The 72,089-nt window shown below is 43.6% G+C and overlaps 1 pseudogene; it reads right to left on the reverse strand.

Annotated features, from left to right (window-relative positions):
* Window positions 1–3,778: 3,778 nt before the first annotated feature.
* LOC137377430 (muskelin-like) lies at window positions 3,779–13,333 on the reverse strand (annotated as a pseudogene).
* Window positions 13,334–72,089: the final 58,756 nt, after the last annotated feature.

Here is a 72,089-nt window from a genome sequence, read left to right on the forward strand (position 1 = left end):
GAGTGATGGAATACTCTCCACTTGCCTGGATGGGTGCAGCTCCAACAACACTCAAGAATCTCAACACCATCCAGGACAAAGCAGCCCGCATGATTGGCACCTCATCTACAAATGTTCACTCCCTCCACCACCGACGCACAGTGACTGCAGTGTGTACCATCTACAAGATGCACTGCAGCAATGCACCAAGGCTCCTTAGACAGCACCTTCCAAAACTGCGGCCTCTACCAACTAGAAGGACAAGGGCAGCAAATGCAGGGGAACACCACCATCTGCAAGTTTCCTCCAAGTCACACACTATCCTGACTTGGAACTATATCACCGTCCTTCACTGTCGCTGGGTCAAAATCCTGGAACTCCCTTCCTCACAGCACTGTGGGTATACCTACCCCACACGGACTGCAGCGGTTCAAGAGGGCAGCTCACCACCACCTTCTCAAGGGCAATTAGGGATGGGCAATAAATGCTGACCTGGCCAGCGATGCCCACATCCTATAAATGAATTAAAAAAAGGTAACTCACCTCCTGACTCTACAAAGTACAAGTCAGGAATGTAATGGAATACTCTCCACTTGCCTGGATGAGTGCAGCTCCAACAACACTCAAGAAGCTCAACACCAACCTGCTTGATTTGGCATCCCATAAAAATTCACTCCGTCTACTACCATTACACAGTGGCTGCAGTTTATACCACCTGCAAGATGCACTGCAGCAAATCACCAAGGCTCCTTCGACAGCACCTTCCAAACCCGCGACCTCTACCACCTAGAAGAACAAGGACAGCAGACGCATGGGAACACCACAACCTGAAAGCTTCCCTCCAAGCCACACACCATCCTAACTTGGAACTATATCGCCATTCCTTCACTGTCACTGGGTCAAAATTCTGGAATTCCTGCCCTAATAGCACTGTTGGTATACCTACCCCACATTGATTGCAGCGGTTCAAGAATGCAGCTCACCACCACCTTATCAAGTGCTATTAGGGATGAGCAACAAATGCTGACCTTGCCAGTGATGCTCACATCACATAAATTAATAACAGATACACAACTGGGAGCAAGTATTGCAAGCGGATCCCTTGAATTCAGAACCAAGGCCTTTACCATGTGCCACACAACTCCCTGTACACATCAACAACTTTAAAAACCTCAAAACTCTCCTACTAACTCAGCAACAGCCAGCAGAAATTAATCATCAATGAACCTGAATGGGGTTGATGAACCCTTTAAACAGCACTGATGGGGGAGTCATTCCTGTTGCTTAATGCATACTCAACTGTGCAAGGTTAGGAGAAGGCCTTAGCTGGAATGTTGAGGTTGAAAATTGCACCATTGGTATCTAATCACATTACACGCTGACTGATGTCATCATCTGCCTACTCTGCATGCTTCCGACACATGCTCATAGTGCCCCTGTTAATGAGCTTACAAAAGTAGCATTTGGTGTGGCCTGTGTCAGAGGTGTACGTGCACAGCGCGTGACACGGGCCCCATTTTGTACACACAATGTCTCCCATAAGGGCCAAAACAACAGTGATACACAACCGAATGTTGTGGCCTGAGATTGATAGATTTTTGTTAAGATTATCAAGGGATATGGAGCTAAGGCAGATAAATGAAGTTGAGGTACAGATTCACCATGATCTAATTAAATGGGGGAACAGGCTTGAGGGGCTGAAAAATCTATTCCTGCTCCTTTGTCCCATGTCCTTAGGTTCCTGTGTTCCATTCTTGCTGACACAATCCTGATCCTATTTCTCTGCCTGACAAGAAACTGAGCTGGGATCTTTCTGTACACCCATTGGGAAAATCATTGGCAGTATACCTACCATTTCTCAATACACCAAGCAGTAGACAAGGGGCCCAGCCAGCAGTGCAACTTAATAAAATTGTCCCTAATGTTACAATACTGCAGATAGTACCCCTTTGATCATAGTGATCCACTGAGTATTTTTCCCCAAAGTATTTTCATCTTCCTCACAGATTATTAACTCTTCTAGAATAGATTCCATTCAAACAAATCAGGGTTTACATTGGAACATGGTGAACTTTTGTAGAACAAGTGAAGAGAATCAATCATAAGCTTAGGGTTGGACATGACAGTAACTTTTCATGTTTTAATATCAGAGGAATCATAGTTAATTGCTACCGTTGGTTCATTGCCTTGCACATAACATAATAAACTTGCAGAATAAGCTAAATGAACTTCAATATAGATATGTGCAAGGTAATACATTTTGGTAGGAAGAATAAGGCCACATACTCCTTGGAAAGTACCTAAATGAAGGAGAATAACAGAAGGATCTGGGGGTAGAAATACAGAATCACTAAAAGTAGCAACACAGGTTAAAAAGGCTATAATCACAGCTCCAGTGACCCGGGTTCGATTCTGGGTACTGCCTGTGTGGAGTTTGCAAGTTCTCCCTGTGTCTGCGTGGGTTTTCTCCGGGTGCTCCGGTTTCCTCCCACAGCCAAAAGACTTGCAGGTTGATAGGTAAATTGGCCATTATAAATTGTCACTAGTATAGGTAGGTGGTAGGGAAATATAGGGACAGGTGGGGATGTTTGGTCGGAATATGGGATTAGTGTAGGATTAGTATAAATGGGTGGTTGATGTTCGGCACAGACTCGGTGGGCCGAAGGGCCTGTTTCAGTGCTGTATCTCTAATCTAATCTAAAACAAGTGAACAAAGGAATGACATTCATTTCTAGAGGGTTAGAATTGAAAAGAAAAGAAATTATGTTAAGCGAGTTGAGAATCTTGATTAGACCACAATTGGAGTACTGTGAACACTTCTAGTCTCCATAATATAAAACGGGCATAGAGGCACTAGAGAAGGATGATACCAGAACTGAGAGGTTATACCTATCAGGAAAGATTGAACAGACCGGGGCTCTTTTCTCTAAAGGAGAGAACACTGAGGGATAACCTTGTCGAGGTCATTAAGATTATGGAATGTGTTTGATAGAGTAGATGAAGAGATGTTTCCACTTGCAGGTGAGATCAGACTAAGGAGCATAAATATAAGTTAGTCATGAATAAATCTAATAGGGAATTCAAAAGAAACTTCTTTACCCAGAGAGTGGTTAGAATGTGGAACTCGCGACCGCAAGGAGTAGTTGAAGACAATAGCATAAATGTATTTAAGAGGAAGCTAGATAAGCACAAAGGAGAAATGAACAGGTTGATATGTTGATGGGGGTAACTAGTTTTGTAATATTGCAAAAGGTGGCATATTAATGGCATTGCCATTTTACATAGAGAAAAGGAAAGATTAGTAGTTAACTTTACCACTCACCATCATTTCTGGAAAGAGTAAATATTGCCCACAATACATAACTTGGAATAAAACTTTATAACCATGAGTCAGCCTCTCAACAGAATGGTAAATCAGCTATATCATGCAAGGATGTCGCTACAATCTCACTAGGCTGAATAAAGGTGTGAGAATGAATCTGATTGATTACATCACTAAATTATACAGAGGACAGTGACTGATTAAAGACAGTGAATAACTTTATTAAATAGGCAACTGCTTGACTAATATTGTGTGCAATTAACTTGCAAGGTGTGATACATGCATTCCTGTGTAGCATCTGGGGCCATTTTACTATGTTAAATGCATTATACAATTGCAAGTTGTGGTTGTCGTTGTTGACCTAGGCTCTTAATATCATAAGACAATTGGTGGAAGTGAAACTTCACAATATTTTCAGTGTCACATGCCCTTGGATCATTCCCTTCTTCCTGCTGTCTCAATGTAGGCGTGGGAGTGTTAGGGATTGAAATCCTGCTCTGAGATGGAATGAAATTTTTTCCTTCTGAAAGATGGCCCTGTGGATGAATTGCGACAAAAGAGATCATTTTCCTTCATTTCTGGCTCTGCTTGGCCTGCTGGATGCTTGTTTTCTAGTCTCTGTTTCATCCATTCTTTCTCTTGCATTCCATCATTTTCCTCCTTCACCTCAGACACTTTAATTTCGCACTCTTTCAAGGGCCTCAATATGGTTTGAAATGACAATAAAGTAGCTGTGCAGATGAGAAAATAGAATTTCAGAATGCGCAACTATGAACTGTACACCACCTGTGGACTTTGATTTTAACAGATTACTGCATAAGACATCTGCCATGCCATGAGATCTCCACAAAGCCATTTACCCAAATGCTTAGCCGATGTATCTATTGACACCACGTGTCAGCCAATGAACTGTACTTTGTCAGCCAATGGGATGGAGGTGGAGTGAACTTATATAAGGACTTACAGCAAACTGTGTATTATACAGCAACCAAAATCTACTCAGCAACCAGCAAACAGAGTCTATTTAAACAGTGCACTGGAGAAAGCAGTCTATTTACTTAACAAGAGGTATCTATTTAGAGAGTCTTTACAAACTACATTGAACAACTCATATCTGAAACGACAGCAATGTTTTGCAATAAAAGCAGGGTGATTTCTCCAGCAAAATGCAGTTAGTGGAGGATGGTAACTTAATACAAATTATGTGGATAAAATCAATCCCAGTTACTTACAGAAGTGGGGTCTCCAGGCACAATTGATGAGGACATTAACCAATTACCTCTATTCTGGACAGGAATAGTGGTGTCACTATATGCAACAACATTTAGGTATTGAACTGAGGTCTTTGTGTGCTGATCCACTCAGGCACTGACCTTTGACCTCCAACTCCCCCCTGCAAATTGCAGGATCAGCTCATTTGCATACAGACTGAACACAACTCCCCTGTGTGGTTGGAAATTTATAATGCAGCTTTCAAAAAACATAGAGCAGCTGAAGGTATCAGCAGCATGCTGAGGAAACAACAAATAAGTAGCTAACTTGTTGTCAGACTGCAATGACCTTCAGATATCTTTAATACGTGGTATATGTGAAACACAAACATACGAACATACAAATATATGAATTAGGAGCAGGAGTAGGCCCCTTGAGCCTGCTCCGCCATTCAATAAGATCATGGCTGATCTGATTGTAACCTCGACTCCACATTCCAGCCTACATCCAATAACCTCTCACCCCCTTGCTTAGCAAGAATCTATCTACTTCTGCCTTAAAAATATTTAAAGACTCTGCTTCCACTCGCTTTTGAGGAAGAGAGTTCCAAAGGCTCACGACTCTCTGAGAGAAGATAATTTCTCCTCTTCTCTGTCTTAAATGGGCAACCCCTTAATTTTAAAAAGTGATCCCTAGTTCTAGGTTCTCTCACTAGAGGAAACATCCTTTCCACATCCACCCTGTCATGACCACTCAGGATCTTATATAAATGTTTCAATCAAGTTGCCTTACTCTTCTAAATTCTATGACTGTATCGGTGCCGTTCCTGCTCCCGTCCCGAACTAGAAAACTTTATCAACTTTGCTTCCAATTTCCACCCTTCTCTCAACTTTACATGGTCCATCTCTGACACTTCCCTTCCCTTCCCTTCCTCGACTTCTCTGTCTCCATCTCTGGGGATAGGTTGTCGACTAATATCCATTATAAGCCCACCGACTCCCACAGCTACCTCGACTACACTTCCTCACACCCTACCTCCTGTAAGGAATCCATTCCACTCTCCCAGTTTCTCCGTCTCTGACGCATCTGCTCTGATGATGCTACCTTCCATGACGGTGCTTCTGATATGACCTCCTTTTTCCTCAACCGAGGATTTCACCCCACTGTGGTTGACAGGGCCCTCAACCGTGTCCGACCCATTCCCCGCACCTCTACCCTCACCCCTTCCCCTCCCTCCCAGAACCGTGACAGGGTTCCCCTTGTCCTCACTTTTCACCCCATCAGCCTCCATATCCAAAGGATCATCCTCCGCCATTTCCGCCACCTCCAGCGTGATGCCACTACCAGTCGCATCTTCCCCTCCCTTCCCCTGTCAGCATTCCAAAGGGATCGTTCCCTCCGCGACACCCTGGTCCACTCCTGCATTACCCCCACCACCTCGTCCCCGTCCCATGGCACCTTCCCCTGCAATCGCAGGAGGTGTAATACCTGCCCATTTACCTCCTCTCTCCTCACTATCCCAGGCCCCAAACACTCCTTTCAGGTGAAGCAGTGATTTACTTGTACTTCTTTCAATGTAGTATACTGTATTCACTGCTCACAGTGTGGTCTCCTCTACACTGGGGAGACCAAGCGCAGACTGGGTGACTGCTTTGCGGAACATCTCCGCTCAGTCCGCAAGCAGGACCCTGAGCTTCCGGTTGCTTGCCATTTCAACACTCCCCCCCTGCTCTCATGCTCACATCTCTGTCCTGGGATTGCTGCAGTGTTCCAGTGAACATCAACGCAAGCTCGAGGAACAGCATCTCATCTACCGATTAGGCACACTACAGCCTGCCGGACTGAACATTGAGTTCAATAATTTCAGAGCATGACAGCCCCCCATTTTACTTTCATTTTTAGTTATTTTTTCTTCCTTGTTTTTACATTCTTTTTTACATTTTTTACAATCTTTTTTTGCATTTATTTCATTTCATCTTAGTTTGTTCAGTTTGCTTACCCATTGTTTTTTTTCAGGTTTGCACTTGCTGTTGTTCAATATGCAGTGTATTAACACCTAATCTGTACTAATGCTTTGTCTTTCAACACACCATTAACATATTGTTTGCCTTTGCTCCGTGACCTTTTGGTCAGCTATGTGGCCTGGTCCAATCTAGACCTCCTTTGTTATCTCTTGCCCCACCCCCACCTCACTTGCTTATAACCTGTGACTTTTCTAATATTTGTCAGTTCTGAAGAAGGGTCACTGACCCGAAACGTTAACTCTGCTTCTCTTTTCACAGATGCTGCCAGACCTGCTGAGTGGTTCCAGCATTTCTTGTTTTTATTTCAGATTTCCAGCATCCACAGTATTTTTCTTTTATTCTTCTAAATTTCTAACCTTTCCTCAAAAGATAAGCTGCCCATTCCAGGTATTAATCCTGTAAACCTCCTCTGAACTGCTTCCAACACATTTATATCCTTCCTTAAATAAGGAGACTAATACTGTACACAGTACACCTGATGTGGTCTCACCAATGCCCTGTATAACTGAAGCCTAACCTCCCTACTTTTGTATTCAATTCCCCTCACAATAGACAATGACATTCTATTAGTTTTCATAATTACTTGCTGAACCTGCATACTAACCTTTTATGATTCATGCACTAGGACACCCAGATCCCTCTGCATCTCAGAGCTCTGCAATATCTCACCATTGAGATAATATGCTTCTTTTTTAGTCTTCCTGCCAAAATGGACAATTTCACATTTTCCCACATTATACTCCATTTGCCAGATCTTTGCCCATTCACTTAACCTTTCTTTGTCCCTTTGTAGCCTCCTTGTGTCCTCTTCACAAGTTACTTTCCCACCTATCTTTGTGCCATCAGCAAATTTAGTAACCATACCTTCGTTCCCATCATCCAATTCATATATATAAATTATAAAAAGTGAAGCCCCAGCACTGATCCCTGCGGCACACCACTCGTTACATCTTGCCAACCAGAAAATGACCCATTTATACCTACCCTCTGTTGCCTGTTAGCTAGCCAATCTTACATCCATGCCAAAATGTTACCCCCTACACTTTTATTTTCCTCAGTAACCTTTGATGTGACAGCTTATCAAATGCCTTCTGGAAATCTAAGTACAGTACATCCACTAGTGCCCCTTTATCCACAGCATATGTTACTTTTTCAAAGAACCCCAATAAGTGGTTAAAATGATTTCCCTTTCACAAAGCCATGTTGACTCTGCCTCATTTCCTTGAATTTTGCTATGACTTCTTTAATAATAGCTTCTAACATTTTCGCTATTACAGATGTTAAGCTAACTGGCCAATAGTTTCCTGCTTTCTGTCTCCCTCCCTTTTTGAATAAAGGAGTTACATTTGCTATTTTCCAATCTAAAAAAACCTTCCTCGAATCTAGGGAATTTTGGAAAATTAAAACCAATGCATCAAATGTCTCTCTAGCCACTTCTTTTAGGACCCTAGGATGAAGTCCATCAGGACCTGGGGACTTATCAGCCTGCAGCTCCAACAATTTTTTCAGTACCACTTCCCTGGTGATTGTAATTTTCTTGAGTTCAACCCTCCCTTCCATTTCCTGATTTGCAGCTATTTCTAGGATGTTACTTGTATCCTCTTTATTGAAGACCAAGGCAAAACACCTGTTCAATTCATCTTCCATCTCTTTATTTTCCCTTATTAATTCCCCAGACTCACTTTCTATAGGACCAACGCTCACTTTGTTAAGCCTTTACTTTTTGAAATATCCATAGAAACTCTTACTATCTGTTTTTATATTTCTCGCCAGCTTTCTCTCTATTCGAATTTTTTTCTTCCTTATCAATCTTTTAGTCATTCTTTATTGTTTTTTATATTCTGTCTAATCTTCTGACCTGCCACCCATCTTTGCGCAATTATATGCTTTTTCTTTGAGTTTGATACTATCTTTGACTTTTTTCATTGACCACAGATGATGAGTCCCCCCCTTTGGAATTTTTCTTTCTTGGAATGTATCTGTTCTGTGTATTCTGAAATATCCCCTTAAATGTCTGCCACTACCTCTCTATTGACCTACCCCTTAACGTAATGTGCCAGTTTACTTTAGCTCGCTCTGCTTTCATGCCCTCATAATTGCCCTTATTTAAGTTTAAAACACTACTTTTGGACCAATTCTTCTCTCCCTCAAACTGAATGTAAAATTCAATCATATAATGATCACTGCTACCTGGGGCACCTTCACTATGAGGTCATTAATTAATCTTGGCACAATACCAGGTCTAGCATAGCCTGCTCTCTGGTTGGCTCCAGAACGTGCTGTTCTAAGAAACTATCATGAAAACATTCTATGAACTCCTCATCTAGGCTACCTTTGCCTATCTAATTGTTCCAGTCTATATGTAGGCTAAAATCCCCCATGATTATCGCCGTACCTTTCTGACAAGCTCCCATTATTTCTTCCTTTATATTCTGCCCTCCTGTGTGGTTACTGTTTGGGGCCTTGTACATCATTCCCACATATGAATTCTTGCCTTTATCATTTTTCAACTCTATGCAAACTGTCTCTACATCCTGGTTTCCTGAGCTTAAGTCATCCCTCTCTAATGTCCTAATACTATTATTAATTAACAGAGCCACCCCTCCACTTTTCCTAGCTTCTTGTTCTTCCTAAATATCAGGTACACTTCAATATTCAGGTCCCAATCTATGTCATCCTACAGCCATGTCGCTGTAATGGCTATTAGATCGTACTTATTTATTTCTACTTGCGCTTTCATTTTATTTGTTTTGTTTTGAATGCTATGTGCATTCAGATACAGAGCCTTTAGTTTTGTTATTTTATTGACTGCTAACTTACTCTTAGATTTGTACTCTCTATCCCTTCCTGTCACAGCCTGTTTATCTTTTCCGATATTAAAATGTTGTGGCACTTCAATTGGAGGAGCGTTGAAAGAAAGAGCCAGGGCATTAGCAGGAGGCGGAAAAGAGGAGTCCAACATTTTGTGGGGCTGACTGTTATAGTTCAGGATTTTTTGGGAACTTTTCATGCTAAGGACATAGATATGAATTATGTTGATGTGTGTTTTATTTAGCAAAAACTTACTTAATTGGGGTGAGCTTCTCTAGGTGTCCTCATGCTGAGTTGTGAATCAATAGGTAAATAAGTTCTCTTAGAGATCCAGGCCTAGAATTTCCATTTAGCCCCTTAAGCCTGCTCTGCCTTTCAATTAGATCATGGAAGACCTTACTCCACGTACCTATCTTTACCCCATATCCCTTAATACCTTCAGTTAACAAAAATCTATCAATCTCAGTTTTAAAATTAGCAGTTGATCGAGCATCAATTTTACTGAGCACCCGATGTCAGGCTGCATGGCAGGGTGGAGGGGTGCCAGAAGATCGCTCCGGCAGTGGCCCGACCTGGAGCCCGACACCAGGAGTCTTGGGCCAGATTTTCCCGGCAGTGCTGAGGCTCCATGGCTGCCCCCCTGCCGCTGGGCAATGGGACCCGGATTAACATATTTAAATTAATGAAATGAATACACTTAAATAAAATCACTAACGATCTTATCTTCGGGCGGCGATCTTCCATGTGACAGCTGGCACTTATGCGCCTTCACTTTTCCGTCCAGGGAAAGCAGGCATCACCGTGGTGGGGAAGGGGGGATCTTATGATTTTTATTGAAGGGACGGGAACAGGCTTTAATGCAAATTACTGGTGTAGGTGAGGGTGGGTAAGGGGAGACCTCTGCAGTTTGATCGGTTTGGTGGCAGAGGTCAAGTGTTGAACCTAAGTGTTTTTTTGGGGGACGGTGAGAGAGGGCAACTGTTGAATTTAATTGTTATTGGGTGGGGAAGGGGTGATCAATTTATTAGCGGTACGTTGGTGGGGGGGGAGGGGGTAGCCCTTTAAAAATTAAATGACCCGGAAGGGCTGGCTGCCCTTTAAAAAGGGCGCCAGCGCTTGTGCACAGGCAGCTGACACCATTGCCAGCATCACAGAGCACGCCCCCGCCCTCGCCATATAACTGGGAGGGGGTGCAGCCTGATTTATTTATTATGGCGGTGCGCGGCCCGCACGTGCAGGCTGCCAATTTTTTCAGCCCTTTGTGTGTAGAAATGTTTCCTAACTTCATTCCTGAATGGTCTGGCTCTAGGTTTTAGACAATGCCCCCTAGTCCTAGACACCCCAACCAGCAGAACCGCTTACATGTTCCACTTAATATCCTGAAAACTTCGATAAAATCACCTTTTAACCTTCTAAATTCTAGGAAATACAATACAATCAAAGTTTGTGTAATCTCTCTTCATATCTTAACCCTTGGAATCCAGCTATCATTCTGATAAATTTACGCTGCCCTCCTTCCAAATATAATATATCCTTTCTAAGGTGTGATGCCCAAAACTGCTCATAGTACTCCAGGTGTGGTCTAACCAGGGCTTTGGATAGCTGTCTGATGACTTCTACCTCCTTATATTCTATAAATAAAAGCCAGATTTCTATTAGTCTTTTTGATTATTTTCTACACCTATTCATGATATTTTAATGATCTATGGGGGTGAATGCGGAGGCAGGCGGGTGCGAAAATTCATGCCACCAGCCAGAATATCTGTTTGCTGGTAGCAACCCACCCCTGAACCATTTCCCAGAGGCGGGATGGGGGGGCAGCCGGGCTACCCACCCATAGTGGCAGGTAGCCAATTAAGGGGAATTAAAGGTCACTTAAGGCCTATTGTCAGAAGCCAACTTGAATTTTCCAGTTGGACTCTGGGCCCCCTGAGGCATTGGGGACTAGACCAGCTGCCTGGAGGTGGCCTCCCTGCAGCAGACCATGGGGCCAGCATTCCAGGCTGGCTTTGAGACGCTCCCCACCTGCCTGGCCACAGCTGCGGCCACAGGTTGCCCTGTGGAGGGGTTCCGCCTGGCAATGTTGGCCCAGCTGCAGCTTCCATTTTTAAATTTAAAAGTTAAGGAAGTTGGAGAGAGGGTGCCACAAAATGGAGGCACCTGTCTCTCTGTAACCTAAAAAGGCAGGCTGCTTGTTCTTTAGTGCTAGAGGGCCTCCGATTGGCCTTCCAGCTGCGAGAGCCCACCCACTACCCTTAGTTGGACAGCAAGCCTGCCGTCTTGTGGCTAATTGGCCAATTCAGGGAAAACCACTGCTGGGTGACTGTTCCCACACAGAGCGGGGTTGGACCCCCATTTAACCTTGATGCTGGGGTACCGACCCAAAGGGCAAAATCCTTCCCTCAGTCTCCTGCCATTCAGCCAATTTCCCAAACAGGTCAATATGTTCCCTTAAATTCCATGAGCTTTAACTTTAGCTAACAATTTCTTATGAGGAAGGTGTGGCAGACAGTGAGGATGATACCAATCGACTGCAACTCGGATATAGATAGGTTAGCAGAATGGGCAGGCAATTGGCAGATGCATTTTAATACAGAGAAGTGTGAAATGATGCATTTTGGCAGAGGGTTAGGGTGAGGTAACATAGACTAAATGGTGCAGTTCTAAAGAGTGTTCAGGGACAGAGAGACCTGGGGGTTCATGCGCATCGATCTTTAAAGCTGGGAAGACATGTTGAGAGGGCAGTTAATAAAGCAGATGGGATCTTAGACTTCAAAAATAGAGGTGTTGAGTACAAAAGCAGGGAATTTATGCTGAACCTTTATAAAACTCTGGTTAGGCCAGAACTAGAGTATTGCATTCAGTTCTGGTCTCCACGCTTAAGGAAAGATGTGAGTGAGGGTCCTTGAGAGGATGCAGAGTAGATTTTCCAGAATGGTTCCAGGGATGAGGGATTTTAGTTACGAGGTTAGTTTTGAAAAGCTGGTGTTGTTTTCCATGGAGCAAAGGAGATTGAGGGGAGATTTAATATGAACATGCAAATATACGAATTAGGAGCAGGAGTAGGCCACTCGGCCCCTCGAGCTTGCTCCGCCATTCAATAAGTTTATGGCTGAACTGATTTCTCCACATTACCACCTACCCTCGATAACCCGAGTGCCTGAGCCAGTAACTGAAACTCTTTTGTTTATTCTGGCTCTGAGTGATCCACAGTAACATACAAGTCATTCTGCAAATATCTTAAAGCATTTAAAGGATCCTACTCAGCTTTCTCCTCCAATCTGTGACTCCTGATGAGATACCTGCAGTGTCTCAGTAGGTTGTTCTTGGAAGGGCGACCACGCTTCAGTGACCAAAAATCATCCAGCCTCATCTTGGGTGAGCATGACTTGCCAGGATTCCCACCAAACAAGTAGTGAATCTTGTGTATATCATCATAGACTACCTGGTGAGCGAATCGAGGGCATGGCTCCTCTTCTTGAAGGCTCTTGTTCAGATTATCTTTTAAAGACTGATCATTTTTGCAGACACAGGACCAGTTATTCCAGGTGATGTCATAAATCCAAAAAGAATTCCAAATATTCTCTTCTCGTTTGTCCTTGTCTTTGCTGAGACCCGAGAGGACATGAATCTCATTCAGTTCTGGGTCAATTGTAGTCCTCTGAGTGAAACCGGTCATTGGAACCATACCAGAGTTCTTCTTTGTGCCATCAGATATTATTTCCACATGGTCACTGTTTACATCATAACTGAAGAAATCATTCAGATACGTCTTTGACCTCTGCCCACCAAATACGTAAATGCACCGATTTTTAGTATGAAAGAGCATGCAATGCCCAATCCTAGACTGCACATCTTCTGGTCCAGCATTGCATGAGTCCTCCCAAAGTAGCTTCCAAATGTTAGACAGACAATGGTAAGCAAAATGTCCACTGAATTGTGGTTCAGTAGCTCGAGTGTCATCAACATTCCTGTTGCAAGTTAGAGGTGTACAAGTTCATAGCAGATGTAGTTTAGTTTAGTTTAGAGATACAGCACTGAAACAGGCCCTTCGGCCCACCGAGTCTGTGCCGACCATCAACCACCCATTTACACTAATCCTACACTAATTCCATATTCCTACCACATCCCCACCTGTCCCTATATTTCCCTACCACCTACCTATACTAGGGGCAATTTATAACGGCCAATTTACCTATCAACCTGCAAGTCTTTGGCATGTGGGAGGAAACCGGAGCACCCGGAGGAAACCCGCGCAGACACAGGGAGAACTTGCAAACTCCACACAGGCAGTACCCAGAATTGAACCCTGATCACTGGAGCTGTGAGGCTGCGGTGCTAACCACTGCGCCACTGTGCCACCCGTAGATAGAGTAGACAAAGAAAATCTGTTCCCATTACATGATGGTACAAGGACTAGGGCACACAAATTTAAGGTTTTGGATCCGAGATGCGGGGGGATACGAAGAAGAAATTTTTATGCAGTGAGCGGCAATGACCTAAAACTCGCTGGCTACAAGGTTGGTGGAAGCGGAGATGATAAATGATTTTAAAAGGAAAGTGAATGGGTACTTGAGGGAAATAAATTTACAGTCCTACGGGGATAGAGATGGGAAATGGGACTGATTGGATTGCTCAACAGCAAGATGGCATGGACCTGATGGGCTGAATGGCCTATGACTTCTGGAAGTCCACATAATTAACGTCAATAGACATTACCCTGTCTGCTACTTTCGTCACCTCTTCAAAAAATCCAATCAAGTTCATCAGGCTTCATGTATTTTTTACAAATTCATATTCCTTTTCTCTGATCAGCTGAAAATTTTCTCGGTGTTCAGTCACTCTGTCCTTAATTATCAACTCTAGTAATTTCCCGACAACAGATATTAGGCTATTTTATCTCGAATTCCTTGATTTCCCCTTTCACTTTTCTTAAATAGCAGAGTGACATGCAATTTTCCAATCCAAAGAACAGTTCTTGAATCTAGAGAAGTTTGGAAGATTGTAGTTAGGGCAACTGCAATGTTCTCACCTACTTCCTTTAAAACCTTGGATGTAAACCATCTAGTCCTGGGGATTTGTCACTATTTAGTGCCATTATTTTCTTTATTAATATTATTTGCTTACGTTAATTTTGGTGAGTCCCTGTCCCTGATTCAGTACTAGTTTCCTTGGGATGCCCAGCATGCTAACCCCTTCCTCTTCTACAACTCTGATAAGAATTATTCAACATGTCTGCCTTTTCCTCATTTTTATTGACAATATCAACGTTGTTAGTTTTCATGGGGACCACATTGCTCTTGACCACACCCTTTATACTAAAACAGTTGTAAAAATAGTTTCTGTTGTTTTTGATGTTCCTTACAAGTTTATTTTAATATGCTCTTTTTATAGCTCTTACTATCTGTTTTATTACCCTTAGTACCTCTCTCTATCATCAGGATCAGTGGTTTCTTTTGCATTTTTGCATGTTTTCTCTTTGGCAAGAAGAGGTCTTGCCCTTTAGGGGTATAAACAAGTTCTGTATCACAAATTCTTTTTTGAACACCTTCCATTGACCTTCTGTCATTTTACTCAATAACAGATTTGCCCTGTTTACTATGAAAGTGTCTGTGCCATCACATTGAAGCCAGCCTTGCATATAGAGTCCAAATAACTGTTTTGTGTTTCTCCCTTTCAAACACTGCAATGACCTCTATCATATTATGATCATTATTAGATGAATTTTCACGCACCGTTAGGCTGTCAGCTAAATATGACTCTTTACTCATTACTAAATCTAATTTGGCATGCCCCCTTATTGGTTCTAAGATATATTGTTGCAGAAAGCGATCCTGAACATACTCAAGAAATTCACTACCTTTCTGTCTTGAGTCAGTCTGCTCGTGGCAGTCTATATGAAAGTTAAAATCCCCCATTAAAACCAATCTGCCTTTACTACATGCTTGTCTAATCTCTGTATTTATACATGCAACCACCTCACAACTTCTAACAAGGGACCTATACACAACTCCCACTATTGTCTGAAATCCTTTTCTATTTTGTAATTCTACCCATTCTCCACTGCCTGTTTACCTCTCTTTATATCCTTTCGTATCATTGAAGTGATTTCATCCTTAATCACTAAGGCTACTCCTCTCCCTCTATCATTTTCCTGTCGACCATATAACCCAGTATATTTAATTCCCATTCCTGACATTCTTGCAGCCATGTCTCAAAAATGACTATCATGTCATACCCTCCAGTTGAATTTGTGCCTGCTGTTTGTTCAATTTGTTCCTTGTATTCTGTGTGTTTGTATAAAATTGCTTATTTGGGCCACACAGACTAACCTGTCATTCTGCTCTAATGTTTAATCATGCATTTCATATTTCTCTCTCTTGGTTTAATTGATTGAAATCTCTTTACCTGTAGTATCGAAAGCACAATTTCTGACTGCTACTTTACTCTCTTTTTGTTTGTTTTTGAACTGTTATTATCTTTTCCACCTGAGCCCACCACACATACCCACCCGCCACCCCCCCCCCCAACCCCAAGTACTATTTTAAAGTCCTTGTGATTGCCCTGTTTATCCTTTCTGCTAGGACCCTGCCTCAATCCAGCTAAGGTGGAGCCTGTCCAATAGGTGCAGTTCCTTCCTGTACCAGTAATAGTGCTAGTGTCCCATGAAATGGGCCCCCTCTTTCTAAACCACTCCTTCAGCCATGCGTTCTCCTCCCTAAGCACCTTATCTCTATGTCAATTCAAATATCGTTTGGACAGTAGGCCGGGGATCATAACCCTTGAGGTCCTGTTCTTTAATTAAGCTCCTAGTTCCTGGTATTCTTCAAACAGGACCTCTTACCTACTCTTCCCTGTATTGCTTCCAATATGGATTACAATGACTGAATCCTACCCATCCCTCTGTAATATCCCTTCAAGCCAGCTTGATTTGTCCTTTACCTTGGCACCAGGCAGGCAACAGATCATGTGGGACTCTCAATGCTGTGTACAAAGGATGCTATCCACCCCCCTAATTATTGAATCGTCTACAACTACCACATTATGCTTCCCTCATCCTTCCTCCTTTGAACAGCCTCCTGCTCCACACAATAACTTGGACAAGCACTAAAACACTGGAAAATTCTTAAGTACTTCCTGCCTCAACCTTGCACAAACCACAAGTATTGGTAGCACAACACAACACGTCCTTCCTCCTCTTCACCGAATTCTCACTCTCACCAAATTCCCAACCTTTACACTCTCTTTATGATGCACTGCATTTATGACTGCTCTGTGTGACCATCCTAAAATGAGTTACACTGATAATGTACCTTTTACAAAGAAATCTGCGTCTGCTGGCAGTTTGCTGAGGCATTGAATTTACGTCCATTGTCATGTTCATCTTGACTGCTGCCCTTTCAAATAATCCATGTACATCTTTGCGCAGTATGTCTGGATGTATTATTGATGTCTACATTTCCAGCATGAAGGAATTCAGATGCCTATAAGTTTAAAGCTATAGTGGCTTTCACTTAAACTGTGAGGGAAGTTTGGTTCCTTCAGATTGGCTAACCAACAGAAAACAGAGAGCCGGGATAAATGGGTCTTTTTCTGCTTGGCAAGATGTAACTAGTTGGGTGGCACAGGGTTCGGTCCTCGGGCCCCAACTATTTACAATCTATATAAATGACTTGAATGCAGGGATAGAAGGTACGATAGCCAAATTTGCAGATGACACTAAAACAGGTGGGACAGTAAGTTGCAATAAAGAAATAAGAAATCTACAAATGGATATGGATAGGTTAGATAAATGGGTCAAAATTTGGCAGATGGATTTTAACGTGGATAAGTGTGAGGTTATCCATTTTGGTCGGAAGAATAGAAAGGCAAATTATTATCTAAATGGAGAGAAACTTCAGAGTGCTTTGGTGCAGAGGGATCTGGGTGTCCTCATGCATGAATCGCAGAAAACTAGTTTGCAGGTACGGCAGGTGAAAAGGAAGGCAAATGGAATTTTGGCATTTATTGCCAAAGGAATAGAGTATAAAAGTAGGGAAGTGTTGCTGCAACTGTACAAGGCATTGGTGAGAGCACACCTGGAGTATTGCGTACAGGTTTGGTCCCCTCACTTGAGAAAGGATGTAGTTACATTGGAGGCAGTTCAGAGAAGTTTCACTAGATTGATTCAAGAGTTGGGGGGCTTGTCTTATGAAGAGAAATTGAGCAGTTTAGGCCTTTACTCTCTAGAGTTTAGAAGAATGAGAGGAGATCTAATTGAAGTATATAAGATGATTAAGGGGATTGACAAAGTAGACATAGAGAGGATGTTTCCTCTTGTGGGGCAATCTAGAACGAGAGGTCATAGTTTTAGGATAAGGGGCAGCAGATTTAAAACAGAGATGAGGAGAAATTACTTCTCTCAAAATCTGTAGAATTCACTCCCCAGAGTGGGGTGGATGATGGGACATTGGGTAAATTTAAGGAGGCGATAGACAGATTTTTAATTAGAAATGGGTTGAAGGGTTATGGAGAACAGGCAGGAAAATGGAGTTGAGGCCAAGTTGAGATCAGCCAGGATCGTATTGAATGGCGGAGCAGGCTCGAGGGGCTGGATTGCCTCCTCCTGCTCCTAGTTCTTATGTTCTTATGTTCAGATCGGTCTGATAGCCACAACAACCATCCGATAAAAAATCCTAATTTCTTTCTTTGGGAACCTCAGGCTCTCCCAAAACTGCTCAATCATGAGTCTTGAAAAACTCTCTGTATCTTCAAAGTAGGTGGTACAGGCATGTGGGGTGCAAACACCTCTGTGCTGCTGCACTTGTACCATCTCTCTTTGACTCTGCTCTTTCTTATCTGGTGTGGCAGCCAGAATAATGGGATTCCTGGGGTTGTGGGGAATTGGGGGAGGGAAGTCATTCATGGTTGCCTGGCTTTCAGACAGCTTTGTTGGATGGAGGAATGGGGGACAGAAAATGGAATTAAAAAGGGTTAAAGGTTAAAAAGATTCTGCAGGTAACATAGGTGATCTCAGCAATAGTGAAATTGAGTAGCAACAAAACACCAGGCTTTCTGGGTTCTAACATTCAAAATTGCGGAGAGAGATGAAGGAAGCAGTCATCAAAAGTGACATCATAAAGATGCAGGGATCACATTTGCATTTGCTTGCATGGGCTGAACATAGCCAGGTGCATTCTGGGACCCATTGCCAACATGACACAATTTCATCTTGACACACCTTGCTGCCACACTTCGGCCTTTTCTCTGGTGCAAGAAAAGTACAAAGTTCAGGCTAGAACCTCTGCTATGGGCTGGAGGGAAAAATAGTTTTCGATCTTTGAGGCTCTTGGACTGCCAGAATGCTTTAGGATCGAAATAAAACTCATCTTTTGAAGCTTCTCCAGGCAGCAGGCTTCAAAGTAAACTAGGTGATGCTGCCAAAAAGTACACTGCTTCTACTTTGTTGGAAGTTGCCATTGCTGCACTGGAATGAAAGTCTAGGGTTTTGACCACTCCTATATTAGTCGCCCTCATTAGCCTTTATTCTAATCAGATCTGGGCATCATTAGTGCATGCATCACTGATAGGCCTCAAGCTCACTTAGAAACGGCAGTGCAGCCAATGTGGGGTGAAGCCTAATCTAAGTGGATTTCGGTTCAATTCACAGCCCAGAGTGAAAGTGCCATCCCAGTACCAATAATGCACTGGAAATGGAGTGGAAGATCCAGATCTGTTTTTTTCATATATCTTGTCTCACACTATGTCCCTGGTGCCAATGGTCAGGGAAACCAGCCGTATAATTTAGAATGTAACTGATCAGATATGACACTTCTTTGCAAGCATGAAAAGACTGGTCACTTTTCCTCTGGCTGTACTCAATACTTTTCCTCTATTGTTCAAGTTTCACCCTTGGCTTGTTTGTCAGATATTTATTAAGTGTTGGGCCATTTCTGTCCTTTCGAGGTCATTGAGCCACTTAATTAAGGGATATGGGCCAAAAGGTGGGTATGTGGAGTTAGGTCACAGATCAGCCAATGGCAGAATAGGCTTGAGGGGCTAAATGGCATACTCCTGCTCCTATGTTACTTCAACCTTTGGCTTCCTGTCGCAACTTAGAAGTTTGATTACTCTTGAGTTATTTTATTGCAAGCATTTAATAGCTGTAGGTGACTTATGTTCAATTTCTTTTTTTGTAATATTTCATCATAGCATGAGAACGTCAAGTTTGCTGAAGCGTAAAGTATATACGATTGTGATTTTGCACAGCATTTCCATCAGATAATGCCTGTGGAAAAAAAGACCCATTTGGAAATATTGGTCATGTGGTTCTTTTCTACTTGTGAAGGTCTTAAAATTGCATTATTGCATGTAACATCCTTTTGGGTGGAATAACTTGCTGTCTGATTTGAATTACCATGGAAAAATGCAGGAAAAACCATAGTAATGATTCAGCAGTAACAATGAGGAATGATTTAATCTGCACATAAGGTACAGCTAAATGGTAAAACTGATCTTTATAAACACGATTTACATTTTTGCTGTACCTAGTGTACAGAGAAAGCCTTCTCCCGAATGTAAGCACTGTGCAGTGATTGCAAAATAACCTTTCAAATCGCAGGCAGCATGAATAAGCACTATTTCTGTGAAGGTGGTTAAATGTTCCTGATAGTCATCTACTAAAGGCTGTTGGATTCCCACTCCAGATACTCAAGCACATCATTCAAGCCGACACTTCAGTGCAGCACTGAGAGAATGCTGCACTGTTAGAGGTGCCATGTTTCAGATGAGACATTAAAACAAGGCTCTGTCTGCCCCCTCAGATGACGTAAAAGATCCCATGATACTATTCTGAAGAACAGCAGGGAAGTTGTCCCTGGTGTACTGGTCAATATGTAACCCTCAACCAACATCACTAAATAGATTATCCGGTCATTGCTGTGCGCACATTGGCTACCACATTTCCTATATTATAACAATGCCTAACTTAAAGAAAAGGTACTTCAATGGTTATAAGTACTTTGGGACCTCTTGAGGTCATGAAAGGAGTTATATAACTACAAGTCTTCAGTTTTTTTATTGTTTGCCTATACAGCACTGAATCTGAAATTGTGAATATTCTAATCTTCTGCTGAAATCTTGCATTGAAATAATTTGATTTGCATACGGATAAATATTATCCAGTGATTTCTTACTAATATTATTCTTCTTCACTTAGAGATTTGCATTAAATAGGCTAGACTACTGTTAATACAAATAAGCAGAATCAGGGCTTTGAAAATAAATACATAGGTAAACAGATCTTGCATCTTTCCAAATAGTGTTTAAGTGAATTTACTGTACTCCCTTTGCCACAGGGAAGAAGGACTTCAAAAATCACTTTTGATATTAAAATAAGCTTCAAAATTACCAAGAAACCCAATTTCAAATGCTGCAAACTGTGATCACAGGAAAGAGAAAGGGATTGCTTAGATATTGTCTCAGCTAATGCATATTCTTTTTTTATTATAAAATATAGCAAAACAAAATATAATTCAACCACAAAGTTGCAGAACTTATATTGCAGTTTCCACAGAAACAACATTACAGAAATATATTACTTCGTGGCAAAATGGAAAGACTATGGGCAGGATTTTCGTTGCTGTGTCGATATCCCGCTGTTGGGATGAAATGTGGGTTGGGAACCCACAAATACTGGTGGCAGCACCCAGAAGGAGATTTTGGAGGAGGCGGCCACTCAAGCCCCATCCAATTAAGGATGGCCTGCATACTTCTGTGTCTGGAGGGCTAGTGGAGGCCATCCAGTGATGGAGATCAGCAGATTCACTCTGAAGACTTTTTAATATTTTAAATTAGAAAGTGACCGCAGCTGCCAGGCCATCATTATGAAGGGAGAGCCCCTCCACAGGGTGGCCTGGCAGATGTAGCTGTGGCCCTCTGGCAATCGTGGCTGTGGTGAGGGCAAGTAATAGAGGAATTGCTGGCCGCCTGGTCTGTCAACTGGGTCCCGCTTGCTGTCTGGAAAATTGCAGATGGTGTCAGGTGAGTGCCCTTAATAGCCTGTATAATCGGCCTATTTGGCGGGTAGCCATCGCCCCCTCTGAAGCAGCCACCTTCAAAATACGCCAGAGGCGGGACCATGCTGGCAGACCTGCATGCTGGGCGGTTGTGTGAAATTCCCACCCATCCGTCTCCAAGCCCACCTCTGCACCTCTATGAAAATCCAGCCCTATACATTTTAGTACATGATATCCTTTATATGGGTTCCACCTTCCTCCAATTGCTCTTATTCAAAAAAGTACTTCAAAAATATTATATTGGGCTCAAATTCTTTAAAGGGACATAGGCACAGTATTTATCACTACTTGCATACAGTGCAATAATATAAATTCCAATCAATAAAAGCAAAGTTGCACACACTTGAGGGAGGAGGTCCCACCTCAGTGAGCTGCCGGCCATTCAGCGGACCGGCAGTTCTTAGTCCCAGCAGCGCCACTGGGAGCGGTGGCCACTGCTGGGACTGCAGCCCAGCCGACGCCAGGGAGCCTGGAGGGAAAGTAAGTTGGGATTGGTCCTTCCCTGGTGAGGCTGGAGTGGTCGTTTGGGGGGTGGGGGCGTCTTGGGTCCCGGGGGTGGGTTGGGAGGCAGGGGCGGCCGTCAATCGAGTACCCTGTGCCTGACTGCCCTGCACCCACCCCGGGGCGCGGAAAGGCCGGCAGCTATTACTGGCCGGCCTTTCACCTCCCCAGCATGCCCCCTTGCTACGGGTATAATACCCATGGAGGCGGGTGAATGCCCTTAAGTGGCCATTAAATGGCCACTTAAGGGACTTGATTGGCCTCGGCGGGCGGGCCGTTTCTCACCCCCCCGCCTGACGCTGTAAACTTGGCCGGCAGTGGAAGCGGGTAGGCCTCCCGGAGCCTCCCGCTCAATTTTACGCCACCCCACGCCACCATCCAACCCTCTGGGGCGGCGTAAAATTCAGCCCAATAACTGAGGAGAACTGTTTGTTTACCACTGACTGCAAAATCGGGGTCAATAAAGATAGTGATATTCTGATGGACTGATATTACTTCAGGACAGTCAGTTGTTGGCTTTTCAGTGTTATTGTACTTACTAGAAAACTTTACTGATTCAAGTGGAAGCTCAAGCAAGGCATTGCCAGTTTTCTGAACAGGACCAAGATTGCTTTCCTCTTTATTATTTTATCACCAACTTTCAACATTTTCCCATTTAACTACATAAAATATTTCTGTCAAAGACTGTGTTATGATCAGGTTAGGAGAGGTCGAAAGGCTCCCCTCTTGTCCCTCTCCTTGTTTGACCACAACAGGGTTTATTTCTTTTTAACAGTGAATGTGTTTACCAATTCAGTGAGTGTTTAATCCTTTTTGTGCTATAATCATAAAAGAACCAATCAGGCAGGTTTTCTTGAGCTTAAACGAGAAAGTTAGTGTATTGTGCATAAAATCTAAACCCAATCTAAGTAAAATAATAAACTATGCTCCAACTTTCACACTCACATGCACATGAGAATCACACACACACAAATAGATTACAGAGTGATGAAGAATAATTTGGGTTGGATTAGAGTCCAGAACAATTAAAATAACATACAGTCTGTTAATTCAGTTGTTGTCCAGCTGAATTTGTGTTTCTGAAGTCTCTGGCTGGTAGAAGTGCACTTGTAGCTGGTCCACCTGGTTCAGCGTTGTCTTAGAGTCAGTGATGTAAGTGGCTTTCTACCCCAGGGTCTCTGTCTATAGCAATGGTAGACTTAGGTGTTCCGCAGTTGCAGATAGCTTTAGAAACCTGCAATGATACCTGGAGAAAGAGAGAGAGAGAGAAAGACAGCCCCACTGGGGTCGTGCACAGATATGCTCTCAAAGCTTGTCTGCTATGTGTAACAAAAACCTCCAAGTTTTACAAAGACTGGGGGAGACTGTCACATGGTTCTCTCAGTCCTTTTTTTATCTTTAATGAGGTCCTAGGTCTAAAACCCAAATCTCTTCCAGATTGTATTATGTCAATGTTTACCCCCTGGGGGTACGTCTCCACTAGTGAATGTTCTAAAATGGCTTTGAATGTCCTGCTACTGAGGGTGATACTGGATAATCTACTCAACTATCCAAGCCGTTGTCCTGGATGGGAGCCTTATTAGACGTGCATCTCCAATTCAAAGTCCTGGAATGTGACGTATTTCAATGCAAATTGTGGTGGCCATCTTGGCTGCCAGATTTCCTTTTTAAAAGTTTAATGTAGGTGTACAACCGATGAATTAAAAATCCTCAATCAGCATAGCATGTTTTCTTCACAACTGTAATACCAAGCAGAGGCTTCCTCATGGCCTACTTAGAACAGTGGAGAATATTTAAAGAAACATTTAACGAAATACAGAGCGATTATATACCCCTGAGAGGAACAAGCTCCACTTCATAGAAAAAACAGCTATGGACAACTAAAGAGATTAGGGAAAGCATAAAACAAAAAGAAAGGGCTTACAAAAATGCAAAACACAGCACAGATCCGGCCGAATGGGATCGATACAAAGACCAGCAAAGGGTTACAAAGCAGCTTATAAGAGCTACTAAAAGAGATTATGAAAGGAAACTTGCAAGGGACATCAAAATCAATAAGAAGAAATTTTATAGTTACATAAAGGGAAAGTGGGTGGTCAAGAGCAATGTAGGCCCACTAAAAGCTGAAAATTGCGATATTGTCATTGAAAATGGGGAAATGGCAAACATGTTGAACAATTACTTTGCCTCAGTATTTACAGTTGAAAAGGAGGATAACTTGCCAGAAGTCCCGAAAAAATTAGTAGCCGATAGGGGACAGGGACTTAATACAATTAATGTAAAGTAAAACATCAGTAACAGGAAATTAATGGAACTGAAGAGTGAGAAATCCCCAGGACCTGACGGTTTCCATCTGAGGGTGTTAAAGGAAGTAGGGGAGCACATTGTAATTGCCCTAACTATAGTCTTTCAGAGTTCCCTAGATTCTGGATTGGAAAGTTGCCCATGTCACTCCACTTTTTAAGAAGGGTGAAAGGGGGAACTAAAGAAATTACAGACCAGTTAGCCTGACATCTGTGGTGGGCAAGTTGCTGGAGTCTATAATCAAGGATAGGGTGACTAAACACCAAGAAAAATCTCAGTTAATCAGGGACAGCCAGCATGGATTCATGACGGGAAGGTCATGCCTAACAAATCTCATTGAATTTTTTGAAGAGGTGGCTAAGGTAGTGGACAGGGGAATGTCTCTGGATGTTATGTATGTGGACTTCCAGAAGGCATTTGATAAAGTCCCACATAAGAGATTGTTAACTAAGGTAGAAGCCCATGAAGTTGAGGGCAAATTATTGACATGGTTAGGAAGTTGGTTGAGTGGTAGGCGACAGAGAGTAGGGATAATGGGTAAGTACTCTGATTGGCAGGATGTGACTAGTGGTGTCCTGCAGGGAGCTGTGTTGGGGCCTCAATTATTCACATTATTCATTAACAACTTGGATGATGGCATAGTAAGTCATATATCCAAATTTTCTGATGATACAAAGTTAGGCGGCATTGTAGACAGTCTAGATGATGGCATAAAATTGCAAAGAGATATTGACAGACTAGGTGAGTGGGCAAAACTGTGGCAGATGGATTTCAATGTGGGCAAGTGTGAGATTATTAATTTTGGACCAAAAAAGGGTAGAGCAGGGTACTTTCTAAATGGGAAGAGGTTAAGTACAGTAGATGTCCAAAGAGACTTGGGGGTTCAGGTGCATAGATCTTTAAAATGCCACGAGCAAGTGCAGAAAATAATCAAAAAGGCTAATGGAATATCTAGAGGATTGGGGTATAAAGACACAGAGGTAATGCTGCAGCTGTACAAAACCTTGGTTAGACCCCACTTGGAGTACTGTGAGCAGTTCTGGGCAACACACCTTAGGAAGGATATATTGGCCTTGGAGGGAGTGCAACGTAGGTTTACAAGAATGATACCTGGACTACAGGGGTTAAGTTACGAGGAGAGATTACACAAATTAGGCCTGTTTTCGCTAGAATTTAGAAAGTTAAGGGGTGATCTGATCGAAGTCTTTAAGATATTAACAGGAAAATGAGAGTGGGCACTAAGCAAATAGGTTTAAAGATCAAAGTGATTTAGTTTAGGAGATTGCAGAATACAATTTGCATAAAACAGTGCTTTAATTACTGCTGGTGATATTAGTGGATAAACACTTAATGCACTTGTATTGACATCCTTCTGTCTGCTACTTCAGTGGAGGCACTAACCCTTTTGAAATGATTGAGTTATTAATATCTACAATAACATAGCATATGGAACAATATCATACCAGTGCCATACACATTTGTCCACTACCAATTTGATCGTAATAATGAGCTGCTAATTTATATGGGGAATATTAGTTTTCTATGAAATTTTACACAACGGTAAGCAAGACAAAAGGAATGACTGTCACCTCCCAACATAAAGGCTGCCCCCACCGCCCACCAACCCAACCCCCCACCACCCTGGCAACCCTTTCCCTTCAGTATGAATCTGTTGATTCAACAGGGAAGATCAATCGCCGACAACCGTACTATCTGCAGCAATGACAATATGGAATAGAAACAGGCAAACCACAATTAAATCCAGCTCCAGCCAACTGAAACCAGCAGAATAATCAGCAGGTTGCATCTCATAGTTTGTTTGGTTGTAAAGAAGGAAAAGAAAAACACTATTAACAAAAAATAATTTCTTGTAATATTAGTCGAAATGAGGGGCAGGGTCTTTGAGATCCTGGCAGATTGAACTTTCCTTCCACAAAATTATGACCATTGTGCAATCAGTTAATAGTGCAATATGAAGCACCCTTCATAACTACAGATGCTCATTAAACAAAACAAACCATCTCTGATAAAATGAGCCACAAACACACACCGCAGCCTAGTTAATGCGGAAGAAGGTTCCAAAACCACAGTAATCAACAATACAACTTCACAAACAATGATAACTGAATTAATAGAAAAGGCAGCTCTGAATCCAGGTGATCCTGCTGTACCTGATCTTGTGTTGATCCATAGGGGAAAATTTTAACAGGCCCTTGGAGGCGGGTTTGGCGATCGGGGAGTGAGCAAAATTGGAGAAAAATGTATTGTGCCATTTCCCGGACATGTTCCTGTCTCCTGCTTTACCTGGCCTCCATGTGGTGATGGAAAACCTGCCCTGCTGCAGCAGGAAGCCAATTAAACTTGTTAAATGTGCAATTAGCAACAATTTTCTAAGGAAAATGCCATTTTGATAGTACTGCACAGGCCCCACACTGTGTCTTGGCACTTCAGGGGAGGTGGCTGCGCGGCAGGAGGTCAGAACGGCATGAAAATAAGATTCAAGCTGACCGTTTAATGGTGAAAACAGTAATGGTGGTCAAAATGAGGGGCAGAGGCTGGCCATTGCAGGAGCAGCTCCTGGAGAAAGCTCTCACAGACAGTGCTCAGGGTGTACAGCTGGCTGCTGTTTCCCTCAGCCTTTACTTGGAGCCATTTCACTCCACCCTCCTTTGAGGCTTCTGCCTCAGCAGCACACTGACACTCCAGCACTCTAGCCACTATGAAGGCTGCCGATGAATTAATTGTCCCTTCTTCTTCCTCAACTCGCCCGCCATCCTTTATTGTACAGCGAATCCAGAGGCGCCTGCCTTTTGGAAAATTGACCCAGATAGCACGCTGCTCTCACTGTCAGGTTACAGACCCTTAAATAGTCCAGAAGGCTGAAAATATGCAACATCTGCAAAATTCAGCCCATAGTCTACATTAGTGGAGAAAGAATAGGAATCCTGGCCCACTTTCCTCCTATTTGGCCAAAGGATGCTGAGGCCAATTATAATCTCTGCTAAGTCACCTGCTTTACCAGAGGAGCACAAACCCTGGTCTGTGTAGCTCAGTCATACACTGGGCAGTACATTTGTTAACTGAACCAATCGGGAAGCCCCTCCCTGCTTACTTTATGCTTTTCTATTCATTACTTTAAAGGTTAATGGTAGACTGCCGTCTTGGTGAAAATTTTATTACACCATTTTCAATCCATTGAAATGGGAGTTATTAGACATATAGCAAGCCAAGTACTTCTCATTGTCAATGTACTTTTTATTCTTTCAATGGTACTTTTAAGAGGAAAAAAAAGCAAGCACTTAGAGACTGTTGTCAAGGTTACATTTCACATTTCTGAACCGGAATTTTGTTTTTTTACACAATCTTGTCTTTGCCCTTGGCAGTGGTGATTTTGTGTCACAATGGTAGATTCTGTTTGATTAAAATGTTCCTCTCTCTGCTTCAAGCTCTGTGGGAGAGTTAGAACATTTTTTTTCATTCTGCGCAAGTATTGAAGATATAAAATAATTCTATCACAAAAAAACACACAATATCAATGGTGGGGCAAGGATTCCTTGATCATTATGTCTCACGATATTCTAACTGCATTTCTAAAGATTTTCTCTGTCTGTTATTTTGCTCAGAATGTATTTATAATTTACTGGAATTACAGAACAGTAGAGTACAGCACAAACACACTTTCTGGGCTGAATTTTATGGGGCCTGCAGGAGCGAGATAGGAGGCGGGGGAGGGTTGAAAAATCAGAAGGGAGGGTAGGGGGTGGAGTGCCATCATATTTCCACCGCCATGACGTTTTACCAGTAAAAGGTGGGCCCTCCATCGCATGGGGAGATCACCTGGTGAACCCTGGCAGCCTGTCTGCGGGATTGGGGTGCGCTCTCCCAATCAGGCACCTTGTGGCAACTCACCGAGGGACCTCCGGCGGTAATGGCTGCCCTCGCAGCAACACCCCCCACTGTTCTCATCGACACATCCCTTTCCCCCGCACTCTCCACAGGCCCCACCGACCCCTGACCCCAGCTAGCTTGCGGCGCGGCCAACGTCCATCACTGGTTCTCTTGGCTGGGTGCAGTTCCAGCATTGGCCACCACTCTCAGTGGTGCTTCTGGGACTGAAGAGCTGCCGGCCCTCTGATTGACTGGCAGCTCTTGGAGGTGGGATCTCTCCCTTAAAGGGACAGAAGCCCCTGCAGCTGCTCATTAGCTGCTAAATTGGCATAGAATCTGACCAGGGCTTCCCCCAAATGGCCAAGGCAAGGTTGCTCCCGGCTTTCTGGCCCGTCGTCAGGGCCACTGCCACGCCAACAAAATCCAGCCCCCAATCTCACGGAACATGGTGCGCTGAGGAATTTTCACCATGTTGTTGTTGATTTGTGCAGAGAAATATTTAAAAATCTGATACAGAGCTAAAAGACATGATGGGTTAATAACGTTCATAGTATCGTTCTAAACAGAACTTACATCTTGACACACAACCACCAGAGACGACAAAAATGATTCAGTTACAGAGTGCGGAGTACAGCACTGGCAACTGTCTTCAGATGTATAGTTTACACTCTGAGCAATACAGCTTCCAGAATTTGGACAGCACGACAACAAATCTGTCTGCAGGATATTGTTATAACCACTGAAATGTGTTTAAATTACCATGAGATATTTCCCTTTTCCAAAATATTTTGACTTGGAGTGGGAAAACTTTGCCACTCTCCGCTACAGTAGGATACCCTTTATGACAGTCATCATCACAAGGGGTAAAGGTCGGCAAATTTGCAATCACTGTCAGTTGAAGTGTACGTGTTATTCCTGCTTTCTGGCCATTTTCAGAAAAGAAAATGCTCCTGCAGTGTTAAAAATACTGTTTCAAGAAATCAGCAATTGCAGAATCCATTAGTAATTTTCCAGTCATTTTCTGCCTGCCTTTGTCAAGTCAAATTGGGTTGAAAGTGGAAATTAGTTTCTTTGATTGGAGGTTTAATTGCTGTATGTACAAAATTGCCATTAAGTCTATTGCTGATAACCTATAGAAAAAAGAATATGTTGGGGTCACAGACAATGGGGTAACTTTTGCGTTTGTTTGATAGTGTAAAGCGGATGACAGCAAATCTGCAGCCTGCTTTACATCTCTCCCCTTTTAAGCTTCAGTGAAAATAAAAGAGATGTAAAGTGGGTTGTCGATTCACTATCACCCACTTTCCACTATCACACAAAGTCAAAATTACCCCAATATGTTATACTGTTAATTTACAAAAAATATTTATGGATGGAACAGAGAGGCAGGGAGATGGAGGGTCAAGAGCTTGCAATTTGATCAGAATAATGAACTTCCTGTGATGGGCAGACAAATACTGAATGAGAGGTTCACATTTACAAGGTGGGTCTGAACATGGCTCAGTGAACAGATTATTATAAAATGCTGCATCTCTGTGATAGGAAGCATGAGAAGCATGGGTCATAACATTCAATTGGTGAAATCTCGGAACAATTAAAAACAGCTAGATTGGATACATTTTGTAAGTGCTGGCTACAACTATTCAAAAAAAAGATTTTATTTTTCTTGTCCTTTCAGAAATATAATGTAGTTGTTAGACCTGCCTAAGATGAATTTAAAAATATCAAATTAAAATCTCTGCTTACTGCTTTCCAAATAATATCATCATCACAGCAGGGCTTTTCGTTTCATTTTATTTTAATTAAATAAACCAGACTCTCACTGACTCTGAAACAAGGTGTGACTATTTTTTTTAAAATCAAGTAGATTTACTTAATCTAGATCTTGCAATATTGCATTTTGTTCAAGGAAAGAGCCAATTCCCTGATCTAGTTCTTGAGACGCAACTCCTTGCCAGCAGTATACAATCAGATTGGTAGAAAAAGAAAGAAGTGAATTTATATAGCGCCTTTCATGACCTCAGGACATCCTCGAGTGCTTTATAGCAAATTAGGTACTTTTGAAGTGTAGTCACTGTTGCAAATGTGCAGACAAGGCAGCCAAAATGCTCACAGCGAGCTCGCACAAACGGCAATGTGATAATGACAAGATAATCTGCATTTGTGATAGATATAAGTATGGATCAGTGCACCAAGAATAATTCCCCTGGGTCCGATAGTGCTATGCAAACTTTTATGACCACCTGAGAGGGCAGATGTGGCCACGGTTCAACATCTCATTCCAAAGAAGGTACTGGCAGTGCTGCATTCCCATACCCTTTGGAAGACGGCCAGAATTTTACATTGGGCAGGAGGCCCCACCCATCAGCCAAAAATTCAGGGGTGAGCCCACCTCCGCTGAGCCTGGGTGCCATGCCCAAGCCCTTAATTGGGCTTAGGCGGGACTTCCACTTCCCTGAGGCAGAAAGTCCTGCTTCCAAGAGCGGCCAGCCAATTAGCAGGCCAGCAGCTCTCAGTCCTAGCAGCGCCACCGGGAGTGGCGGCCATTGCTGGGACTGCACCCAGCCACAAAAGGTTCATGAATGGCAGTTCCGGAAGAAAGGCAAGTTTTTGGGGCCTCACTGGCGAGATTCGGCCTGGCCCCTCTGAGGCAAGGGGGAGTCGTTTGGGAGGGGGGAGGATTTTATTCCAGTTGGGGGCCCTCTGTGGGGCACAGGGTGCATGATCGGGAGGGCCCCCCCCCCAACCCACAAGGAGGCCTGGCGGTGTCCTGGGGCCTGAGGTATCCCTGCCCGCCGCTGGTAAAATGCCGGCAGCGGCAGGAGGAGGCTCTTAAGTGGCAGTTAATTTTCCGCTTAAGGGCCTTGATTGGCCTGGGGTAGGCGGGCCGTTTCTTGCCACCACCGCCCCTGGTAAAATTGCAGCAGGCATGGGAACGTGGTGGGAACAGCACCCCCACCGACACCAACTCCCCACCCCCCCACCCCATCTCCCACTCAATTTTACAGCAACCCCCCACCACCAACCAACTCCTGTGGGGGGGGGGGGGTGGCAGTGGGACGTAAAATTCCAGCCAAAATTTTTATTTTATTAAGGACACATTCTGTAACCTCACAGTTCAGCATATCCTTCACTCTACCATTACCATCAACCCAGGTAACCAGCCCTAATTCAATGAGGAGTGTAAAAGAACATAACAGTGGTAGCACCAAGCATACCTGAAAATAAGGTAGAAACCTGATGAACACAGGATTACATGCATGCTAAACAGAGGAAGCAGCGTGGTGTAGGCAAAGATAAGCAATCCCACAACCAAAAAATCAGTCAAAGATCTGCTGTCTTGCCACAGCCAGTTATGAATGGCAGTGGATAATTAAACAACAAATGGGAGGAGGAGGCTCTATGAGCATCCCCATCCTCAAGATTGGTACAGCCCAGCATGTGAGTGCAAAATTCAAGGCTGAAGCATTTGCAAACACCTTGAGTCAGAAGTGCAAAGTGGATGATCCATCTTGGCCTCGTCCTGAGGGCTCCAGCAACACAGATGGTAGTCTTCAACTAATTTGGTTCACTCCATGTGATATTAAGAAATGGCTGAGTGCATGGAATACAGCAAAGGCTATGGGCCCTGTCAACATCCCAGATGTATTGTGAAGAATTATTCTCCAGAACTGGCCACACTTCTATCTAAGCTGCTCCAGTACTGCTACAACACTGGCATCTACTTGACAAAGTGGAAAATTGCCCAGATATGTTCTGTCCACAAAAAGCAAGTCAAGCCCAATCCGGTTAATTACCACCTCATCAGTCTACGCTCAATCATCAGCAAAGTGATGGAAGGGGTTATTGACAGTGCTATCAAACAGCATTTATTAATCAATAACCTGTTCACCAATGCTCAGTTTGGGTGCCGTCAGGACCATCACCTCCAGACCTCATTATAGCCTTGTTTGAAACATGGACAAAAGATCTGAATACCAGAAGTCAAATGAGAATGACTGACCTTGAAATCAAAGCAGCATTTGACTGAGTGTGGGACCAAGAAGCCCTAGTACAATTGAAGTCAATGTGGATTAGGGGAAAAACTCTCCAGTGGCTGGAGTAATGCCTAGCACAAAGGAAGATTGTTGTGGTTCTACAAAGCCAAGCATCTCAGCCTCAGGACATCGCTGCAGGAGTTCCTCAGGGTAGTGTCCTAGGCCCAACCATCTTCAGTTGTTTCTTCAATGACCTTCCTCCATCATAAGGTCAGAAGTGGGGATGTTCGCTGATGATTTCACAGTGTTCAGTTCCATTCACGTTTATTCAGATAATGAGCCATCCATTCCAACATGCAGCGAAACCTGGACAACATTCAAGTTTCAACATTGAACTAATAATTGGCAAATAACATTTGTGTCACACAAGTGCCAGCCAGACAATGATTCTCTCCAACAACAGAGAGCCTAACCACCGCCCCTTGACTTTCAACAGGATTATCTTCGTTGAATCCTCCACCATCAGCAACTTGGGGTTCACCATTGACCAGAAACTTAACTAGAATTTCCACATAAATACTGTAGCTACAAGAGCAGGTCAGAGACTGGATATTCTGCAGTGCATAACTCACCTCCTGACTCCCCGAAGCCTTTCCACCACCCACAAGGCAAAAGTCAGGAATGTGTTGGAATACTCTTCACTTTCCAGAAACACTCAAGAAGCTTGACATCAGCCAGGATAAAGAAACCCACTTGATTGATATCCCAGTCCTAACCTTAAACATTCACTTGCTTTAACATCGCTGGGTCAAAATCGTGTGAACTCCCCACTTAACAGCAATGTGAGAGCTCTTCACCACACAGACTGCAGTGGTTCAACAGTACAGCTCACCACCAGTTTTTCAAGGTCAATAAGGATGGGCAATAAATTCTGGTCTTGCCTGCGATGCCCACATCTCAGGGATGCATAAATTTTAAAAAAGCACTGGAGGTGCATGGGTGAGAGTGGGTTGGGGCATAGGGGTGGGGGTGGGTGACATCATTGGGGCCATACTGGGATCTCCAAATCTATTGGTGTCGCAATGAGCTCCCATGGTTTTTTGCAGCTGTGCTCTTGATGCAACAGTTTGCCCATTTAAATGGGCATCATTTGGCACATTCAATTTTCAATGCAGAAGTTCCCTCTTTAAAAGTCAGAGTCACTTTTTTTGGTTACTGAATCAGTAAGTTTGAATTACTTCAAATAGTTTCCCACTTTTCAACTTAGCACCAATAGGTAAGATAAGAAGCAGTGATGATGATATATGAGCACTCACTGTCCACAGTAACATTTTTCTTTTGAGGAGCAGAGTTTTGATGTTAAAAAGTATATGTAAAGTACTCTTTAAAACAAGACAGTAGATAAAACATTATCAAAGCTGCCTTATTTTCAATTTCGGAAGGTACTCCCTCTCTCAGATCCCATAACTTAATCGCTAAAAATTCTGTTTCTCTTCAGTTTTACTTTCATGTTCCACTTCCAAACTTATTCTCCCTCAGGCAACTCTAAAAATAGAAGATCTAGTCATTCATTTACTGTTTATGGAAGCTTGGGGTGCACAAATTGGCTTTGGAGTTTCCCTACAGAACAAAAGTGACTGTGCTTGTAAATTGTCTTGATGTGAGAGTATGAGGCACTAGATAAATACAAATTTATTGTTTTCTTCTGATGATCCCAAGGTTGGTGAGGATTGGGGATGGAACAGGTGACTGACTCACAGCGTTAAATGTAACAACATTGTGAACATGTTGTTACAAAAAATAAGGTTTTTAGAATTTACTTAACATAATGCACAGAGGAAATCAGCCCCTCCCCCGAGTCTTGCACATCTGAATTGTTGTTTCTGCTCTTATGATAATATCAAATCGAACATTACAAAGACCATCGGAATGCAGGTGTTCCTCCATTTCCATGTTAGCAAATTTTATCTAATGTCTGATATGCTGCTTCTTATATGTTAAGAAATACTCACTTATTGGGCTGAATTTGATGGGCCGCCTAAGGACGGGAACGATGGCAGGGGGGCACATAAAATTGCATGGCAAGGCAGGGGGTGGAGTGCCCATTGCCTTCCTGATGCCTTCCAATTTAGTCCTGGGTGGGAAGGCCAATTAATGGTCAATTAAGGGCCTCTTCCCGCCTCCACCTCAATTTCATGGAGGACGGAGAGGCCCACCACCACAGGGAGACGCTGCCAGGTAAAACCTGGGAGCCTCATAGTGAGGTCGGGGGTATCCATCCATTGGGAGCAATCCAGGGCCTCTGGAGGGCCTCTTCAGTGACGATCACTGTGCCCCCCCATCCCCCGCCCAGAAAGAACCCACCCTCACCAACGCCAACTCCCATCCCCAGTTACCTTTCCTGGGGTCTCCGAAGTCCTTGGTACACAAGGCCTCCTGCAGTACCAGCAGTGGCCACTGCTCACAGTGGAACTGCTGGTACTGCAGAGCTGTTGACCTTCCGATTGGCCGGCAGCTCTTGGCAGTGGGAGCTCGTCCTGTCCCTTAATTGCCTGCCTGCCATGTAATTGCAACGGGACCAACGGAGGGCCGAGGCGGAATCTCTCCCCACCTTCTGGCCCACCGCCGGGACCCTGTCGGCAAAGTTAAATTCAGCCCATAGCTCTGTGAAATGATTTGAACTTTCACTCCTAATTACACGTTCACTTTGCATCCAATATCAGAAATCTTAGGCCCATTGTTGTGTTACAATTCTTTGCAGCCTCTTTTCTGCTTCAATTGGCTCACCTCAAGCTGGCCCTTGTCCAAAATCTAGTGCTTTTCACAATTTAAATCAGCACTGTTCTCACTGATTCCAGGGTTCTTGACACATGAAATTCAAACAATTTGTCTTCATTTACATGTCAGTCGATCGCCTCCCATAACATTACCTCAATAATCTTCTCTGATCTTACATCACAGCTCACAACCTATCATCTTCCTACTCTGTCCCTTTTTCATCTTCTCCTGCCACCCCTCCCCGTACCCCCCCCCCCCCCCCCCCCCCACTTTCCTAGCATACCTATTTTTGTGGCACAGCTTTTAGCCATGTGGAACTCTCTGGAACTCCCTTCTCAAATCTTTTCATCTTGCCACTTTCCTTCCACAACTTTTAAAACCTTCTCAAACCTATTTGTTTCAACCATGCTTCTGGTTCACCTCTCCTCATTTTCCTATTACCAGTCACCCCATACTCTCATGTAATGAAGTGCCTTGAGACATTTAATTACATTAAAGACATTATACAGATGTAAGTTGTTGATGATAACTGGTGCTAACAATTACTTTGTTGTTTTTATCATTGCTAATTTGTTCCCACCTAAATGCTGTTACTTCCCCTTCTGCTGTTACATTCACCACTTTGACAGCTCATTGGTCATTCCTTAGCAACACAGGAATTCGTCTGCACAGTTTGCTCTATAATTGTGAAGAATTCCACATGGTCTGGGATCTACCTTGTATGTAAATGACAACTTGGAAGGAGTAAATGGCACGATTTCTCCCCAGATATTAATATTGAGCATGCAAAGTAAAAGCCTGCTACCGACCCGAACCCGACGGGACCCGACGACATGTGTCGGGTTCAGGTCGGGTTCAGGTCGGGTCGGGTCGGGTCGCTCTTTTGGGTCCGGCTTTTGGGCTCAGGTTGGGTCGGGCCGGGTGTGGGTCGGACACTCACAATACTACCTTTTGCTCTGCTGGGAGGAAGAGGGAAGTTGAGTAAGTAAATGTCAAAATTTGAAAAGCCTGCCTGAGCTGGGAGTCCGGGATGCCAAGGAGGGAAATGTACATCCGGACTCCACAGACTCTGAGTCTGCGTAGTGAGCGAGTGAGCATCTCTATGACATCATTGTGCTCATGCTGCAGCTTTCTTCCAATCCATCCATCCAACAGTGATAAGTACAGTGAATGCACTATGGTCGGGTCAGACTCGGGTCGGGTCAGACTCGGGTCAGGTCGGGTGCAGGAAAAAATGGAAGGACTCGGGTCGGACTCAGGTCCCATGTGCTTCTGTTGGGTGCAGGTCGGGCTTTTTTCTCCAGTCCCGAGCAGGCCTTTAATGCAAAGCACTCTAATAACCTAACATAAAAAATGACTTCTGCAATTTCACCTTGCTTGTGATTCAGGCCTTAGAGTGGACAAGTGGTTAGACAGTGAGGTTGAGTGTCTTGGGTTACAGGAAGATATAGACGGGATGGTCAAATGGGCAGAAAAGTGGCAGATGGAATTTAACCCTGAAAAGTGTGAGGTGATACACTTTGGAAAGAGTAATGTGACATGGAAGTATTCAATGAATGGCCTGACACTGGGAAGTTCCGAGGAACAAAAGGACCTTGGCATGTTTGTCCATAGATCCCTGAAGGCAGAAGGGCAGGTTAATAGGGTGGTGAAAAAGGCATCTGGGACACTTGACTTTATCAATCGAGGCATAGATTACAAAAGCAGGGAGGTCATGTTGGAGTTGTATAGAACTTTGGTAAGGCCACAGCTGGAGTACTGTGTGCAATTCTGGTCACCACATTATAGGAAGGATGTGATTGCACTGGAGGGAGTGCAGAGGCGATTCACCAGGATGGTGCCTGGGATGGAACATTTAAGCTATGAAGAGAGGTTGGATAGGCTTGGGTTGTTTTCGCTGGAGCAGAGAAGACTGAGGGGTGACCTGATCGAGGTGTACAAGATTATGAGGGGCATGGACAGGGTGGATAGGGAGCAGCTGTTCCCCTTAGTTGAAGGGTCAGTTACTCGGGGACACAAGTTTAAGATGAGGGGCAGGAGATTTGAGGGGGATTTGAGGAAGAGCTTTTTTACCCAGAGAGTGGTGACAATCTGGAATGCACTGCCTGGGAGGGTGGTAGAGGCGGGTTGCCTCACATCCTTTAAAAAGTACCTGGATGAACACTTAGCACGTCATAACATTCAAGGCTATGGGCCAAGTGCTAGCAAATGGGATTAGGTAGACAGGTCAGGTGTCTTTAATGCATCGGTGCAGACTCGATGGGCCGAAGAGCCTCTTCTGCGCTGTATTATTCTGTGATTCTGTGATTCTGAACGTTGTCAACTTGAGGCCATGATCTCTGTTCTCTGGCTAATTTTTTCTTGAACCTTCATCATGATTTCAGGGATGGCTCAGCCTAGTCTCTTGCTCAGGCTCTGTATAGAGTGGCAGAACACAATCATCTCCCAAACATAAGTTAATCTCGTGGAGGGGTGGGCTGTCCATCCTTGGCAATGGCGTCAGCTGCCTGTGCACAGGTGTGGTGCCATTTTTAAAGGACAGCCAGCCCTGCCGCCCAATTTCAATTTTTAAAGTCCTACTTGCCAAAATTAAATGAATAAATTTCTAATGCCCTTTCCCACGTCCCTAATAACAATTACAATAACTATTTGACCTTCCCCCACCCCCCCCCCCCCCCCGCACAAAACACTTACCTTTTACATCTGACCTTCCCCCCACAAACTGCACAAAGTTTAAGCGTCAGTGGTGGGGAAATTATTGGAAAAAATTCTGAGAGACAGGATTAATCTCCACTTAGAGAGGCAAGGATTGATCAGGAATAGTCAGCATGGCTTTGTCAGGGGGAGATCGTGTCTAACAGATTTGATTGAATTTTTCGAGGAGGTAACTAGGTGTGTAGATGCGGATAAAGTAGTTGATGTAGTCTACATGGATTTCAGTAAGGCTTTTGATAAGGTCCCACATGGGAGATTGGTTAAGAAAGTAAGAGCCCATGGGATCCAGGGTAATTTGGCAAATTGGATTCAAAATTTGCTTAGTGGAAAGAGGCAGAGGGTGATGGTCGAGGATTGTTTTTGTGAATGGAGGCCTGTGAACAGTGATGTACCGCAGGGATCGGTGCTGGGACCCTTACTGTTTGTAGTGTATATTAATGATTTAGATGTGAATATAGGAGTATGATCACTAAGTTCGCAGACGACACGAAAATTGGTGGTGTCGTAAATAGTGGGGAGGAAGGCCTTAGATTATAGGACGATATAGATGGGCTGGTAACATGGGCGGAGCTGTGGCAGATGGAGTTTAATCCTAAGAAGTGTAAGGTGATGCACTTTGGGAGGACTTACAAGGCAAGAGAATATACAATGGTTGGTAGGACCCTAGGGAATACAGAGGGTCAGATGGACCTTGGGGTGCTTGTCCAAGATCACTGAAGGCAGCAGCACAGGTAAATAATATGGTTAGGAAGGCATACGGGATACTTGCATTTATTAGCCAAGGCATAGAATATAAGAGCAGGGAGGTTATGATGGAGCTGTATAAAATGCTGGTTAGGCCGCAGCTGGAGTGCTGTGTACAGTTCTGGTCACCATACTATAGGAAGGATGTGATTGCACTGGAGAGGGTGCAGAGGAGATTCACCAGGATGTTGCCTGGGCTGGAGCATTTCAGCTAAGAGGAGAGACTGGATAGGCTGGGGTTCTTTTCCTTGGAGTAGAGAAGGCTGAGGGGTGACTGATTGAGGTATACAAAATTATGAGGGGCATTGACAGGATAGATAAAAAGAAACTTTTTTCCCTTAGTGGAGCGGCCAATAACTAGGGGGCATAGATGTAAGGTAAATGGCAGGAGGTTTAGAGGGCAGTTGAGGAAAAACCTTTTCACCCAGAGGGTGGTTGGAATCTGGAACCACTGCCTGAAGGGGTGGTAGAGGCAGGAACAAGCACTACATTTAAGAAGTATTTAGATGAGCACTTGAAACGGCATAACATACAAGGCTACGGGCCAAATGTGGGGAAGTGGGATTAGGTTTGGACAGGTGCTTGATGATCGGCGCAGGTGTGTTGGGCCGAAGGGTCTGTTTCTGTGCTGTAAAAACCTATCACTCTATGACTCTAACCATTCCCACCATCCCCTCCAACCATTACATTTATTTTACCCCGTTCCCCCAACCCCGCACTGATAAATTTACCTCCTCCCCCCCTCCCCACAAACGTGGCACATCATTTCCCTGGACAGGGATCTGAAGACGTAGGAGGGTCGGCTGCCACATCAAAGATAGCGGCGGGCCCTCAAGATTACATGGAAGTCTATTTAAATTTATTAATTTTATTCATTTGAATATCTAAATTGTGGTCCCATCGCCCAACAGCAAGGGGGCCGCCACGGAGCCTCACCGCCGCCGGGAGGATCGGACCAAGCCCTCCCGGTGTCGAGGGCTGTGGCAGCCTAGAACAAGGAACACAGTAAGTTGGCATAATAATAAAAGCAAACTACTGCAGATGCTAGAAATCTGAAATAAAAACAGAAAATGCTAGAAATACTCAGAAGGTCAGGCAGCATCTGTGGAGAGAGAAGCAGAGTTAACATTTCAGGTCTGTGGCCTTTCATCAGAACATGCTAACAGAAGGTACAGCAAGCAATTAGGAAGGTAAATGGCATGTTCGCCTTTATTCCAAGGAGATTGGAGTACAGGAATAAAGAAGTCTCACTACAATTGTACAGGGCTTTAGTGAGATAACCTGGCATACTGTGTGCAGTTTTGTTCTCCATATTTAAGGAAGGGTATGGGTATACTTGCAGTGCAGGCAGTACAGCGAAGGTTCACTAGATTGATCCCTGGGATGAGGGGATTGTCCTATGAGGAGAAGCTGAGTCGGGCCTATATTCTCTGGAGTTTAGAAGAATGAGAGGTGATCTCATTGAAACTCTTAAGATTCAGAAGGGCCTCGACAAGGTAGACACAGAGGTTGTTTCCACTGTCTGGGGAATTGAACACAAGGGGGTAAAGTCTCAGGATAAGGGGACGATCTTGTACGACTGAGATGAGGAGAAATTTTTTCATTCCAAGGGTTGTGAATCTTTGGAATTCTATTCTCCCTTTCTTTATCAGTTCCTTGGTCCTCCTTTGCTGTACTCTAAAATCCCCCAAATCCTCAGGTTTACTACTATTTCTTCCAACTTTATAGGCCTTTTCTTTTAATCTTATACAATCCTTAACTTCCTTTGTTATCTATGGTTGACTGCCTTTACTTTTGGGGGTTTTGTGCCTTGAAGGAATGTAAATATTTGCTGTAAACTATGTAATATTTCTTTAAAAACTATCCATTGCCTATGTACTGTCATACTTTTTAATGCATTTTCCCAATCCACCTCAGCCAATTTGCCCCTCATACCTTCATAATTTCCTTTGTTCAAATTTAGCACCCTGGCTTCAGATTGAACTACCTCACTTTCAAGGAAGAAGGCAGGAAGCTGGAGTTGAAGACCAAAATCAGCCATGATTGTATTGAATGGCAGAGCAGACTCAACAGGCCGTATGATCTATTCCTGCTCCTATTTCTTATGTTCTTATGCTCCCTGATAACAACCAGAAGCAACCAAGTTTTAACTAGCATTTGTGTTGGAACTGATCAACACATCTTTACTACTAAAATAAAAGCAAAATACTGCGGATGCTGGAAATCTGAAATAAAAACAAGAAATGCTGGAACCACTCAGCAGGTCTGGCAGCATCTGTGAAAAGAGAAGCTTATAACCTGTGACTTTTCTAATATTTGTCAGTTCCGAAGAAGGGTCACTGACCCGAAACGTTAACTCTGCTTCTCTTTTCACAGATGCTGCCAGACCTGCTGAATGGTTCCAGCATTTCTTGTTTTGACATCTTTACTACTACTCCTCTGAAAGAGAGGCAGGTCAGATGAAGTGTGGGACTCATTTGGACTCCCACAGCAGCCAACATTGAGGCCGCAAGTTGTCCTAAGGAAGAGATTTGCTGATTGTGCCAAAGCCTTTCTCTGCATCAGAGGGTAATGAGATGTCACAGGGGAACCAAAGGCCTGACACCCAGGGCATCAATACTGACCTGGATCTAATGTTGGAGGCTGCGAGGGAGAGGAAAGAGGCCCTCTTCCTGGAGGGTGGCAGGGCAAGCAGGGGCACTTCTCTGTTCAGCATTATCTCCCTCCACCTCCTCTTCGTCCTCCTCTCTCATCTATTTATTTATTTAGAGATACAGCACTGAAACAGGCCCTTCGGCCCACCGAGTTTGTGCCGACCAACAACCACCCATTTATACTAACCCTACAGTAATCCCATATTCCCTACCACCGACCTACACTAGGGGCAATTTATAATGGCCAATTTACCTATCAACCTGCAAGTCTTTGGCTGTGGGAGGAAACCGGAGCACCCGGAGGAAACCCACGCGGTCACAGGGAGAACTTGCAAACTCCACACAGGCAGTACCCAGAATCGAACCCAAGTCCCTGGAGCTGTAAGGCTGCGGTGCTAACCACTGCGCCACTGTGCATCTCTTGATCCTTCTACTCCCCCATTCAGCTGTCTCCTTTAGGGCCTGCTTGTCCTAAAGGTACACACCTCTCTGGAGAGCACAGCAATGGCTGAGACCATTTCAGGAGGGTATTTGAGGGAACCACCTGACTAGCCCAGCCACCAGAATTGCATTTACAGAAGCCCAATGGCCTGCTCAATGGTTGTCCTGCTGAGCAGGTGGCACTGGTTGTATTGCATCTGTGTGTCTGTCTGGGCCTCCTGCAGAGGTGTCAGTAGCCACCTCCAATGGATATCCCCTATCCCCTCGGATCCATCCATGCACTTTGGAGTTTGGAGTGAAGATTTGTGTCTGCCTAACTGGCAGAGGATGAAGGAGGCATGGCAGCTGCCAGGAAAGTGAGCATACACATGGAGGAAGCTCTTGTTGTGGTCTCAGACCAGTTGGATGTTGAGGGAGTGGAAGCCCTTCCTGTTGATGGATCTCACTGGCCGGGCACTGGGTGCCTTGATGGCCACATGGATGCAATTAATGATGCTCTGACCTCTGTGAATCCAGCGATGGAGGCGGAACCCAGTCGGACGAGACGCCCCAGATCATTTTGACAATTTCCTGTTTCCTGGCCCTAACCTCCTCCTCTTCACTATGAATGTCCAATCTCTCTACACCTCCATCCCCCACCAGGATGGTTTGAGGGCTCTCCACTGCTTTCTTGAACAGAGGCCCAACCAGTCCCCATCCACCACCACCCTCCTCCGTCTGGCTGAACTTGTTCTCACATTGAACAACTTCTCGTTCAACTCCACTCACTTTCTTCAAGTAAAGGGCATTGCTTTGGGTACCTCTGTCTTATTTGTAGGATATGTCAAACATTCCTTGTTCCAGTCCTACTAAGGTCCCTTTCCCCAACTCTTTTTCCGGTACATTGATGACTGTATCGGTGCCGTTTCCTGCTCCCAGCCTGAATTGGAAAACTTTATCAGCGTTGCTTCCAATTTCCACCCTTCTCTCACCTTTACATGGTCCATCTCCAATACTTCCCTTCCCTTCCTCAACTTCTCTGTCTCCATCTCTGGGGATGGACTGTCTACTAATATTCATCATAAGCCCACCGACTCCCACAGCTACCTTGACTATACTTCTTCACACCCTGCCTCCTGTAAGGAGTCCATTCCATTCTCCCAGTTTCTCCGTCTCCGACACATCTGCTCTGATGATGCAACCTTCCATGACAGCGCTTCTGATATGTCTTCCTTTTTCATCAACCGAGGATTCCTCCCCATTGTGGTTGACAGGGCCCTTAACCGTGTCCGACCCATTTTCCGCACCTCTGCTCTCACCCCTTCCCCTCCCTCCCAGAACCACGACAGGGTTCTCCTTGTCCTCACTTTCAACCCCATCATCCTCCATATCCAAAGGATCATCCTCTGCCATTTTCACCACATCCAAGGTGATGCCACTACCAAACGCATCTTCCCCTCCCTTCCCCTGTCAGCATTCTGAATGGATCATTCCCTCCTCGACATCCTGGTCCACTCCTCCATTACTCCCTAGGTCTCATCCCCTTCCAACAATACCTTCCCATGCAATCGCAGGAGGTGTAATACCTGCCCTTTTACCTCCTCTCTCCTCACTATCCAAGGCCCCAAATGCTCCTTTCAGGTGAAGCAGCGATTTACTTGTACTTCTTTCAATTGAGTGTACTGTATTCATTGCTCACAATGCGGTTTCCTCTACAGTGGGGAGACCAAACGCAGATTGGGTGACTGCTTTGCGGAACACCTTCACTCAGTCCGAAAACATGACCCCGAGCTTCCTGTCACTTGCCATTTCAACACACCCCCCCCCGCTCTCATGCCCACATCTCTGTCCTGGGCTTGCTGCAGTGTTCCAGTGAACAGCAACGCAAGCTCGAGGAACAGCATCTCATTTACTGATTAGGCACGCTACTGCCTGCCGGACTGAACATTGAGTTCAATAATTTCAGAGCATGACGGGTCCTCCCTTTTTATTTTTATTTTTAATTTTAATTTTATTCCTGTTTGTTTCATCATTCATTTTTTACCACGTGCCTGCCCACTGTTTTTTTTCATGTTTGTGCTTTTGGCCAGGGCTGTTCATTATTCTGTCATTTAACACACTCTCTGCATGAACGCTTTGAACCACACCATTAACACACCCTTTACCTTTGCTCCATGACCTTCTCGTCAGTTATTCTCTGTGACCCTCTGTCCTATCAACACCTTCCTTTTGTTATCTTTTGCCCCACCCCCGCTTTATTTGCTTAAAACCTATTACATTTCTAACCTTTGCCAGTTCTGATGAAAGGTCACTGACCTGAAACATTAACTCTGCTTCTCTCTCCACAGATGCTGCCAGACCTGCTGAGTATTTCCAGTATTTTTATTTTTATTTTAAATAGTTTATTTGGCCTCAGTTGGGGATACAGCTAGATTCCTGTCCTGCCCTCGCTCTGCCCTGATGATTATTGCCGGTGCTGGGAACAGCATCTTGGAACTTACACGTCACCTGGCGGCGGTATTGTTGGGGGGCCCCAGCCTCTGTTTACATCTTCGGAGGGCCCTGAAAATTAAGCCCAGTAACTTTGTTTCTCACTCCGCAGGTGCTGCCTGACCTGCTGAGTGTTTTCAAATTGTTCTGTTTTTATTTTACATTCCTTATTTAATTCATCAGGCTTTTCATCCAAAATTCCTGATTTCCCTTTATCCGGCAGCAGGAGATATAGTACAAGTGAGACAACTTGGGCCATTGTGTAAACTTACCTTCACACTAAGGTGACATGTTGCACTACCTTACATCTAATTGTCACATTGAAGACAGGTAAAACTCGCTCAGGGGAAGGAGAATCAAGTGACATAGAGCCTGGGATTCAATCTCACAATTTGCCCCACTGGACAAAAGATTGAAATGCGACTTCTTGAGATATGAAGCCACTAGGTTTGAGCTTTTGTTTTTAAATTTGAGTGATTTCCTTGGAGCTGCTCCTGCTCGGCTGCTGTAACTTCACCGAATATTCAACGTAAAAACCATCAGAATTACAGCAGCACAGCAGGAGCAGCCCAAGGAAATTCCTAGACATAGTCTTCACTGGCAGCTTATCAACCTCACAATAGTCACATTTTGAGATTACAAGTAGCATTTCCAGAGGCCTACTACAGTTCAAGTGATTAAGTACGGTATTTTACATTGATGCGATAACTTTCTTACTGCTACATGCCTTCATCTTCAACAAACTAATCTTCAATGTTGCCCCAGCACTCTTTCAGGGCAAGCATTTCCATGCCTGAGGGGATGGAATCCAGGGAGATACCACAGTCTGCATGACTGTAAATGTTTCTTATCTTTCTTTAGTTTTAACTAAGCTTTTTGAGCATACTGGTCTTTCTAAAGGGACCAATTTTAAGTGTATTTTTAACTTTAAAGAATGCTGTGAAATACAAGGTATTTTGTTGAATACTGTTTCCTGTTAACAACTGTTCAAAGTGACAGTGTCATTCAAATATAATGGATAAGGAAGTTTTATATTACCTTGCACTATTGAACAATCACCATCATACATTTAAAGACTAATCATACCAAGTCACTCCTAGCAGAAAGAAAGATGATTGTTGTCGTTGAAGGCCAATCATCTCTGTCCCAGGACATTGCTGCAGGAGTTCCTCAGGGCAGTGTCCTAAGCCCAACCATCCTCAGTTACTTCATCAATGATCTTCCCTCCATCATAAGGTCAGAAATGAGGATATTTGCTGATGATTGCTCAGTGTTCAGTTCCATTCTAGACTGATCTGATAATGAAGCAGTCTGTACCCATCTGCAGCAAGACCTGGATAACATTTAGGCTTGGGCTAATAAATGGCAAGTCACATTCACACCACACATGTACGTAGTGTTACAATCAGGTGAGAAAGGGGTCTAGGGGTTCCCTCTCAGCCTTTGCCTGGTTTAACCGTAACAGGGTTTAATTTTTAAAAACACAGTATTTTAGCTCCCCCCCCTCAGTGAATCCTTGTTCACTGCTCTCCAATTGTAGGGCAAGGAAATCAACCAGACAGGTTGTCTTAGATTTAAACAAGAAAGGTGGATGGTTATTAACCTTAAACTCTAATTCAGTTAATGACTACGAATACGCGACACGACGCGACCACGCTAGCATGCATACACGATAAACACACACGCAGATAGAGACAGAAAAGTAGAAAGAATAAAGAGGAAAAGTTTGCGGCAATAGCTGGGATTTATTTACGGTCCTTTGAGTTCAATGTAGAGTCTTTGATTGCAGGTAAGTCTTGCCGTTTCGTTGAGGCCCAGTGCACGCTTTAAAACTTGTTTCAATGTCGGAGTCTTTTCTCTCCTGAGGTTTAAGTGACTTCAGTGGATCCGAAGATTCATAAGAGAGAGACAGCCAGGAGAGAGGCTCTCTTCTTCCAAGTTCAGTTGCAATATGATCCAAACTGTGCTGTGTGCAGTTCAAACAAAACCCGGGCCAGCAGGTTAGTCATATGACTAGCTGTTTTAACAAACTCCTGCGTTTGTGGATTCTCCCTCTTAGCAGACACCCTGGAATGCTGGATTTTTACACATTCAGTGTCTGGTGATCAAAATCCATTTGGGTTAATTGGATCAGGCAGCCGTTCTATTGTCTCCAGGCACTGTCGCTTAGTATGCAAATGTTTTCCAGCCACTGCTGATCTCTTTAAACAAGTATTTTTTCATTCCAGCAACAGTTTAAAATTAATGTTCATATGACAAAATTAATATGCCTCATTCTTGGCAAATGGGGTCTTCATGACAGTGATATCTCATGACATCTCCAACAATACAGAATCTAACCACTTCCCCTTGACATTGAATGGCATTGCCATTGCTGAAGCTCCCACCATCAACATCATGGGTGTCAACATTGACCATATAAATACTGTGGCTACAACAGCAAGTCAGAAGATGGGAATTCTGCAGTGAGTGATCCATCACCTGACTCCCCGAAGCCTTTCCACCATCTACACGGCACAGGTCAGGAGTGTGATGGAATACTCCGCACTTGCCTGGTTGAGTGCAACTCCAACAACACTTAAGAAGTTTGACATCATCTAGGAAAATACAGCCCGCTTGGTTGACATCCCATCTACCAGCTTAAAAGTTCACTCCTTCCACCAGTGCATGCATACCATCTACAAGTCACCAAAGCTCCTTCGACAGCACCTTCCTAACCTACAACTTCTCCCACCTAGAAAGACGAGGGCATCAGATCCATGAGAATACTACCACATGCAAGTTCCCCTCCAAGCCACACACTATCCAGACTTGGAACTATATCGCTGTTCCTTCACTGTCGCTGGGTAAAATCCTGGAACTCCCTCCCGAACAACATAATGGGTGTACCTACACCACATGGACTGCAGATATTCAGGAAGGCAGTTCACCGCCACCTTCTCGAGGACAATTAGTGATGGGCAATAAATGCTGGATTTGGGGGCAACATCCACATCCCAAGAATGAGGAAGAAAAATTATGTAAGAATTCCATATTTTTGTGAAGCTAATAATAGCTAAGCACACCTACTGCATAATATTTGTTTACAGAGATCCTCCCTGCTAATACTCATCATTTGGAGCAAGGTCTTGTGATTTCTTTCTACCAATGTAATAGAAAACGTGCAGCATTAGCAGCCCTCACTGAACTGGACAGCTGACATTTAGCCCAAGGGCTAGTGGGACTAGAATATTAGCTGTGTGTAAAATGACGGGAACATTGTGCAATTTACAAAATCATTCTTATTTTACCCAAAGCATGTTGTTGGCTTGTGACTGGTGTAGCTACAAAGGCCTACTGCTGGAATGATGGACTGCTAAGTAAGAGGAAATTCCTATTCAGTCAACTGAAATCTGAAGTGGAAATTTATTTTATTTACCTTTGCCTGGCACAAATGGGGCATACTCCACTGCTCGATCTCTGTAGCCCTGCAAGTCTATTTCTGTCAGCTGGCCATCCAATTTCCCATTGAAGTCATTGATCGTCCCACTTCCACCACCCTTGTGGGCAGCGATTTCCAGGTCATTACCACCCACTGTGTAAAAAAGTGCTGCCTCATATTCCCCCTGCATCTCTTGCCCAAAACATTTAATCTGAGTCCCCTAGTCCTTGCACCGTTAGTTAATGGGAACAGTTTTTCCTTGTCGAACCTATCTAAGCCCGTCATAATCTTGTACATGTCTATTAAATCTCCCCTCAATCTCCTTTATTTTAAGGAGAACAAACATAGCTTTTCCAACCTAACCTTATAACTAAAATCCCTCATCCCTGGAACCATTCTGGTAAATCTACTCTGCACCCTCTCAAGGACCCTCACATCCTTCCTGAAGTGTAGTGACCTGAACTGGACACAATACTCCAGTTGGGGCCTAATCAGCGCTTCATAAAGATTCAGCATAACTTTGCTGCTTTTGTACTCAAAGCCTCTATTTATGAAGCCTAAGATCCTATATGCTTTGCTAACCACTCTCTCCACATGTCCTGCCACCTTCAAAGATCTATACACATGGACCCCCGAGTCCCTCTGTTCCTGCACATACTTTAGAACTATGCCATTACGTATATATTGCCTCACCCTATCTCTTCTGCCAAAATGCATCACCTCACACATCTCTGTTTTAAATCCCATCTACCAATGTCTGCCCATTCTGCTAACCTATCTATGTCCTGATGGAAGCAGTTCATATCATTCACACTGTTTGCTGCACCTCCAAGTTTGGTGTCATCAGCAAATTTTGAGACTCTGTAATCCATGATCAAATCATTTATATGTAGCAAAAAAAGCAGTGGTCCCAGCTCTGACCCTTGGGGAATACCACTGTTTACCATCTTCCAGTCTGAAAAGCTGCAATTTACTACAACTTGCTGTTTTCTGTCCTTAAGCCTTTTTTTTCATCCAATTGGACACTGGCCCTCTTTTCCATGAGCCTCAATTTTGTTAACCAACCTTTTATGCTGTACTTTATCGACGGCTTTTTTAAATAAAAAAAAACATCCACTGCATTCTTTTCATCAATCTTCTCTGTTACTTCATCAAAAAATTCAATTAGACTAGTCAAGCATGATCTGCCTTTTACAAATCCATACTGGCTATTCTTAATTAACTCTCTAAGTGTTTGTTGATATTTTCCCTGATAATTGTTTCTAAAACCTTACCTGTATTCAGGGATATTAAGTCACTTAATGCCCCAATTTTGCTGGTGATCCAGTAGGGCATCTGGGACCTGGGTGGACGAGGGGGCCAACAGTCTATCTCCTTAACCAATTAAATTTAAGGATAGGGAAAGAAGCAGAGCAAACAGTGAAGAAGGAACTAGGGTGGATTTGAGTTAAATTAGAGACAGAAAGAGAAATGAAGAGAGGGAAAGAAAGAGAGTGGATTAAGAAAGAGAGAAAAAAGCGACAGATAAGAAAGGTAAGAAAACATGTAAATTTTAAATCTAAAAGACGTCTCGGAACAATTTATTACCTGTAAAAATGAAACTTTGCAGTTTACATTGTCCCCTTTCTGGGCCTCCAAGGTTGAGTGAATGTCAAGACCATTAAACACCCCATTCACAGTGTCCTAATGCCACAAAATAGCAACCCTAACTGTCCGTGGTGAGCTTAATTCATAATTACGCCGCAGATCCAGCACTTTCATGAAACTCACCCGGAGGTTGATGGCAAGCCCCTGATTTTGCAAAGCTAACAGCGTAAATCAACGTAAATCATTCAGTAATTTGTGGTGATTTGCAACTCATGGCATATCTCTTCATCATTATAAATTGCTGTTTTTTTCATGCACCAGTGATGATGTGTACATGAAACGCATTGTTCTTTTTTCCAGCAAGTTCTGGCCAATTCTTTATCTAGGAACACCTTTGAATTCAGTGCCCATAGGAACAAAGTGGAAAAGACCAAAGAAAAAAATATTGTCCCAAACTGGAATATTGATCGAAAAAGGTATCTTCCTCCATTTTTATATGGATGGACATTGTCTTGCAGTCAGATGCCATGTGCCACACATCACAGCTCCTGATTACTGAAGATTATTTCCCTTCATTCCTTTTCAGATTGTTTTAATTCTCATTAGAGCTTTGCAGATTGAATGGCTTTTTGGGAGCAATTTTTAAACTAAGCAGAATAGCCTGGAGATGTCATTAGTATTTTTTGTAACCAATGAGGGCACCTCTGCTTTGTGAAAATTCCATAATGTATGGTCTACTAATATGCCATTCTGTGAATGGTTGTTGTTTCCCTCCATTGACTTTACTGCTGGCAAAAAACATTCTGAAAAGAGCCTGGTAGATATTCTACAATGTTTGTGTGCGAATTGTGGGTAATTTATAATCAGAATTTAAACACCATTGTTAATGTCTCCTTCAATGTCATAGAATTATTCAGGCTTGACTTCACACTAAGTATGGCAGGTCATATATCATTCTGTTCAGCTCGACCAACCCTTCAACAATGTGCATGCAATGTGTAATATCTGGGTGAATGAAAATGAGCTTAGATGATCTTACTTTTTCATTGAAACCTGAATAAAATTGTATTGGTAAATGACTGTATCTGTGATTTAATAGAGGAGATCATGTTGAGTGGAATGCTTATATAATGAAACTATATTAAAGTCAGTACTTCTATAGAGTCCTTTTAAATGGATTGGCAGAATCTTCACTCCCTGACCAGGACTGTACCATGGCAGTAATCTGAGAACTGTATTATAAAGACAATCATCTGTTCTCAATAGAGACATTTAACCAGTGTCAGAATTCACCTACATCATTTCTTTCCTTCAGGCACTGAGCTCTGTTATTTTGCTGCACTCTGTCCCCTGCTGGATCTGAAGATTTATGTCACTCCAAGCATCATGTGAGTAACATGAGTTCATCGAATTAATGATATAGTTCTATTAAAAAGCTACACAAGCGCATTTGGCAAAATCAACAACAGTCAATGTTGGAACTTTTCTTTTGAAATCGGAAAGCTTGGTTAATGTTTTCTTCGAACATTTTGCAATTATTGCGTCTCAATTACCAGACAGGCATTGCACATTCTGTCACTTGCAGACAATGTAAACATCAGTTAACATCACATCGGAACATCTTGTAAATATGATTTTGGATGTTTTATCCTCTGAAATCCAAACCTAAATTAAGATACAAAATCAAAAAATGTCTGAAATGTGACAGAATTGAACCAGAACTGCAATCAATGACTCACTTTAATCTCTTTTGCAACGTGCTTTGCACCAAAGCAAATAGTGAGTGTCTCCGATAGGACAGTGATCAATTTTATGCAAAGTGTTTTCTTTTTTTTAGAACTTGACTTCACTACTACAGTATTTTATATCACTGGAGAAATTAGTCACAAGTTTGAGACATAACTATTGCTTTCTATAATTATAGTGTTTGTGTTTAAAGGTGAGAGAAGCTTTATAGGAAAAACAAAATAGACGGTCAATCAATTAATGAGTTAGCATGTGTGTTTTGTTGTCTTTGCATGTTTGCCTCTGTCTGTCTTCGCTCATTTGTCATTGTGTGTTCCTGTCTTGCTATCTCACCCTTTCATTCCCTCATTCCCTTGAATTCAGTGACCCAACTCATACACAACAAAAAATACTTCACTGCCAGCCAGAAATATGCAGCAAGGCAGAGTCCCACAAATAATAAAAGACTGATTGATATCCTACGGATAGACTTGAACAATAGATAAAACCTCAGCTGTGACCACACTTTTAGAAGAAAAATAAAATCTCTCTGGTCAAACACACATTAAAAAAGCCCTCCATTGTGGGCTAGTGCAAAATTACAAGTGTCAGTGAGCAACACACAGCAGGCAAAGAAAGCTTCAATGACCAGAACTGACAGGAACATATCAAAATAAAAAGTTGACTGTATCTGAATTGTGATAACTAATGGACGGTTACCTTGTGTTCTGTTCATTGCTTTCCATAAAGCAAATTGACGAAAAGCACACAGAAATAGAAAAACGAAAATCTCCTAAGTTGCAGCAGTGAATTGTGTCACGCTTTTATTAAAGTGGCTGCATTCTGATATCCATTTCTCTTTGAAAATGCTACATTCTCCTGACCACCAATGTTACGCCATTGTGTTAGCATAAACTGGCCAGCCTACGTGCACATGATCACAAATAGGCCTGAAGGCCATATAAAGAAGCCGTCCTCACAGGGTCTCACTGAGCGTGTGCTGATGTAGCGGATGAACTAATTAAATATGTTTGTCTGATCTCTGGAACTAGCAGGTCAAGCCTCCACAAATAATGAAGTGAAATAAATCCAACAGAGAGCTGTATGCAATGAACCACTGACAGAAAACACCAGTGAAGGGGCTTTACATCTCAAGTGATAAAACTTGCTTTACCTAGCAATTGTAACTGGAGCAAATAATTGCAACCAACATTGCGACTCCATCTAAAGTGAGTACTTTTTTTTATGTTCAATAACTTTTTTTAGCTCATGCAGCCACCTACCTAAGCTTGCCAGGATTGCAATTTTTATACAAAACAAAATAAAGAGCAGCCATGGGCCATGAGCAAGCCTAATATCATCACACCTGTCCTATCACTGACATTTGCTAATCCCTTCCACCAACCCCATCATACATGACTGGAAATTTGTGGCCTGTCACTTCTCCTTTTAATTACAGCAGCAGCCTATCACTGGGCAGCTGCCAGCACAATTAAACTAACGGCGATTAGGCATTCCTATCTAGGCCTCGAATAAATCAGTTGCCTTGTTTATATTACTGTTTCACCACGGATTGCATCTTGCTTGTTTTAATTTCTTTGCAGTTTGCCCATTTAGTTAACTGCCAGTCCGTATGCTACCTACTATCCCACCCCTGCTCCTGCATCCTCCTTTGCTTAGCCAATCTTTTTCAGCCAGGAGGGCTGGAGGGTTTGGCCTGTGTTTGTGACCACTGTCAATGCCTCTGCTGACTCAGCTGCTAGGAAGTGTTGCTGAGGCAAAAAAATAAGGCTTCATTCTTTCACTTTTTCTGGGCCTGACACTTTGCTTCTTCTTGGCAGTGCACTTGATGATGTCACCAAGGTCAAAACATTGCTGCCTGATGTAAGCCTTGGTTTGAAGATGTGGCAAGTGTCCAGGAATTATGATATTTGTTTAACTCAGATACATCTTTGCTGATCCAACGTTTCCATCACAACCTGATCATTTATATTTTTGCTCACTTGCTCTTATTGCTCTGTGGGCCTACTTCTATAGTGACTGATGATCCATGGGTCAAACATGAAGTATCAGCTCCCATTCATCTCATGCCCCATGGAAAGTGAGAACCTGCATTGTATGTAGTGCACATGCCTCAGGGGACACAGTACCCTGCCCTTCCTGCTGTGCCAGCAGAGCCAAAGACCCAGCAAATGTAAATTAATTTGTCTTCATTAACAGTCACTGTATTCCAAAAGTAATTTGCTGTGTGAGGCATTTGTGTTGTTCTAATATATTCATATAAACAGTGCCTTTTATTCATTATTATTCATTATCAACAGTCACTGCAGGGAGAGGCAGGGGTGCCATGTTTATCATGTTCTTCTTGCAACTGGCGAGCTGCATATACTTTTTTATTTGTTCATGGGCTGTGGGCATCTTATTGCCCATCTCTAATTGCCCTTGAGAAGGTGGTGGTGAGCTGCCTTCTTGAACCGCTGCAGTCCTTAGGGTGTAGGTACACCCAAAGTGCTGTTCGTAAGGGAGATCCAGGATTTTGACCCAGTGAAGGAATGGTGAAATAGTTCCAAGTCAGGATGGTGTGTGATTTGGAAGGAACTTGCAGGTGATGGTGTTCCCATGCATCTGCTGCCCTTGTCCTTCTAGTTGGTAGAGGTTACGGGTTTGGAAGGTGCTGTCGAAGGAGTCTTGGTGTGGTGGCATCCTGGCCACTGGCAGTGGAAACAGTTTCTTCCAATCAACTGTATCAAAACCATTCATAGGTTTGAACGCCTCCATTAAATCTCCCTTTAACCTTTTATACTCTAAGGAGAAGAAAACTGCTTCTCTAAACTCTCTACTTAACTACATCCCCCATTCTAGTAAATCTCCTCTGCACCATCTCCACGACCTTGATATCTTTCCTAGGTTATGTTTGCATTTTTACCGATCTGGCTGTGGCACCTCCTTAAGATGAGGGAAGGTCTGTGCGGCTGGCAAGATGACAATGGCAAAGTTGGCATATATGGGCAGGTTGTTGGCATATAGGGAGTAAGTCAAGGAGACCTAGCAAAACTGGAGTCAATGGGAATTAGGGGAAAAACTCTACGTAGGTTGGAGTCATACCTAGCGCAAAGGAAGATGGTTTGTGGTTGTTGGAGGTCAATCATCTCAGCCCCAGGACATCACTGCAAGAGTTCCACAGGGTAGTGTCCTAGGCCTAACCATCTTCAGCTCCTTCATCAATGATCTTCCCTCCATCATAAGGTCAGAAGTGGGGATGTTTGCTGATGATTGCACAATGTTCAGCACCATTCGCAACTCCTCAGATACTGAAGCAGCTCGTGTCCATATGCAGTAAGACCTGGACAGCATCCAGGCTTGGGCTGATAAGTGGCAAGTAACATTTGTGCCACTCAAATGCCAGGCAATGACCATCTCAAACAAGAGAGAATCTAACCATCTCCCCTTGACGTTCAATGGCATTACCATCGCTGAATCCCCCATTAACTATATCCTGGGGGTCACCATTGACCAGAAACTGAACTGGACCAGCCAAATAAATACTGTGACTAGAAGAGCAGGTCAGAGGCTGGGAATTCTGTGACGAGTAACTCACCTCCTGACTCCCCAAATCCTGTCCACCATCAAGGCACAAGTCAGGAGTGTAATGGAATACTCTCCACTTGCCTGGATGGGTACAACACCAACAACACTCAAGAAGCTCAACACATTCCAGGACAAAGCAGCCTGCTTGATTGGCACACCATCCACCACCTTCAACATTCACTCCCTCCAGCACTGACACACAGTGACAGCAGTGTGTATCATCTACAAGATGCACTGCAGCAACTCACCAAGACTCCTTTGACAGCAGCTGCCAAGCCCTCTGGTCAATAACCAGAAAACACAGATTCAAAATAATTGGCAAAAGAACCAGAGGCAAGATGAAGAGTTTGTTTTTTACACAGTGAGTTGCTATAATCTGGAATGCACTGCCTGAAATAATGGTGGAAGTAGATTCAATAGTAACTTTCAAAAGGGGATTGGATTAATTATTGAAAAGGAAACAAAAAGCAACAAAAATCAACGCAAGCTCGAGGAGCAGCACCTGAACTTTCTATTAGGCACTCTACAGCCGTGCAGACTGAACATTGAATTCAATAACTTTAGAGCATGACTGGCGTTTTTTTATATTTTTATATTTTTTATTTTATTTTACTTTTCAACCATGTGCCTGTTTTTTGTGTAGACAGAACTGCTCATTACTCCACTATTGACACTCTCTCTGGACTAATGCTTTGTCTTTCACCAGAAGCATTAACACACTCTTTGCCTTTGTCCCAGGACAGCTTTGTTATTTAATTCCTCCTGCCCTCTGCCCTATCACACGCCTTCACTTTTGTTCTCTTCCCCACCATCCCCCCCACCCCTTTCACTTGCTTAAAGCCCAATTCTTTTCTAACCTTTCCCTAGTCTGATGAAAGGTCACAGACCTGAGACGGTAACTCTGCTTCTCTCTCCACAGATGCTGCCAGACCTGCTGAGTTTTTCCAGCACTTTCTGTTTTTATTACAGATTTCCAGCATCAGCAGTATTTTGCTTTTACAAAGTGCAGGACCTTGGGAAAGAGCAAGGGAGCAGGACTAATTGGATAGCTCTTTTGGCGATACAGTACATGCATGATTGGCTGAATGCTCTCCTTCAGTGCTGTAAGATTCTACAAGTTTAGGTCAACTATGAATGCCTGACCTTGCACATGTGCATTGACACTGCGACACTGAGTCTGTCCATGATGCAAATGAAGCAGACACAGAGCACCCTATAACTGCAGCATATTGAGTCACTGCTTCGATCAGAGGCAGTTCTGTAATGTAAATGGGGTATCAAATAAACCTTCTAAACCCCTGTCTCAGTATCTGAACATTGGCAATGTTAACTGGTGAACATATGAGTGACTCCTTGTCGCTTCAGGTAGCACTCTCTCCAATTTCCTTCAAATCCATTGTGCTGTCAGTTGCTTGAGGGCAGGTGAGTCTGATTCAGCATCACCATAAGCCTAGTAGCAAAAGGCAGTCCAGCTTCCACTTTGTATAGGGGAGATGGATTATGGTTCACTTAAAAACTATTCATGATTTCATGCTTTTGCTGTTTGTAGTTGGCAGGGTGGGGGAAGGGGGGGAGACGGTGATGGGATGTGGTGTGGGTGGTGGTCTTATGCAAACTATAATTGTAGGATGATTTTCAAAGTAGAAAACTGTATTCATTTTTCAGTTTATATCCTTCCAGGGGCAAATGTAACAGAGGATTTCAGGAAGATGTCATTTTATATTTGTGCACATTTCAATGGAATCAGACTGAAAATAATGCGTTTTACGGGATTAAGTTCAAATTTGTAAATTAAGGGAACATTTTCTAGCTGGAAACCTATAAGTTCCAATTCAGAGAATCCATGATGGCAGAAGAATATCCTACAAGAGCATCCAGCCTCTACCCCACAGATGTGATGCCTTGTGCATCACAGTAAATACACTTCCCACTGCACCCAGAGGCATTTCCTTATCAGTCTGCTTTATTCTATACAGTGATGCCATTTTCCAAGCATATTAGGGGACCCCTTAAAGGGGAGATGCATTCTGGCTACAGCATAGGCTGGAAGTCATGAAAGAGGAGTTGGAGACCCAGGAAAACCTTGAGAAATGGTGCAATACGTCAGGGAGTATGCACCAAACTTCTCCAATGAAGCTCTGGAGGCCGTGATGCAGAAGGTTCAGAGGTCCTCTTCTCTCAGGGAACCAGGAGGCCCTCCAGGCAGATACTAAGGAGGCATTGGAAGCAGGTATTCATTGCAGTCAATGGTAGGAGTCCAGCCCTGAGGATCTGAATGCAGTGCTACAAGATGTTTAATGGTGTCACATGAGTGGACAAGGTCAATGAAAGCATATACCTATGCCATATGCTACCAGCTGCATCACTAGTCTCTCACACTGCTCCATTCATCACACCCCTTCACTTCCCTAATGACAACCTCCATCAACCACAACTCATACCTCACATTCATAGACTCACCTCACGCTCTCACCCGTAATACTTCTGCAAGCCACATATCATTTCTCACAGCTTACTCACACTGCTAGCTATTCAATGTGGCAGTCATATCATCCACCACACTCCCTGACACCCTTCCCTCTCTCTTGCAGGACAAGGTGGCCCACAATTGGAGAGAGCAGCTCCTAAACAGCAGGGGACAGACATGGCTGTATGTCCTCTGCACAATGGAGAATGCAGTGCTGAAAATCATTGGTGCAGCACAACCGAGGCTGTGGCCAGCGGCAGGGCTGAAACCATTGAGGATGACAATACTATCCTACCTGATCTTCCTTCTCGTATCCCACTACCCCCTCAACCAAAGTGTCTCCTGATTTACAAACTACAGATGGTGTCCCCGCACCCCTCTTGCTTTTCCCGCTTTTCCTCATCCCAAACCTACCCTCATGCCTTTATTCTTTCAGATACCCAAGAAGTGCATCAGGCCAGGCACTTGGGTGGGAGGCTGAAGGCCTAGATGAAGAAGAGACTGAAGATGGAGAAGCAGCTTCACTCTATCTCACACTCACAGCCACCAGCTCAGATACTGGTACAGTTTGAATCTTAAAGGGTAGCATAGAGGCGGAATCTGCATGTGGTGAGTCACTGGGCACAAGTGGCTTGCACCCAGGCCAGATTAAAGGATGGTGCAGGAAGCAAAGTCATACACAAATTCATAGAAGATTCAGATGAGGACTTCGATGGGGGAATCATACAGAAAAAGGCTGATGTGCATTGTCAAGGAGCAGGGAGCAGTCTGGATCTAACTTGTCACAGGGTTTTGTGCAGATCTTGGACCCCATCCTTTCCAGTGTAACAGTGTGGCCAACTCCATAATGTTTAAAGACCCAACTATGATGCAGTGTTTAATGGCCAATGTCTCAGCTTCCATTGCAGAACAAGCAGTAGCTACCCAACACCTGAGTGCTGCAGTGGAAGCTCAGACTGAAGTCATAAAATCTCAGCTTGGTGCCAAGTAGCCTCAGCCACCCTTTGAAATGAGAATAGAAAGTGCCAGAAATACTCAGCATGTCTGACAGCAGCTGGTTTTATGGGGACTGAAAGATTGCTGGAACAGTAGACTGGCATAGAATGAATGCATCATGACTGCTTCCAGGATAGTGAACATTCACCAGCATGATGTGCTGAGTGTGCTCACACACCAACTGCACATTGATTGAGAGGCAGCCTTTGCAGTTTTGTTGCATCTCACCATTGAGAGATGCCCGCAAAGCCACATGTGTACATTTGATGGCACTCTGCACCATGGGGAAGACCATTATCCTGGCAAAGTTAAGTGTGCGCTTCTCTTGTTTCTCTCTGTACAGAGAATAGAAAATGAAATCCCCTGTCCTGGCATAAAGAACTTCTGCCACCTCTCTGATGCAGCAATTCATATATGTCACCTGTCCCTGCCTGGGAGGATCCGGACGTAGGAAATTGAGGGCCACAGTCACCTTCACATACGCAGGCAGCAGGTCTGGTTCCAAGAGGCGGCAGAGTTTTGTGACCAGCTCTTTTGTAAAACACAGACACTGAATGCATTGATGCTGACTTAGGAGAAGTGATCCCGGAAGACCCAAGTTGGTAGGGCCTCCTGCTAAGAGCTCTTCTCCCTCTCGTCCTCCTCCTCCCTCTGCATCATATCCCTCTCATGCTGCAGCCCAAGGCGGTCTACTATTATAGCCCCATGGCTGGGAGCAAATGATGTGCCTTTGCAGTCACAAGCAGTGCCTTTACCACATGTAGCACCACTCCCTGCAGATATTCCCAACTGTAAACAACTCCTCAAAACACCCAGTACTTCTACAAACTCAAACAGAGCCAGGAGAAAATAATCAGCAATTAACCTAAAAGTATTTGATGATCGTTTAAATAAAGCTGGTTGGAGGGGGCGGGTGGGTCCTTCCAGCAGTTGAACGTATGTTCAGTTATGCCTGTTTAAGAGAGGGCTTTAGCTGGAGCAGCAAGGTTGAAAATGGCAGCTTTGGTCGCAAATCAGCATTAGAAGCTGACTGAAATCACAATCTGCCTGCTCTGCATACTTCTGGCACATGCTTGCAGCACCCTCACCAAGATGACACTTGGTGCAGGCCACACCAGAAGTGAGCCAAAGCAACACGGACAGCATTTTGGTACCAAAACAATACCTGTAGTGCTTAACATACCGGAGCCGAGTTTTGCACGCAGGCCTTTACTGATCATAACACAGACAAATTCTCCTTCTTGAATACACGAAGCTGTCCTTGTTGCCATAGCGACAGCTTAAACTGTTTGAAACTATTACCATAATTATGCTGAGTCTCAGCCTTGCCAATGGGATGACACTGCCCTTTAAACCCACATGAGAACAGCACAGATGCCTATCACCTTGTACGTATATAGCCAGTCCTTGGAATCTAGGTTAAAGTTTGTATAACAAAATCAGTAAGCAGGCTACCTGCCAGATCAGACTGTTAAGGTACCATATGACACATAGTTCAAATTGCCAGAGGCAACTGTGAAAACAATCAACCACTCCTCTAGTTTGCAAAGCTGCAGAAAAAAAATCCAAATGAATCTTTTCAGGATTTGTATTTTTAACCTGATAATTTATTTTATTGATCCCAAAAATAACACTTTAGACGTGGAGCGAAAAGAATAAAAGAACTGGCATTTATACAGCACCTTTCATGACCTCAGGAAATCCAAAGTGCTCTACAACAAAGCAAGTACTTTCCAAGTGTAGTCACTATTGTAATGTAGGGAACATGGCAGAGAATTTGCATACAACGAAATTCCACAAGCAGCCATGAGGTAATGACCAGATAGTTTGTTTTTAGTGGTGTTGGTTTGAGGGATAAATATTGGCCAAGACACCAGGAAGAACTCCCCTGCTCTCTAAACTCCAGACGGTATAGGCCCAGTCTACTCAATATCTCTCCAGAGGACAGCCCCGAGAGCTCTCATCCCAGGAATCAGTTTTTGTTGCCTTTAGGGCAAGTATATCATTTCATATACATGGAGATCAAAACTGTACTTCCAGGTTTGGACTCATTAAAATCCTATACAGGGACTTGAGAGGAAAAGGTGCTATCATTGAGCCACAGCTAATCAAAGACCTCAAAAATGTAGAAGATCTTTTATTTGGAGAATTTCAGTGAAGTTGATGCTTTGTACAAGATTACAAGATTTGGAGGTCTGCGAACGTTGTACCATCGTTTAAAAAGGGTGCGTGGGATAGGCCAAATTATAGGCCAGTCAGTCTGACCTCAGTGGTGGGTAATTTGTCAGAATCAATTCTGAGGGACAGATTAAACTGACACTTAGAAATGCATGGATTAATCAGAGATAGTCAGCATGGATTTGTTAGGGGAAGGTCATGTCTTACTAACGTAGTTGAGTTGTTTGAGGAAGTAACAAGAAGGGTTGATAAGGGTAGTGCAGTGGATGTGGTCGACATGGATTTTAGTAAGGCATTTGACAAGGTCCCACATGGCAGACTGTTCAGTAAAATGAAAGCCCATGGGATACAGGGGAATGTGGCAGGTTGGATCCAGAATTGGCTCAGGGATAGGAAACAAAGGGTTGTAGTCAACGGATGTTTTTGTGAATGGAAAGCTGTTTCCAGAGGCGTTCCACAGGGCTCAGTGCTGGGTCCCTTGCTGTTTGTGGTATATATTAATGACTTTGAATCAAATGTGGGAGGTATGATTGGGAAATTTGCTGATGACACAAAAATTGGCCGTGTAGTTGATAGTGACGAGGATAGCCGTAGGCTCCAGAATTATATCAATGGTTTGGTTAAGTGGGTGGAAAAGTGGCAAATGGAATTCAATCCAAAGAAGTGTGAGGTAATGCATTTGGGGAGGGCAAATAAAGCAAGGGAATACACAATAAATGATAGGATATTGAGAGGAGTAGAAGAAGTGAGAGACCTTGGAGTGCATGTCCACAGGTCCCTGAAGATGGCAGGACAGGTAGATAAAATGGTGAAGAAGGCATATAGATTTTTTTTTTATTCATTCATGGGATGTGGGCCAGACCAGCATTTATTGCCCATCCCTAATTGCCCTTGAAAAGGTGGTGGTGAGCTGCCATCTTGAACCGCTGCAGTTCATTTGGGGTGCTGTTAGGAAGGGATTTCCAGGATTTTGACCCAGCGACAGTGAAGGAACGGCGATATAGTTCCAAGTCAGGATGATGTGTGACTTGGAGGGGAACTTGCAGGTGGTGGTGTTCCCATGCATTTGCTGCCCTTGTCCTTCTAGTTGGTAGAGGTCACGGATTTGGAAGGTGCTGTCTAAGGAGCCTTGGTGAGTTGCTACAGTGCATCTTGTAGATGGTACACACTGCCACTGTGCGTCGGTGGTGGAGGGAGTGAATGTTTGCAGATGGAGTGCCAATCAAGCGGGCTGCTTTATCCTGGATGGTGTCGAGCTTCTTGAGTGTTGTTGGAGCTGCGTCCATCCAGGCAACTGGAAAGTATTCCATAAAACTCCTGACTTGTGATTTGTAGATGGTGGACAGGCTTTGGGGAGTCAGGAGGTGAGTTACTTGCCGTAGGATTTCTAGCCTCTGACCTGCTCTTGTAGCCACGGTATTTATATGGCTACTCCAGTTCAGTTTCTGGTCAATGGTAGCCCCTAGGATGTTGATCATGGGGAATTCAGCGATGGTAATACCATTGAATGTCAAGGGGAAATGGTTAGATTCTCTCTTGTTGGAGATGGTCATTGTCTGGCACTTGTGTGGCGCAAATGTTACTTGCCACTTATCAGCCCAAGCCTGGATATTGTCCAGGTCTTGCTGCATTTCTACACGGACTGCTTCAGTATCTGAGGAGTCACGAATGGTGCAATCATCAGCGAACATCCCCACTACTGATGTTATGATTGAAGGAAGGTCATTGATGAAGCAGCTGAAGATGGTTGGGCCTAGGACACTACCCTGAGGAACTCCTGCAGTGATGTCCTGGAGCTCAGATGATTGACCTCCAACAACCACAGCCATCTTCCTTTGCACTAGGTATGATTCCAGCCAGCAGAGGGTTTTTCCCCTGATTCCCATTGACCTCAGTTTTGCTAGGTCTCCTTGATGCCATAATTGGTCAAATGCTGTCTTGATTTCAAGGGCAGTCACTCTCACCTCACCTCTTAAGTTCAGCTCTTTTGTCCATGTTTGGACCAAGGCTGTAATGAGGTCAGGAGCTGAGTGGCCCTGGCAGAACCCAAACTGAGCGTCACTGAGCAGGTTATTGCTAAGCAAGTGCCGCTTGATGGCACTGCTGGTGACATCTTCCATCACTTTACTGATGATTGAGAGTAGGCTGATGGGGCAGGAATTGGATGGGTTGGACTCGTTCTGCTTTTTGTGTACAGGACATACCTGGGCAATTTTCCACATTGCAGGGTAGATGCCAGTGTTGTAGCTGTACTGTAGCTTGGCTCGGGGCGTGGCAAGTTCTGGAGCACAGGTCTTCAGTACTATTGCTGGAATATTATCAGGGCCCATAGCTTTTGCAGTATCCAATGCCTTCAGTCGCTTCTTGATATCACGCGGAGTGAATTGGATTGGCTGAAGTCTGGCATCTGTGATGCTGTGGACTTCAGGAGGAGGCCGAGATGGATCATTCACTCGGCACTTCTGGCTGAAGATTGTTGCAAATGCTTATCATTCGCACTGATGTGCTGGGCTCCCCCATCATTGAGGATGGGGATATTTGTGGAGCCACCTCCTCCAGTTAGTTGTTTAATTGTCCACCACCATTCACGGCTGGATGTGGCAGGACTGCAGAGCTTAGATCTGATCCATTGGTTATGGGATCGCTTAGCTCTGTCTATCGCATGCTGCTTATGCAGTTTGGCATGCAGATAGTCCTGTGTTGTAGCTTCACCAGGTTGACTCCTCTTTTTGAGGTATGCCTGGTGATTCTCCTGGCATGCTGTCCTGCACTCTTCATTGAACCAGGGTTGATTTTTGGCTTGATGGGAATGGTAGAGTGGGGAATATGCCGGGCCATGATGTTACAGATTGTGGTTGAGTACAATTCCGCTGCTGCTGCTGATGGCCCATAGCACCTCATGGATGCCCAGTTTTACATTGCTAGATCTATTCGAAATATATCCCATTTAGCACGGTGGTAATGCCACACAATACGTTGGACGGTATCCTCAATGTGAAGGCGGGACTTCGTCTCCACAAGGACTATGCGGTGGTCACTCCTACCAATATTGTCATGGACAGATGCATCTGCGGAAGGCAGATTGGTGAGGACGAGGTCAAGAATGCTTTCCTTTATTGACCGAGGTATAGAATACAAAAGCAGGGATGTAATGCTGGAACTGTATAAAACGCCGGTTAGGCCACAGCTGGAGTATTGCATACAGTTCTGGTCACCTCATTACAGAAAGGACATAATTGCTCTGCAGAGAGTAGAGAGGAGATTTACAAGAATGTTACCAGGGCTTGAAAGTTGCAGCTATGAGGAAAGATTGGATAGGCTAAGATTGTTTTTCCTAGAACAGAGGAGGCTGAGAGGTAACTCAACTGAGGTGTACAAAATTATGAAGGGCCTAGATAGAGTAGACAGGAAGGACCTGTTTCCCCTAGCAGGGGGCACAGATTTAAGGTGATTGGCAGAAGGATTAGAGGGGACATAGAGTCATAGAGTCATACAGCACAGAAACAGGCCTTTGGCCCATCGTTTCTGTGCCGGCCATCAAGCACCTATTTATTTTAATCCCATTTTACAGCACTTGGCCTGTAGCCTTGTATGCTATGGCATTTCAAGTGCTCATCTAAATGCATCTTAAATGTTGTGAGGATCCCTGCCTCTACCTTCAGGCAGAGTGTTCCAGATTCCTACCACCCTGTGGGTGAAAACATTTTTCCTCAAATCCCCTCTAAACCTCCTGCCCCTTACCTTAAATCTATGCCCCCTGGTTATTGAAAACGACATGAGGCAAAACATTTCACCCAGTGGGTGGTGGGTGTCTGGAATTCACTGCCAGGAATGGTGGTGGAGGTAGAAACCCACACTTCTTTTAAAAGGTACCTGGACATGCACCTGAAGTTCTGTAACCTGCAAAGCTCTGTATTTTTCATAACTAAAACAATGACTTCACTGGAAACATATCCAGATGTGTGCTTTTGCCGAACAGGATTGTTCATAAACTACAAATGAACCACAATTGCCTGCTGATGATCTCTGTACCCATCTCCCTCACTCTCTTTTTGAGCAAGTAAATTACAATAACTCTCTGGTCTCCTCACTCTGGGTGACTTGCACAATATGTGTGAAAAATGTCACTTTTGATTTGACTGTTGATTCATGGTAATGGTTCCTCCAATAAAGGAGATAGTGCTCGCCTGAAGCTTGCCTTCTCTGCCCATTACTGCCTCTGCACAGTCAATATTCTAGACTGGCTCTCTGCTTGATTTTTGTATACTTTGCATAGTGACTGACTAAATTGCTGTTGTGGCACTTCCAGCAGAGCAATTACAGTCTAGAGGCCATATAAAAACAAATTAGTGCTTTAAAATAACTTCAGTTTAGAGATGGAGAGTCAATTCAGATTTTTGAGTCTGGCTGTATTTGTGCAGCAGAATTTTTAAATGTGTTGTTATGAATGCTATGAATGCTCCTATTCTAAGAGCATTTATAAATTCACAGGCTAGAAGATACCATTGGTGATATTAGCAAATGCCTAACACAGGCATTGGATATTCATGTGTCTGCTATTTTTGCAAATGCAGTCACCCATTTATTTATAATGGGTTAATAATGGGTTACAGCCTTTGTTCAAAGGAAATATCACATGAATGCCATAACCTTTCATGCACTCATATCTACAAAAGTAATTTTTAGGCTGACATTTTCAGTGTCTTCATATCCGGGATTAAATAACAAAAAAGACGGAAATGAATAGTAGGTCTCTCTTGGCTCACAATGAATCAGGGGATACAATATTCTAAAGTAATAGGGACATTCTAAACAAAGTGTGATGGGGATTGTGTGACAGGAAGTATGGCACTTACAGGAAGTGCACATTATACTACTAGTTGATTTTTTACGGTATTGTACACAGGGAATGAATGCAAGGTGTGATCTTCAGGAGAAAGGAAGGGTTAGGTCATGTATTTCATGGAGTGAGACTACACGTGGACTCACAACCATTATTGAACAAACTTTACAAACACTTCCGCAAAAGAGAGGGCAGCGTAACAAAATGCTCAGCTATGACAATATAGTGCACTTCCTCGCCACTTAAAAAAAACAACTTATACATTAAAATGTAAAATGGTACATGTACTTAATTCCCCAGATTACAATAACAATACTTGAAATTTAACAGGTTGGGTTGCATGCTGTTGCTGTAATCACAACAAAAACATGTATGACCAATATTTCAAGAGTAATTGACATGTAAAAAAAAAATTCTGAACACCACTGTCAGGCAAACCCTCCCCCCCCCACCTGCCAAGACTGAGGCACACATTATTTTGCCACATGAACATTTAAACTTAAAAATTGCAACTTCCTGACTGGAAAGACATTTGCATAGGGCCAGACAATGTGGAAACAAAGGGAGCCCATCCCCGCCTCCAATACACAGAAAGAGACCTGGTCAAACCAGTTGGTCACATGACCACCTGCTGGCCAACTAGTTTTAAACTGGAAAAATAGATTTTGAACTGGAGACAAAGCTGTGTGCTCATGGAGTAAAGTTCTCTCCTGGAACTGAAGCAAGAATTACAGCCTCTCCTGCCTGCTGTTTCCATTTCTTTCCCACAGAACTGAATTTTGTGAAAACACGTGAAACTCAAAAACAGAAAAGTTTCCTACGTGAACAAGGTTTTAAGAAGACTACAGGGCCCCAACGAAAAAGAAACTACTTACAAAAGGACTACAGTGAGCTCGAAGCACCGTAACAAGATATTGCCTCAAACTGTTCTACTTATCTTTTCTTCTGCTCTTTTCTGTTCCTAGCTGCATTTGTATATCACGTGTGCATGCTAGCATGTGCGTGTCGTATATCCATAGGCATGAACCGTATTAGAGATTAAGTTTTAAGTTTTAATAAAATTTCATCTTTCTTCTTTGAAACTGAGAAAGCCTGTGAGAATCGGTTTCTTTGTCTTATAACTGGAAAACTGTGAACAAGGATTCACATAAAGGGGGAGCTCAAAACACCAATGTGTTTAAAATTAAACCCTGTTACAATAAGACCAGGTGAAGATAATAAGACCCCTAGACACCTTTCTCACCTGGTCATAACATAAATTGGGTGCTAACATCCGGAATTTTGCCCACAGACAAACAGGTAAAATTGGAAGTGGGAAGCCAAATTGTTCCCAATCAAAAAGAGCAAAGATTAATACAAGTTTTCTTGTGGTTGTGTGTGATCGAATACGAACATGTTTGAAACTGAAGCGAGTAGCTCTCCAAGCCAGGGTGAAGTAATTTGGAATAAGTTAAAAGCACTGTCTATGGAGGAGCTGAGAGAAATGGCTGAGCAGCGTGGAATCACTGCACATGGCAAGGCTAGGAAGTCTGAACTCCTAAGGCTAATGTCCAACTTTTTCCCCTTGAATCTGAAGAAGCAGAATCAGTGTTAGGAACAGAATCCAACAGGGTATTGTTAGCAAAGATACAACTGGAACAAAGGAAACTTGAATTAGAGGAAAGGGAAAAAGAGAGAGAGAGGAAGGAGAGGGAGAAACGAAGAGCATTCCAAAAGGAATGTGAAGAAAATGAAAGGCAGGAGAGAGAGAGAAAGAATATTCTGGAAAGAATGCGAAGATAAAAAGTTGAAACTGCTTGAGTTAACTAGGGGGCGACAAAGTAATCCTAGTGAAAGCATGGCTAATATGGAGGATCAGAATTCAGGACTGGGCCCAAGATTGCTAAAGCTCACTCAATTAATTCCAAAATTCAATGAGGAAGATGTGGAAGCATTTTCCGTGTCCTTCAAGAAACTGACAAGGCAGCTACAATGGCTAGCTGGGACTTGGTCTCTTTTACTGCAAAGCAAAGCCCATGAGGTTTATTCCTTGCTGCCAGATGACAGTCCATCAAACTATGAACTGACCAAAAACGCTTTCCTCAGGGCATATGAATTAGTACCCGAAGCCTATCGCCAAAAGTTTAGAACCCTCAAAAAACAAGCCAACCAAACTTATCTGGAGTTTGAAAGAAGCAAGCAGCTAGCTTTTGATCAGTTGCTCAGTGCTTGAAAAATACAGTTCAGCTATGACACTCTCAGTGAGGTAATCCTGTTAGAGGAATTTAAAAACTCTCTCCCATTTTCAATAAAAACCCATGTAGAGGAGCAGCGGGTTCAGGGAGCCCGGCAAGCAGCCGTTCTGGCTGATAAATTTGCTTTAATTTATAAGTCGGTTTCCCAGTGGAGAACCTTTCCTGATCACCCCCACAAATCCGAAAAGGACAAAGGGTGGGAAGGTGACAACCGCCCAGGCAGTCCTGGAAGAGAAAGGAAAGCAGGAGACACAGGGGGCACTCCTCCAGCCAAAAAAGTAGGTGCTGTGAGCAAGAGTGAGACCTGTGTGCTTCCATTGTAATAAAGCATAGCATTTAAAAGCTGACTGTTGGAAACTAAAGGGGAAACCGGCAGGGTTAATCAGGGCACACCCACTCAATGCAGATGGGACCCTGATGAAAAATACAGAACAAGCTGTGACTTTAACTGCAGTAAGAGTGCAACCCAGGAAGCTTACTATGGAAAAGTTAATAGGATTCCTGAAGGTTATCAGGGTTTTGTATTTGAAGGGAAAGTAACCCCATACCCCTCGAGTGCGGCAAGCAAGCCCATAGTAATTCTCAGGGATACAGGGGCCATTATATCCCTTTTACTGGGAAAAGGCCTGACTTTCCCCCAGAGAGTGCAGTGAACACCAAAATAGTGGTGAATGGTATTGGAGGGCAGTGTATGCCTGTACCGGTACACCAAGTGCACTGGGAGTGTGACCTAGTTTCAGGATCGGTGACTGTAAGAGTTGTCCTGATTTGCCTGTGAATGAGGTTGACCTGCTCCTAGATAATGATCTGGCAGGGGTAGCCCACCCAGTACATACGAACATACGAACTAGGAGCAGTAGTAGGCCACTCGGCCCCTCGCGCCTGCTCCACCATTCAATAAGTTCATGGCTGAACTGATTACTCCAAATTTCCACCTACCTCCGATAACCTTCCACCTCCTTGTTTATCAAGAATCTATCTAACTCTGCCTTAAAAATATTCAAAGACTCTGCTTCCACTGCCTTTTGAGAAAGAGAATTCCAAAGACTCACGACCCTCTGAGAGAAAAAAAAATTTCCTCATCTCTGTCTTAAATGGGCAGCCCTTATTAGAAAACAGTTGCGCAATGGTTAACACTGCAGCCTCACAGCTCCAGTGACCTGGGTTCAGTTCTGGGTACTGCCTGTGCGGAGTTTGCAAGTTCTCCATGTGACCGCGTGCGTTTCCGCCGGGTGCTCCGGTTTCCTCCCACAGCCAAAGACTTGCAGGTTGATAGGTAAATTGGCCATTGTAAATTGCCCCTAGTTCAGGTAGGTGGTAGGAGAATGGTGGGGATGTGGTAGGGAATATGGGGCTAATGTAGGATTAGTATAAATGGGTGGTTGCTGGTCGGCACAGACTCGGTGGGCCGAAGGGCCCGTTTCAGTGCTGTATCTCTCAATAAATAAAGACTGCAGGATGTCAGGGAGACAGGGTAATGGCAGGAGATGGTCCCCTGCAGAGTCCCTGAATGCCTAGTGCATCAGGCCATGATCAAACCAGCTCCCCAGAGGAGACTGAATTGGCACTACAGGCAAATGACCATGAAGTCTGCCTATCCGAGACTTTCTTTGGAAAGTTTGGAGACCCAGGGAATGAATGAAATGGACTTTCCCTAGCTGAGGCTTAGGGAGCCGATCCAGTATTGCGAGAGCTAGCACAGGCTGCCCAGTCTGAAAGTGAAGCAAAGGGAATCCCTGATTGCTACTATTTAAAGATTGAGGTACTGATGAGGAAATGGAGCTCTCCTCACAGACCTGAAAGCAAGGCCTGGACAATTCACCAGTAGTGGTGCCACAGAGGTACTGGAAAGAAATATTAAGAAGGGCCCACGAGACTACAGTAGCTGTACATGCCGGTATATGATATACCAAAGCTCGCAGAAGACAGCAGTTTGACAGGTCAAAACTCCACAAAGATGTTCTGGAGTACTGCAGTAGTTGCCACATGTACCAGGTTGAGGGGAAACCCCAACCTACAGTGAAACCTGCACCCCTATGTCCTGTACTGATGTTAGGAGGACCCTCCAGCAGAGGGCTGATGAACTGTAAGGGACCCCCACCAAGAACAAAAGGGGACAGGCAGGAACATGGCTGGCAAAAGTTTAGAAAGTGAAGGGGAAAAAGTGACCAAGAGGGCAGGTTAAAGGAAATCCGGGAAGAATCCCAGATGAAAACCCCTACTGTCCGGTCAACCAACCCCGAAAAATGTGAAACGTTAGACCCTACATCCTCCTATGTGAATGCAGACTCTAGAAGCACCCCACCAGAGTTGCTAACAGCATTTACATGAACCTGCAGAGACAAAGAGAGACCTCTAGGCGGCAGAGAAACAGTGAGGTGAAGCCTCACCTAGTCAAAGTGTCACAGGAGAATGCAATTATGTCTGCACTAATACCTGCAGGTTGGAGTGTCCCAGAGAACAAAGGGGAGATTAACAAGACTCTTCCCCCACAGTCAGAGGAAAAGGGAACCACCCATCCCATGAAGCCAAAAGTCTTTGCATGACTCAGAGTTCAGGATTGACCCGCCCCCTACTAACTCTCCTGAGGGAAAAAAAGGGGACATTAAAGCAGCCCTGGCACCCAGAACAGACCAGTTTAATAAACTTTCAGATTGGTGAATAAATGGAAACGAATGAGAGAAATGCGTGGTTTTCATTCTGTATCTTATATTTTCTCAAACTCTGTAATGAAATGCACCGTTTTTCTTCAAATCGCATTTCATTCCCCTGGGTGTGGAGGTGTCAGGCAAACCCCCCCCCCCCCCCCCAGCTGCCAAGACTCAGGCACACATTATTTCGCCACATGAACATTTAAACTTAAAATTGCAAGTTCCTGACTGGAAAGACATTTGCATAGTACCAGACAATGTGGAAACAAAGGGAGCCTGTCCCTGCCCTCAATACACAGAAAGAAACCTGGTCAAACCAGTCAGTCGCATGACCACCTGCTGGCCAACTAGGAGAATTTTAAACTGGAAAAGCAGATTTTGAACTGGAGACAAAGCCATGTGCTCATGGAGTAAAGATCTCTTCTGGAACAAAAGCAAGAATACAGCCTCTCCTGTCTGCCTGCTTCCATCTCTTTCCCACAGAACTGAATTTTGTGAAAACATGTGAAACTCAAAGAGAGAAAAGTTTCCTACGTGAACAAGGTTTTAAGAAGGTTACTGGGCCCAATAAAAAGCAAGACTACTAGAGTTTAAGTTTTAAGTTTTAATAACATTTCATCTTTCTTCTTTAAACAAGAGAAAGCCTGTGTGAATTGTCTTATAACTGGAAAACTGAACAAGGATTCACAAAAAGGGGGAGCTCAAAACACAGTTTGTTTAAAATTAAACCCTGTTACAATATGACCAGGTAAGGATAGCAAAAGACCCTTGGATACAATTCTCACCTGGTGGAACAACCACTATGTCTTTAACAAAAATGTCATCATTTGACAAGAAGTAATGAAAGGAACAACGTATTTCTTCATCCTTCCTACATACTTTCAATTAACCCACCTAACTTCTTTCTCTTTCTGTCTGGGTATGTTCTTCCATTTCAATTAGCTTGACTCTGCTCTTGCAACATCTCAGACTGTGTCAACCCTGAACTTTGACTTTGACTACCAACTCCACTTAATGGTTTGGGCTGTGAAATGGATTGATTTGTCTTAATCAAAGACCCTGACTCACTTTGCTCTATCGGTGGATTCTGTGATACTGGAAAACTTTCAGTTCCTTTGTGACTTTCACTTTCTGTCTGACTTTCACTTGGGATTGTAGGAATTTGGACGCGAACAGGTGTCTCATGCTCTCCCTTTGTCAGATTTCCTCTTTCAAGCAAATGATCTACATGATACTGACAGAGTTCCTCCACAATATTCACTAGATGTGAATGCGCCTAGTCTTGTAACAACTCCAAACACATATTTTTCCTTATCACCTCGGTGGTACTTCACCATGACCTTCTGACCAGCAATGAACTCTCTAAGTTTCATGCCCTGTGTATCATGACTCATCGTCACTCTGTCTTGTTTTTCTCTTACTTTGCTATTGACGTTAGGTTTAAGCAAACTAAACCTTGTCCTAGGAGCATATTTAAACAGTAACTCATAAGATGAGAAATCAGTTGTAGAACGTGGGGTTATTCTGTAAGAGAACAGAAAATTGTCTAGCGTGTGTTGAAAAGAAACATGGAAATTACTGCCTGGCTTGTCACCAAGCAAACACTTCTGCAAAGATCTCTTCACAATTTGTACACTTCCCCCTGTAGCACCATTCAATGCTGGTGCTATGGTGGTATTAGAGTGTGTTTGACTCCATTCTTACTCAGAAATATTTCAAACTCTTCTGACATAAACTGTGAACCATTATCTGACACCAACACCTCTGGCAACCCATAAATTGCAAACCAACTTCTCAAAACCGCAATAGTTTTGGCACTTGTGGCATTGGGCATAGACACTATTGTATTATCTCTTTCTAGATTAATGCAAGCAAAGCTGGAGGGCAGGCATAGAGGTTGAACATAGAGCTTTAATGAAGCCTTGTTGTTGCTTCAGCTTACATGTGTTAACAGACTGTGCAAGAGAACTGAATCACTTGATATTGTATCACTTCCTGTGATGACATACATATTAGCATAAACTGATATTTAAATGATTATATTTAACATACTAACAAATGCAGTTTCGCAACATCCATCTTCCCTTAAATTACAACCCCATATTATATAACATTAATATGTTTTTGAATAAGAAACCCTTACGAGATGTAAAAAATTTGACAACTGTAACACTATTTACATAAAACATTCAGCTATAACAAGAACATTTGGAAAACTCCTCTTCAACATGTTGTTTATGTTCGGAAACATACTGATCATCAGCTGACTCGGCCAGACCTTGTGACTACAACATGTGGGTGTGTTGTTGAACTGTCTGTCTTCTCCTCCTGAAGATTATGTTTGGGAGGATTATCCTCAGTTATCAATGTGTTGCTTGTTATTTCTTTATTTGCAAAATGTACACATAGGCGATGCTGGTTTGTCGCCTTGTGCATGGCTAGCAGGGAGTCCACTGCGGTGAGATCGATTCCTTCACAGTACCGCACCATGCGGTATTGTCACCTCATATATATACGTGGTTCT

The sequence above is a fragment of the Heterodontus francisci genome, chromosome 15 (genome assembly GCF_036365525.1).
Source record: "Heterodontus francisci isolate sHetFra1 chromosome 15, sHetFra1.hap1, whole genome shotgun sequence".
NCBI lineage: Eukaryota > Metazoa > Chordata > Chondrichthyes > Heterodontiformes > Heterodontidae > Heterodontus > Heterodontus francisci.